At 41.9% G+C, this 68503-nt stretch overlaps 2 protein-coding genes across 2 annotated transcripts; one reads left to right on the forward strand and one right to left on the reverse strand.

The window, feature by feature from the left end:
• The first annotated feature begins 34140 nt into the window (after positions 1-34140).
• On the forward strand, positions 34141-38935 carry LOC122129896. Its single transcript, XM_042704627.1, has 4 exons — positions 34141-34454; positions 37856-38009; positions 38339-38448; positions 38543-38935. Exons 1-4 carry the CDS (start codon positions 34290-34292, stop codon positions 38846-38848), a joined length of 735 nt encoding a protein of 244 aa, XP_042560561.1. The 5' UTR covers positions 34141-34289; the 3' UTR covers positions 38849-38935.
• A 5473-nt stretch (positions 38936-44408) lies between these two features.
• LOC122129897 lies at positions 44409-48363 on the reverse strand. The gene is made up of 2 exons (XM_042704628.1): positions 44709-48363; positions 44409-44569 (listed from the first exon to the last, which is right to left on the reverse strand). Exon 1 carries the CDS (start codon positions 48361-48363, stop codon positions 44887-44889), a length of 3477 nt encoding a protein of 1158 aa, XP_042560562.1. The 3' UTR covers positions 44409-44569; positions 44709-44886.
• Positions 48364-68503: the final 20140 nt, after the last annotated feature.

Here is a 68503-nt window from a genome sequence, read left to right on the forward strand (position 1 = left end):
ATTGAATAAAAAAAAAATAAGCACTAAACTCAAGCGCGTGGATATATGGTGGAATAGAATAGAGAAGACGTTCATTTAGATGCAGCTGAATGCCTCCTTGAAGAGACTTCATTTGCGTTTGAACTTTTGACATTATTTGTCTGTGAGTAGATATTTTGTTTAATGCCGTTTACAGAATAAAAAAATTCTGTTTGTAAATGTTATAAGATAATTCGGTATTTAGCAGCTAAGTTATGCTAGCTCTCCTGGTATCGTGCTACCTTTATGCCATATTATTTGACATGAAATGTATGTATCTCTTTATTTCTGTCTGTTCCAGACAGTTTTACAAAATCAAACGTCATGTATGGATAATTGCATGCTGATAACTTCAGTAAACTCAAGAAAAAACTTTCACTTGAAATTCATCATCTTTATTCTGCAAAGACAAGTGTTAGCTATCTGTCTAGTCCTGCAAGGTAGCAAACACAATACGAGGACAGCATAGAGAGAGAGAGAGAGCGATAGGACCAGACAGCAATTTTTGTGTGTGTCCCCCAAGGAATTACACTCTGAAATGTTACCATGTATTGTCTCCCCCTACAATGAAATGAGATCTCCGCTCCCCTGAATTTAGGCACACCACTGGCTAGGCCATCAGGTACCTTCACTTCTCAAAGTGAGCGTAGAAGGTGACGGGAATTCTCAGGCCGACACTCTTTTAGACAAAAGACCACGAGGCGAATAAAAGATTTCTGGAGGTGTATTTCAAGGTGCTCCTGCAGGGAGTCAATTCCAACATCAGGTAGAGGCAGGCAAAGACTAAAGAGGCATCACAGGGTTACAGGTTAAATACCAGTCAATCATGGGAGGTTACATTGGGGGTGATAGGTCAACATTGGGGATGTTTCCACAGGTCAAGGTTGGGAAGGGGAGGTGACCTTCCTACGGAAGGTTCCGGAACACGCACACAAAGGAAAGATGGTGGACAGATGATGTGTATCCCTCCACCTAGGGCAGGCAGGCAGGATGTCTGCTGGGGTGTCAAGAGCATACATTCATGAGGCCTACTTAGCATAGGCCATGGTTGTGGCTTCCCAGGGGTGTGCCCAGACTGTCAATACACATGGCACACACACACACACAGGAGAACATGCTTGCAATGCAATGTAAGTCTATAAATTAATGGTAATATCAAATTCCATCAGTGGCGTCAGGTAGTAGGACAGAGGACTGGGTCTCACTGCAACCCCTCCCTTTGCAGTCTGTGATGGCTCTTAGTCCACTCCACATGTGCCTGGGCTCAGAGCCATGGTCCATGGTCCTCCACCCTGGTCCTGTAAGTCCATTTAGCTGTTGTAGGGGGAGGGGGTGGGAACAGAGGACAAAGGTTGATAGCAGGAAGTAGCAAAGACCTACAGTATATAGGTCTATTTTACTGGGCCTGGTGGGGTCTTGCCTGTGACCCTGAGTGAGCTGGGTAGCCTGGCAGGCAGTCAGGGCCTAAGGGAGGTCACTGCTGATGACCAGAGTGTGCAAGCCTGTGACCCTGAGTGTGCTGTGTTGTCAGGCAAGCAGTCAGTGTCATGTCACGCCCTGCCGTAGACGGCAAATTATTCATGAAGGGGTCTCTGAAGAGGAGAATTGTAAAAAGAACTAGGTGCACTGATTTTTGGCAGAAAGATTGCATTTCTGCAAGATTGTAATGCACCAGCTCATCGCACTCAGTCGTCTGCCTATCATTGAAATAGCAGCTTTAATGTCATTGTGATTCCTGGTACCCTTTCATAATTTCTGCTACCTTCTTACTAAATGAAAAATATTTTTACAAAAAATTAAAGAATGAAATATCAGCTTTAAGACTCAACAGTGGATAATTAACATTTAATAAAACATAATACCTGCACTACAACTTCATACTTAAGTACGTCAGAGCTGTTTCCATTGACCTTATTTCCCATTGAGTTTCCATTGACTTCATTTCCCATGATGTATAGTGTCTATTCGAACGGTGTTCAAAGAAATGGCGCTGGAATTTGTGGTTTGCTGAAAATTTAAATTTGTATTTGCGTTAGGGTTACAAACTGAATGCAGATGATAATTTGCCAGACAAATGTTGTATCACATTGTCATGGAACAAGAATACGCATAATTAGTTGAAATAAGTAATTTTAATAAGGCTGGGGTTCAATAGCCTTTTGAATTTCCTCCTGGCTGTTGATGTTTTCATTTTCATCTTTTGATCATAATTTGAAATTATCGTATATTATGAGGAGGGCAATACGCGGGTGGCATCACTACGCATTAGCGAATCAGAACGCTCGTACTGTCATTGCCATATAAAAAAGGAAAGCTATTCTAAGGTTATTAGCTTATCCTATTCTGTAGTCTGTAATCAGTGTTGGGGAGTAACGGAATACATGTACCGGCATTACGTATTTAGAATACAAATTATGAGCACTGTATTCCGTTACAGTTACAATTTAAATAGATGGTATACAGTTACATTGTTGAAATCAATGGATTACATGACGATACTTCTCTGTTTCACAAGTTTATTCACTCTCTAAATAAATTAAGGCAACTTGATGCATTTCCCAGAAGCCCCTTTATGAAAATGAATGAAAATTAGCTATTTGCGTGATCAGTAGCTGCTAATGGAGTCAGAAAAGGAGCAGATGCCAGAGCCGGCACAACAGAGCCAGGGCAGGAATGCTTTTCTATTCTGGAAATTCTAACAGCATTTCACGTTAAAGAAAGAGAAGGGAGAACGTAATAAAACTGTGCAGTGCAACCTCTGCTTGCCAGCAACCAACCTCCTTTCAGCGTCCAAAAACTCCACCTCAAACCTGAAGAAGCATCTTAAAGTAAGCTTATTTTTTTAATGAGCTAAGGGTAGTCATCTGCTGTAGTTTTACTGGTCACCTTGCTATTTTATAGTTGTATCAGCCAGATGTACGATTTTACATTCTCCTATGTGCTGATTAAATAGCCCCGGAGCCGTGGAAAGACTCTGATTAGCCCTGTTTGACATGCTAGCTAACGTTAGCTAAAATGAGCTTGTGTTCGCTTAACCTGCGGTTAGATTTTTGTAGTATGCAGTTCGGGACTACAAACACAAAAATGTATCACATCCAGCCAGTTGGAACAGAAGAACACACCAGAATAGGCCTGTTTAGTAAGCAGGATTTGATGGCCGCATTCCTACACTTTTGAAATGCAATTCAATGTGGAAGTAATCCAAGTATTCAGAATACGTTACTCAGATTAGTTAATGTAATGGAATACGTTACAGATTACATTTTTGTGCATGTATTCTGTATTCTGTAACAGAATACGTTTTGAAAGTATCCTTCCCAACACTGTCTGTAATCATTACAGATTTACATGTTTCAACGTGCTATCTGGGGTGCTGTTGGATGGAGTAACAAAACTAGTTCAAACAATTAGGATATATAATTCTTTCCAACTTCTTCATAGGATATGGCACGTCTTCGTGCGCAGATGCGCCACCCTCTGACTCTTTTATGTAAATTCAAAGATTACAATATTCTCAACATTAGATGTGTGCGTTTGTTAAATGAAAAAGCCACAGTTAACAGAAACAGGGGAGGCCAACTTAACGTGGAGATAAAGTTATCAGTTGAAATAGTAAGTAATTTAGATATGGCAGGAGTTCAATGATGACAAGCATTTACTACAGTTGCGATATGGATTCGCATTAATCAGCCGATTGCGGTATTTATGCCAGGAAAGCTATAGCAATATATTCTAAGGTTATTAGCCTATCCTATTTTGTAGTCTGTAATCACTACAGATACAGTATACACGTTTCAACGTGCTATCTAGGGTGCTATTGGATATAGGCTAATCGTGAATAGTTTCCTAGGCTAGGTCTACTTTGTAGTTCAAACAATTAGGATATCTGATTCTTTCCAACTTCTTATATAAAATATCCAAACCAGTCTGGATTCAAAAGCGGTCACTCCACCGAAACAGCCCTGTTAGCTGTGACAGAGGCCTTGAAAACAGCTAGAGCAGCAGCTCAATCCTTAGCTCTCGTCCTGCTTGACTTATCAGCTGCGTTTGATACAGTCAACCACCGCATCCTTCTGTCCATGCTGTCAAGTATGGGCATTTCTGGCAAGGAGCACTCCTGGTTTGAATCATACCTCACTGGGCGCTCGTTCAATGTGTCATAGTAAGGTCAGCTGTCTGTACCTCACCGCCTCACCACAGGGGTGCCCCAAGGCTCGGTGATGGGACCACTTCTCTTTGCCATTTACACCACCTCGCTGGGCCCTATCATCCGCTCGCATGGTTTTTCCTATCATTGCTATGCCGATGATACTCAATTGTTTCTGTCTTTCCCTCCTGAGGACACCAATGTCTTGGCACAGATCTCGGACTGTCTTGCTGATATATCCACATGGATGAAAAATCACCACCTTCAGCTGAACCTGGCCAAAACGGAACTGATGGTCTTTCCAGACAAACAGGCCATCCACCACAACATCAGCATCAATATTGACTCCTTATCTCTTGTTCCATCCAAAACAGCAAGAAACTGACTTTCACAGACCATATTGCCTCTGTCTCCAGGTCCTGCCGCTTTGCGCTATTCAACATCCGCAAAATCAGGCCGTACCTAACCCAGTATGCCACCCAGCTGCTGGTGCAAACCTTGGTGAGTTCCCTGCCTTGATTACTGCAACGCCCTCCTAACGGGCCTGCCGGCTTGCGTGGTGAAACCACTACAAATTATCCAGAACGCGGCGACCAACCGAAAAGGGCACACGTCACCCCGCTACTCATTGACCTCCACTGGCTGCCTGTAGCTGCTTGCATTAAGTTCAAGTCACTTATGCTTGCCTACAGAGTGCTTGATGGTTCTGCTCACACCTACCTAAATGCTCTTGTAAGGGCAAATGTTACACCCAGGATGCTGCGCTCTTGTAGTGAGCGTCGTTTGGCACTGCCATCTGTGCAAGTACGGCAGTCCAGACTATTCTCATTTGTAGTTCCACGTTGGTGGAATGAACTACCTAGCACTACCAGAACAGAGGCGTCCCTCTCTACCTTTAAGAAGCTTTTGAAGACCCATCTCTTCAGAGAGCACTTCCCGTCCAAACTGGCACTTCGACTAGTGCGTAACTTGCAATTACAGCAGTTACATTTCTGCACTTCTTTTTCTTTTTTATTTCATTTTGTTATATTTCTTATGTAAAGTAGTATTTATTGTTACACCAGGTTCTATTGCTCGTAGCTTGACTATTCTCTCCCTTGTACGTCGCTTTGGACAAAAGCGTCTGCTAAATGACTAAATGTAAATGTAAAATCGATCCTATAAAGGTATCCTGCATGGAACCGCCAGTCCGTATTTGTTTCGTATGTACTACGAATTTGTATGTAAAAAATGTCACCTTATTTCGTAAGTATTGTTATGAATTTGTGTGTTCAAAATGTTCGTGTACATATGCACGACGGCTGATTGAGACCTGGGGTACGTTCGTCGTAGGATTGAAGCTAAGTTAATCAATTGGCCTTTTAGCCCGTTAAGATTAGCGAGCTGATTGAGAACAGCAAATATCGGTTCGTCAACGGCTGATCCGCATCCTAATCATGTGGTTAATTTCAACCAGGCTAAAGTTATCATGGCATTTGCGCGTGCACGTCCTACTTCAAAAGGCAGGAAAGGTCGATCACCAAAACCATGATTTTCTAACGGTATAATGGTTCTAAACTCAAAGAAAAGGGCTCTTTTATTCTCCGCTGGCGAGTAGGAGATGAACATGAACGCTTATGAAGAATACAAGACCATAATCATGGCAAAATTCAACACCGCCACCGCTGTGAGAGCAAGGTGTGTTGGGATGTTTATAGGGTGATATCTATGTATGAATACCTGACGGCAAATGTCTACTGGCACAGAGGTTTCCTCTACCGGTTTGATTCTGCATGGTTGCTAGTTCAAATCCCCTCACCTCCTTCCTCGATGTAGTTTTACATTTCCTTGGAAGTCGCTTTGAATAAAAGCGTCTGTTAAATGACTAAATGTATTAATAACAAATGCAATAAATTGAAGCAGTGAAAATAAATTGTCTGTATTTCTCTCTATTCTTATCACGAGTCCACCTTAATCATTTTCTACAATAATGATATGCTATGGTGTACTAATAACACTCATAATTATGAGTGATTTGTTCTCCGCATCACCGACACTACAAAAATGTACCACTCGCAAAAAAGCACAAGACAGTCAATGTTCAACTGTGGTGTTTGCAATAAATGACTCGAGAAGGTCTTGTAAATTAATGATTCCTTGTCGGCTGAATCGGTAGCGCTCATACAAGAATAATGGATGTTGGCGATCGCAAAGAACTCTCTCCCTAACTAACTAACTATCTAATATCAGACCTTGGTCAATGGGATCCCTCCTTTTTCCGGGGGTGTGGCAAGCTTATTCAGCTACACTTAAGTTAGCCTGCGCTGGAGCAGGTTAGTGCTAATTGATATGTTACTATGGTGATTTATCGAAAGTTGCTTCCACGAACCAAAAAGAGGGGCGTTTTTTTTTATCTTAGCCTGGAAATTAGCTCGCTAAACCGCTTAGCGAGCTACGACGAATACCCTCCAGGCTGGCCATGGAGAGAGAAAACGGCACCATAAAGGCAAGACTATTTTGACCAGCTTACTTTATGGGGATTCAAATTACAAATCATTATTTTTTCATTTAGTGGACAGAATCTCTGAAGATGGTACAGCTGCATGGCTCAGAATTCAGAAATCAGTTGCATATGAAACATTATCTGATAATTGTGGTGGAAAATGATCAATATTTATTTGCTGAGAGGAATCAGAAGAGAATCACAGAGTGAAGAATCTTGGTCGAGGCCAGAGCTCATACACCAATAAATGGTTCAGAGGTCTGACAAAAGCAGAACAAAAGATTGCTATATTCATGACCTACCCCTGTGTGCATACAGGCACGTACACATTCTAGGCTTGCAAAAACTGTCGGCAAAAGATTTTGCTTTCATAAATTGGGACACTTGGTGGTTAGCTACTTATCTGTACAACAGCTTGTTTCTACAGTTAAGAGAGAGGAAGTTGATGGAAACTGATATTACCATTAATTTATAGACTTACATTGCATTGCAAGCATGTTCTCCTGTGTGTATGTGTGTGTGCCATGTGTATTGATAGTCTTGGTACACCTTTGTTTAAAGCCCCTAGCAGACATCCCCCCTGCCCCAGGTGGAGGAATACACATCAATTGTCCACCATTTTGGCTTTGTGTGCGTGTTCCGGAACCTTCCGTAGGAAGGTCACCTCCCCTTCCCAACCTTGACCTGTAGAAACATTCCCAATGTTGACCTATTACCCCCGATGTAACCTCCCATGATTGACTGGTATCTAACCTGTAACACTGTGGTGCCTCTTTAGTCTTTTGCCTGCCTCTACCTGATGTTGGAATTGACTCCCTGCAGGAGCACCTTGAAATACACCTCCAGAAATCTTTTATTCGCCTCGTGGTCTTTTGTCTAAAAGAGTGTCGGCCTGGTAATTCCCCTCAAACTGAAGTTGTCTTTGCATTGTAATCAGGGTGTGTAGGTGGGTGACAGTGTTACTGGGTGGGGCTTACTTCTATGTGCCGTGAAACTTTTGTTGAGTGTGAAACATCATTACATCTTGAAGGTTTTCTTTGATATTCAAACAATGAAGTTGTTGTTAATGAGAGAGAGAGAGAGAGAGAGAGAAATGCCTCATCATCGCTGCACAATATGTGACTTCCTGCCATAAACGTTTTTTTTTTTTAATGATATGTTCTATTTTGTGTGAATGTTCTATTATGTGTCACTCTGCTCTCCGTGATGCTTTCATTGTATATTTGCATCGGTCTGCAAGTGAACTGAACTAATGCCCTTTTATGGCTGTTTTGACACCATTTTGTACCATTTACTCTCTTTCTTTATTGTAATGAGAGTTTAATTTTAAGTTTCCATCTGTCTTGAAGTGACCTCTGACTGATCTATTGACCTTATGACTGTTTTGACAATGTACCATTTCCTCTCTTAACTGCAACGACAACCTGTTGTACCGCGAAGTAGCTAGCCAGCAAGTATCTGCATCCGTTTTGAAAGCGAAATCTTTTGCAGTTTTTGCAAGCCTAGAATGTGTACGTGCCTGTGTGCATGCAGGGGTAGGTCATAAATAACTTTAGTTCTGTGTTTCCCAGACCTCTGAACCATATGTTGGTGTATGAGTTCTTTATTTTTGGCCATAATGGCCATTATGTAAGCTGTTCAAAATTATAGTTTGCTCAAACGAGCAGCAACTCTTTCTCCTACCGCAGAGGATAGTGAGACTCACCATGACTGCCGGGAGATTCCATTAAGTCTACCTCTCACTCTGCAGACATGAGCCAAGTGGGTTTGCGGCTGTAACACAGCATAATCTTTTATTAAGTGATAAATTGCCTTCACACTTTTCATTTCAGGATGCAGAACTTGTGGCCCTAACTGAAGCCTGCAAGCTGGCTTCTGGTAAAACGGTGAACATTTATACTGATTTGAGGTATGCATTTAGTGTTAATTTTGGTGCACTTTGAAAACACAGAGGGTTTCTCACCTCATCTGCCAAACCCATTTCGCATTTCAACCTTGTGACTGCACTGCTAGATGCTTTTCTCTTCCCTTCGTCTATTTCTGTAAGACAATGTGAGGCTCACACTAAGAGCTCTGACCATGTTAACACAGGATATGCTGCAGCAGATGTTGCTGCAAAGGCAGCTGCTGTGTCTGGTTTCACTTTCTCTGCACGCTGTTTAATGTTGTCTGTTTCCCCTGAACTCTACTTGCTGAATTATCAGTCCTACAGACTGTTATCACCCCTCAAGAGCGTGTGGTTTGGGCAAAATCAGGCGCTACATTCACAAACTCTGTGTGGATGGGTCCTGATGGTAAAGCATGATGGCCACGCGCTCTCTTCCACTCTAATGCTAAAATAGCTCATGGAAGAGATCACGTGGGCAAAGGGGGAATGTGGACAGCTATTAACTCATCATGGTATACGCATGGATTTTCAACATTTGCACAAGATTCTTGGAAGAGATGTGTAGTTTGTGCAGCAGATCATTCACATGCTGTCTGTTGGTTATCCCCCACTAGAACTATTGCAATAACTCATTTATTCATGACATTTTTAATTACAACAAAATCATTCATATGAACATCACATAAACGGTTGATTTAAGCCTTGCACAGGTCTCAGGATATGCATTATAATTGAAAACTACTGTTTAGTAGTATTGTACAGTATATGTAGCTGGCTGACTTGGCTGCCCTAAGTGTTTTCTTAGATGGGGTGTACTTTGAAGGAGGCTCAGTATAGTTTATTTAGAGACAAGAGAGAGCACAAAGTGCTGTTGTTCAAACTTGTTCTATTCTCTGTTACAATCTTTTAACCATACTGAAAGTCATCTCTGAGGAGGCATTGCTATAAGCTGTTCAGAGAAGCAGCTAACCACCTGTCTGCTTCTGTTATGAAATTATAATATTTTGTGGACAGTTTTTGCAAGCCTAGAATGTGTACGTGCCTGTGAGCACACAGGGGTAGGTCATGAATATAGCAATCTTTAGTTCCTCTTTCATCAGACCTCTGAACCATTTGTTGGTGTATGAGCTCTGGACTCGGCCAAAATTCTTCACTCTGTGATTCTCTTCTGAATAAATAACATAAAGACTAGACTTTCATCAGATCTTTATTTTTCCTCTCATCGACCAAATTATTGATTAATTTCCACCACAATTATCAGATATTGTTTCACATGAAACTGATGGAGAGAATTCTGAGCCTGCAGCTGTACCATCTTCAAAAAGTCTGTGCACTAAATGAAAAAGAAAAGATGAATAAATGGCCTTTCAAGAAATGTAGGCCTATGTTGTCTAAGCATAGGCTAATCATGTTTTTTTGCGAGGTCTGCAATTAACTCAAAAGGTGAAATATGACCCAGACTCGTTCCTATATGGGACTCTATGAGTTGTCTGTCGATGCATCTTCACCAACAGTAATACAGCTTTGCAGTTATAAATACACACGCAGCACAGAAACCACTGATCACATAACGTCAGACACCTTACACTGCACCGCACACATGTCAGAAGTGTCAGACAAAATTTGGAAGAAAAATGGAATAAGAACAAAGCGGAAGCTGAAGAGTTTGCATGTGCTTTGGACCGAAGAGGTTGCTGTTGTCTCTGTGTCTCTGTCTCCCTCCCAAGCTGAATTGTTTGGCTGAACAACGGCCCATGTGTCACTGGCAAAACCAGCCCACTGGAGATGGGAGGATCTGGTGCCGTGGTTGAGCGAACTACAATCTCTCTCAGACTTCAGTCCCGTAGGAAAGGACCCTGAAACAATGTACATCAAAAAAGGTGATGTGTAAATAAAACCACAATTGCATACAAAGAGCTATCAAGCCTGCCAAATCTACCCACCACCAGTTCAGTGATGGCCTTGATAGACATGTCGATTTATCTCAAGTACCACCTCATTTGTGGGCAAGCCACACATCTGATGTGGGCCTAGTGAAGATGGCTACTCCTCTCGTAGTACACCCAAAATCAGATTACAGACCATGCATGAAACAAAATCAATTAAAACAAGAAGCGATAGATGGCATCAGACCTGTCTTCAAATCACTTCTGAAGGCTGGAGTAATCGTTCCATGCGAGGACTACCCACTCAGAACTCTTTGTCCATCACATACAAAAAAATCCTCCATAAATATTAGTTGAAACCAATGACTGTATATAGTTTAATGGAGTATTATTGTATGACAAATGTATTTCTTTATTGTTTTGATATTTTCATTGTTAGTTTGTATCTGTCTTAAGTGAACTGTGACTGAACTAATGCCCTTTTATGGCTGTTTTGACAATGTACCACTTCCTCTCTTAACTGTAACGACAAGCTGTTGCACCGAGAAGCAGCTAACCACCAAGTTTCTGTTATGAAAGTGAAATATTTTGTAGACAGTTTTTGCAAGCCTAGAATGTGTACGTGCCTGTGAGCACACAGGGGTAGGTCATGAATATAGCAATCTTTAGATCCTCTTTCATCAGACCTCTGAACAATTTGTTGGTGTATGAGCTCTGGCCTCAACCTAAATTATACACTCTGTGATTCTCTTCTGAATAAATAACACAAAGACTAGACTTTTATCAGATCTTTATTTTTCCTCTCACCGACGAAATTATTGATTAATTTCCACCAAAATAATCAGATATTGTTTCATATGAAACTGATGGAGAGAATTCTGAGCCTGCAGCTGTACCATCTTCAAAAAGTCTGTGCACTAAATGAGAAAATCAAGATAAATAAATGGCCTTTCAAGAAATGTAGGCCTATGTAGTCTAAGCATGTTTTATTGCGAGGTCTGCAATTTACTCAAATGGTGAAATATGACCCAGACTCGTTCCTATATGGGACTCTATGAGTGGTCTATCGATGCATCTTCACCAACAGTAATACAGCTTTCCAGTTATAAATACACACACGGCACAGAAGCCATTGATCACATAACGTCAGACACGAACACTGCACACATGTGTCTCACTTTAATCTTTTAAAAACATTTTCAATATTACACTCCCTTTACAATTTTGTAAAATTGACAGCAGTTTTTATGGTTTTACCCAATTTAGTTCAAGCCAATGTGTGTACAAATCAATCACTTGAACAATCCTAGTAATGAAAAAAAATCTGCGTCCTTCAGGTATTTTAGTCTCATTCCATCGTATCAGAAAGACCCCAAAACACAGAAAAAATAAATATACACACATCTATCTCTCTCTCTCCCTTTCTCTCTCTCTCTCTCTATCCATATATATCCAGTCAATCAATAATAATCCCAAACTCAAAACACAGTAAGTAATTCACTGACTTCCAGATATCAAGTCAGAGAGGTATCTTCTTTAGGAACTGGCCACAGGCCTCAAACAGGAATCCTCCAGTTTAGTTGCAGACCACCCAGATGGCTTTTCCACCTGCCTCCTTTGTCTCAGTTTTTAGGGCACAATTCTCCTCCTCCATCCAACTTCAACAAAATAAAAAGACAATGGCTGACATCTAATCATAAATTACTCTCCCTGCATGATGTAAAATATATATATGGAAGTGGGACCTATGAAGTGTGTGTGTGTGTGTGTGTGTGTGTGAGAGAGAGAGAGAAAGAGAGTCAGCTTGGTGGTAGCCAAGTAAGAAGTGTAGTGCCTAATGGATACATTTCAGTTCAGCTGCTTCAAAATACTTAGGGGACAGCATGATACAGAACACTTTTTAAAACAATTGTCATTCGCGAAGTTGATTGACAAATGCTTTCTTATGGGTGCTACCACATAATAACTGAGCTTTTTTATATTTTTGATATGATATGGTATAACATATTGATAACACAAATGAAATTTCATATTTGGTGACAACCTGTTGAAACAACGATGTCACCTTTACCGTGACGTGTTGAGCTGGGAGGAGTGAAGTATAAAGCGTTCTGAAATGTCAGTGAGGATGTGGGTTTCTAGTTGCTGAGGGTAAACTGGTTCATTTTGAGAGCCTGCTTCGGTGGAAGATCGACGTCTCTCTCTAGGAGCGAGCATAAACGCCAGAAATGGGCCTAGATTTAATTGTTCTATTTTGGTCTTTATTCTGCCTTTCCGTTGTTATTTTTGTATGCATTAACATACAAAGTACATTAGATCGAGATTACAAGCTATATTATACATTCTTACTCGTTTTGTTTTTCTCTCCAAAGCTTTTTGAACGTTGGGTAAGAAACTTTTTATTCTCTAAGTTACTAATTTACCATTTCGGTAATATGATTCCACGACAAACCGTCAGCTTTCCTCTGGAATGACTTCTAAAGCAACCTTTTCCTTTAAATAAACTTTGGGGCTGAACGTATCTGTGTGTAAACTATTCGAAAGAGCCTATTTGCAACTTTTGACTCCAGCCTGTGATTGATTTGTTTTAGAGACATTTAAGGGATATGTTCTAAGGATTGTAAATTAATATTGTTTGGGAATGGAGTCATTGCAAGGTTGCCTGCTAGAAATTAGGTTCCGCGTTCAGCTTCAATCTGTTGAGGGGTGTTACACAATCTGAAACGGTGGACCTTTGAGTTAGTGAATTGGGTTGAGGTGTTATGATAGTGGATGGTTATCTAATGACTCTTTAATCACAATCCCTCCTGTGGAAAGGAAAACATGGTGGACATGTGTTTAATACATTTGTGTTGTTGAGACTTAATGAAGTTAGACTATTACATTTCTCTAAAAATTGTATAGTTAGGTTAAATAGAGTAGTTGCAACATTAAGCCGCTATGAAACATAGATTTTGGGAGGCATAAACCATGCAGGATCCAGACTAGGGACGGTTCACTCTCTCGTATAAAAAGTGTATTCTTGGGGGAGAATATAAGGGGAATCTGTGTTTCACTCTCCGAGTATCAGTTGACAGAAAGTCAGACTGATATCGGAACTGCAGGCCACATGAGATTGCAGGTTCTAATGAAAGATTAGAAGGGTGAAGGTGAACTGACTCAGTAAAAGATCAAATATATTCAATGTCAGAGTCAGAGACTTAGTTGTGATTAATTAGCTGACTCCGAGAGAGTTAACAGGCCAATACTGGCGAAGGTTAAGGAATCCAAACGTATTCAGTCAATTGCAGAAAAACACTGACCTCAACCAGCAAAACTCACCTCAAAACACTGACCTCAACAACACTTGGGGTGGAAGGTATTTTTGAAACACTGTGCATGTTTCTGCCTGTGGTTGGCAAAATAGCAGCAGCTGGAGTATCTGCTTTTACAACATTGTTAGGGCTCTTAGAGGGACTGAATAAGCTGTATAAAGTGGCAAAAAAGTGATTAAAATGGCAGGACTAGAGTAATCATCTCATGTTATTCAAACCTCACACATTCTGGCTTGGTTCTTTTTTTGCTTCTTATTTTAGGTTTCTTTGAAGACGTGAACAAAATACTCACATATAAAACGGTTATTTATTAAACGTATTATATGGCTACACTAGCCAAATTGCTTGCTATAAGTATCTAGCTGGCTAATTTCTATCTAAAATATTTCTGCTAAGTACTAATTTATATATTTATTTAGCAGGGAGTGCATATGAGGCAAAAGTGGCATTCATGATTATATTCTAGAAGACCTCAGCAATAATAACATGAGAGTAAAAGGAATGTAGTCCATTTTTTTATATTTAAATCAAATCTAAAAATACCCTTACAAAAACTCCTTATCCCTCGATGCTGTAAATATGCCAGTTAGTGAAAAATAATCATTTTCATCTGTAGTCCCTGGCCAGATGTTACAATAGGCTCCTTAAGAGTAAAAGCAAAACAAAAAATGGGAACAGAAAGAGAATGTTAGCGATGATAACAGTTCACGATGCAAGCAACAGGACTACATTAAGTAGCGTTAGGTAAATATGAGTTAGATTAGTCCTGTTAGATTTAGGTGGATTTCTTACATAAGATTATAACCCCACTTACCAGACTGTATCTCAGTTTGACCCCCACTTTTAGTTTTGCAAGCTTGGCCCCTGACCTTTTGTCTATGTTGAGAGCCATCAGACATGGTTCCAGGCTTGTGTGTGTCTTGGAGCCAGAGCTTTTGGCATCTATATGGCCCTACCTGGCCTTAGGCACGTTCAAGCTATACCTCCCATTTGACCTGCAGACACACCCACTCTCTCCCCTAACATTATGTCTTGTTAATTCTACACTATAAATGTATGTTCATTTCTGTAATGTACAAAGAAGACCTCCTTGTATCCAGAGATCTTTCCTGGCAGACGAATACGTGCCTCCTGGCATGCTCGTGCTTTGTCAAGTGACCATGGCTAGTGTCTGAATGAACGCATTATTTCGCTTGGCCGTGTTTAACAAGTCTTTTACTCTGAACAAAGCTAACTTGAATAAGTACGGGCCTCGATGATTTTGCAGAAGAAACAGCAGATTTTTGCAGAGTATATGTATATATATACCCTTCTGCTTTAAGGTTCTAAATTAACCATTAACTATTCCACTGGATACGTTAGTAGGATAGCGACCTCACTCCATGCTGGTGCCAATTCTTTTGCATAGCTTTTATTTTGTTATTCAACCCATTTGTCCAACCGTGGACATAAAATCATTACTGTTACTTAAGCAAGTATAAAGTAACCAATATTTTTCATCATTTTTAAAATAAGATGTATAATGTTAGGAATTTTAAATCTTTATTGTGAAAATACATATTTCTGTACTGGAGTTTCTGTACTGGACCATATTGTCCAGTAGGAGGTGACCGAGTAGTGAATCAGATCAAAAAGCTCCTAAATATTTTTTGTCTTTGTGCAAGAGGTTATCCCTCAGTGCTTAACCTGTCTTCATATCTAGATCAAAATTCCTTTCCATTTATTTTTTTTGTCACAATGCATGAAAAAACAACTATTGTATGAAGTACGCACAAATACTTTAATTTCTTACAATTTCCTTGTATTTGTAATACGTTAATGTCCTGATGTATTAGCAGCCCATACATTTAGAAGAAAATATACAGTATCCAGAATACAGCAATTATGCAAAACACAAGCATCTCTTTTCTTGAACTCATTATTTATTTATCCAAGTCAGTTAGCACAAGACATTCAAAAGAGTTATAGTTACAGAGACAGCAAAAGTTACATTAGCATCCGAGAGCAAATGGAAATCTCCTCAGCACACATACACACACATATAACAAAAAAGAAAAACAGAGACAACAAAATAATGAATTAAAATTAAGGTTTAAAAAACATAGGTTGCTTAAGAAAAAACTTGATAGAAAGTCAAAACTAGCACTAGCAAAAGTGTGTTATTTAATTTGCCACTTCCACTGTCTCACTCAGTTGATATTTTATTGCTGGCACATATTGATAGTCTACTTCAAGACCCACAGTGAATTTTAGAGACATGGTGTTGTACAGAGCCTAGATCTATCTACAATAAAAAAAATTACTTACTAAAAATCATTTTAAATTAGGGCAGGAGACTTCAGTTTCATGATAACCGTGGTCATATATTCATTTCATGCATCTCAGATTTTGTCGAAATTACTGATTTCACTGTTAAAAAACAGCAATAATGTGAAATACCTTCTTTGCAAAAACAGAACATGATGTAATATAAGACATTACCCTTTCCTTCTAGATCATTGCTGATCAACAGGATGCTTTACTAAAGGATTCTGGTGAACAGACCTGGGAGCAGGCCATTGCCAAAGACAGAGAAGTTGTTGATAGGTTAGATCATGTCACTCTCAACATTGCTGTGACAGGGGAGACTTGGGCAGGAAAGACCTCCTTCGTTTACGCCATCAGAGGTCTTCAAGAACCTGATGAAGGAGCAGCAGAAACTGGAGTTGAAAAACCCACCATGTACCCCCACCCAACCATGCCCAATGTGAAGATCTGGGACCTGCCAGGCATAGGGAGCAGAGAATTCAAAGGGAAAACCTACATGAACGATGTCAAATACCAAAACTATGACTTCTTTATCATAGTAAGTGCATCAAGATTCACGGAAAATGACATGAAGCTGGCAAATGAAATCAAGGAAAATAAGAAGAATTTCTACTTTGTTCGCACAAAGACTGATAATGATGTAGCAAACGAAAACAGAAAGAACATAGGAGAGGAGACAACACTTGAGCAAATAAGGAAGGCCTGTCTGGAAAATCTCAGCACATTGGGATCTCCTCCTGTCTTCCTCATTTCATCCCATTACCTGGAAAGGTTTGACTTCCAGAAACTGGTAAATAAACTGGTAGAGGATCTTCCAGATCACAAGAGAAATGCTCTGGTTATGAGTCTGCCTGTTTATTCCAAGCAGTCTCTTGACGAGAAATACAGTGAATTCAAGAAATATGCATCGACTGTGGCCATCACATCAGGTACCATAACAGCAATCCCAGTACCAGGGCTAGCAACTGCATGTGACGTTGCCATAGTAGTCTCTTTCTTAACCAAATGCTACCATGCATTTGGTCTAGATGATGGATCACTTCAAAAGTTGTCAGACAGGGTAAACAAGCCAATACTGGAAGAGGTTAAAATATCAGGACTTGTCAGGGAGATTGCTATCAGTACATCATTTGCAATGAGCATGATAGCAAAAATCTTGGCAGCAGTTGTTACTGAGTCACTGTCATTCTTTTTACCTGGTGCTGGCAACATAGCAGCAGCTGCAGCATCTGGTGCTACCACACGATCTCTGCTCCTAGAAGGGGTGGATGAAATGTATAGAGCAGCCAAAATTGTGCTTGATATGGCAGAAATACCGTAGAGCAAAGCAACACCCAGGCTTAATGGTTTGGGAATGGTGACCATGTTTAAGACTTCTTCCATGATATGTGAGTGAATAGCTTTGTAAAAAACAGGAATGGGAATTCATCTAAATTTCTTTTGTAAACAATATATAAAAGTGTATCAGGCTGAGTGGGTGGATAATAAAATCAAATCAAATATTATTTTTTCTGTTATCATTTTTCATCTATTATTTTTTTAAATGCTCCAAATGTAAAGCACTTTGAGCTGCTTTATGTGTATGAAAGGTACTCTATACCTGAAGTTTATTATTATTTTTGTTATTGTTATTATTATAATCATTATTATTATTATTATTATTATTATTATTATATACAAATGATGTGCACATTGTAAATCAAGGACTAATTAATTTGCTTTGTCTTGAATTGTCTCTTTAGATCTGATTACTTTCGTATCAAATTCTAATAATGTTCTAACCATGATCTATACAAGAGAGTTTAATCAACTTCAGCACAATCTGAGCAACTATTCAAAAAGATTGTCCTTCTCTTTGGTCATGAGCCTGTGTGTGTTCACTGGATATCCTTCTGATGTTGTTTTGATAACTGTCAAACAATCAGGACAACTTTGGGATCATGAGCGTTCAGGAATCAGAAAATATGTGTGGTGTTAGTGTTGTAGTGTCACACCATCACTGTTCAGTCCACCATAAGTACAGACTTTTAAGTTGGGACAACCTGATCACATTTAAGAACTGCTGTTTAATGTTCAAAATCCGGTTTAACCTGGCCCCCCCACCACTATGTAGTTTAGTCAAGTTTATAACAGCAGCAACCAGTGCTACTCGAGGGGCAGCAAGAGGAGACTGTGAAATTCCTTTAAAAAAAAGGGTATTTGGACAGTCGGTTTTCTCAGTTAGGTCAGCCCGGGAATGGAACCATCTCCCACAGAACATTAGAGAATCAACCTCATTCAACTGCTTTAAAAGAAATCTCAAAACGTGGTTGATAAATAACAAAAAATGTGATCATTAGTGGGTAAGCAATAGAATTATTTTTGTTTACCACTTTGTTCTTTCCCTTCTACCCATGGTTAAGGACTGAGTGGAGCTTGTATATTGGGATTTTATTTTATTTTTGATTTATTGTCAATGTTATGTTTGATTTATACGTTAATGCCTTTTTTTAAGGTTGTATAGCCTTTTTCACTCTGGCAGGGGGACTGCCAATGGAAACTAGCCTTTTGGCTATAATTGGGTGCATTTACATTTGAATGTTAATTGACAAATTGATTGATTGATTGATTGTTAAAGTATACTGTGTGATGAACTGTATGTGTGAGTGTAGCCAAAGGCCTAGTTTGTGTTAAAGAGTGGGGATGTCTGCTACAGACATGGCCAGAGTGAGTTTGAAGCCCAAGGCCTTGCATTTATGTTGTTGTCTGTAATGACCTTTTCCTGCAAACAATTTTTTATATTGTACATGGTAACACTGGACATGTGAAAAATGCTTTGTCTATGTGCAAGACTTGTGTAAAAAGGAAACTGAATAAAAATGTATTTGAAAATGTACTGGATTGCTGTAACGGGTTTTGTGCACAATGCTGGTATTATAGCATCATCTACTATGTACCATCTAATTCATATTTAGACATGTATGTTAGATATCCTCCATTGTGTGTGAATGCTCTGATGTGTCCACAACTCCAAAACTGGAAATAAACAGAAACCTTCTGTGTGTTGTAAACATGATACAGTGTGTGCTGTCTTTAACTATTCTATTGTTTTATCTTTTTACACAACCTGTAACATATGGCATTTTATCCATCAGAACTGTGTACTGGGCGGTGGTCCTCTGTTCTTTTCTGGCTTCAAATTTGGCGTATCAAATTGAGGCCACTTCACAGCAAATTCCCAGACTGCTTTTTGTTGCAAGTCCTCTCCTGTTCTCAGCTACAACAAATATCATAATGTGGTGGGCCGACTGCACAGTGGTTAGGCCTCTTACCAGCCTGCTCTACAGACCTGTGCAGCCCTACTTCAAGCCAAGCTATGGCGTAACTAGTCGTAATACAGGCCAGTCAACAGACTTTGAATGAATGAGTTTCCACAAAAGCATAGGGTTTTGTTTAAGCAAAGTTTAAAAGGAAAAGGACAACAGTTACACATGCACTGGTACTGATAGGAGGGCTTTGATGTGCAGACCATCCAGGAGCTAAGCATCCATGGCCTACTGAATTTAACCTAACAAAAAGAGAAAACAGAAACAAAAACACACAAGCACAGCAAATTATATGATCCAACCCAAAATCAAATGATAAATAAATCAGTGTTGCCAAATCAAATCACCAAACACAATCCTTGGGTGTAAAACCAAACATCAAAACTATAATACTAATGGCAGGAAAACTCAGCAAGGCCCTAGCAACCTTATCACTCTGGGATAACAACACAACAAAAATAAATAAACTAAAATTACTCCGACAGTGTGGTTAGTCAAACTGTACAGTGAATCATATAATTATAAGAACAAGACAAGTTTAATTATGGTCAAAATCGCACACACACTTACACACCACAAGCATACAATACACAGAACGCACCGCAGACACGCAACAACTACACCTTACAGCCTACCTGGAGAGAAATTCCTGCATTAAAATATTGTATCATGACAGTCTGGATGATTTGAAGTGGTCATTATCACACTAGCATTCAATTATCACGGCAAACTATTACGCTGAACCCTAAGTAAAGTACAAAAAAGTTAAAATAACGAAACCTGTAATTACTACTAGTGAAGGAATATCATTCACGTCTTACTAAACCTAGCCACGCGAAAGTGAACAAGGTAAACAAATCCTTTCCGTTTCCTCTTCTGAGCCTATGCAGGTCACGTGAAAAGTTATCCTAAGATCCGTATCCGAAGACCCAGTCAAAATGAACGAATCATTTCTGTTTTCTCTAGCTAAAAGTGCTGAGCCTATGCAGGTCACGTGGAAAATGAACAATGAACGAGATCTGATCTGTATCCGGCAGATGAACGAGTCGTTCACCTCCCGACCGTGTCTTCCAGTCAATGAACGATCCGGCAGATGAACGAGTTGTTCACCTCCCGACCGTGTCTTCGGGTCAATGAACGATCCGGAGGTGAACGATTCGTTCATCTGCCGGATACAGATCTTCGGATCAATGATTCGTTCATCTGCCGGATACGGATCTTTGGATCATTTTTCACGTGACCTGCATAGGCTCAGTACTGGTAGCTAGAGGAAACAGAAATGATTCATTTTCCGACTCGGTCTTCGGATACGGATCTTTGGATCATTTCCCACGTGACCTGCATTCAACGAATCATTTCTGTTTCCTTGGCTGAGCCTATGCAAGTCCCGATGCGTGGCCACGAGAAAATGAACGAATCTTTTTTGGAGAGGACTCGTTACTCTCGAGTCCTTGTAAGGATTCGTTCAAAATGAACGAATCGTTCACGAACGACACATCACTAGAACGTTGACGTTTCCTGACGATTGAAGGAGAAAGAGAGCTAGTGCACTGTCAAAGTCAAGCGGTAGTATCAACAAATTCACAATAATGGATCGGTTTTTGATACCCAAAATTCCACGAGTAGAAGAATGATGTGACGTTGAAGAAGAAGAAATGCAAGGGGTATCTGAATCTGATTTAGAAGAAGATGAACGTCGTGGTCAAAGAGATCAACCCTACACCTCTACTGAGGGTGCTAGTGTCGTGTCTAAAATATACACACACGCGGTCCCATTTAAGCAGGAGTCGAACAGCAGATGGCGAATTCTTCAGCAGGGTTTATTGCAGATCTTAAACCACAATAAGAGAAAGTCCTAGGAATATTTCTGTCTGCCTAGCGTCGCGCGCTGCCATTTAAATCTCTTCTGACTCTCCCACTTCAGCCATGACTGGCTGCCCCTGTAACCAACCAAATCATTAACCTCTAACCCAGGGGTTCTCAAACTTTTGCAAGCTGGGCCCCCCCAAAGCTGGTTAGGGGTAGTTGGGGCCCCCCCGCCGCCGGCCGCCCGCCGCCACCGCCCTCAACTACACCACCATATATAGATAGATAGATAGATAGCATATTGTTATTGATAGGCCTGACATGTCAAGGTTAGGCTTTTGTTATTGTTAGGCCCATACAGACAATTATTATTACTATTTATAATTATTATTGTTATTATTATTATCAGTAGTAGCAGGCCTATTAGTAGGCTATTAATATTAGCAGCTATATGAGCCTGCATGCTTTCTTATTATAATAATCATCATTATTATCACCATCTTTGTATTATTATTATCATAATTATAATATGTGTTTTTATTGCTATCATTAGGATACTGTTGTTATTATTATGGGCCAATTGTGATCTTTACAAAAAAAAATCTTACAGGTCTGTCAATGTGAGACATGAGCCTGCTTTGCCTTGCAAAGGTCCTCAAATCTTGGGGCAATGTTTGACAAACATATCCTCAGGTCATCCTTGATCTGTGCGCGGTTGCGGTATTTAGTTTTAAGCGCAGTCAGTTTTGAAAAGCCTGCCTCACACAAATATGTTGACGCGAAAAGGAGGAGCATTTTTGAGGCTATGTCGGAAAGCTGAGGGTATTCCGGCATCATTGCTACCCAGAATGACGAAAGAGAAGAGGTGGTAAACAGATGTTTAAGTCTACTGTCACTCTTCAGCTCAATTAGCTGCTCTTGCATGTCTATTGACAGCTCGTCTGCTGAGCAGATAAATGGATCCCGAACCCAGGCGAATGAACGGTAGTCCTCTTTGAAATAGGACCCAAACTGATTCTTCAGCGCTGAAAGGTGATCAGCAGCTGATTGGAGGAGAGAGGAGAAATCAGTGCCACGTGCATCGGCAATGAAGTCTGCAAGGCTGGGAAACATGTCGCAGTTTCCAGAACTGATGCGGCCATGCCAGAGAGCAATTTTTTGTGTGAAGGCATTCACTCTATCAACGAGGAGCAGAACGTTAGATTGGCGGCCTTGCAAAGACAGGTTTAGGCCATTCAGCCGGTCAAAAATATCCACCAAATAGGAGAGAGAGGCAAGCCACATGGTATCATCCAGGTGCTTCGCCAGATCTGTTTGACTTTCGGTCAAAAACAACTTTACCTCCTCTCGCAACTCATACAGCCGTTGTAACACCCGCCCCCTGGAGAGCCAGCGAACTTCAGTGTGCAGCAACAACTGTTCGTGCCCTGACCCCATCTCCTGGCAGAGCACCCCAAACAAACGGGAGTTAAGTGGACGAGCCTTAATATGATTAATAATTTTCACGGCCTGATGAAGCACTGACTCGAACAGCGGTGGCATTTTCTTGGCAGCAAGTGCCTCGCGATGGACCATGCAGTGTGTCCATTGCACAAGTGGAGCAACTTGCTGGACGCGAGCTACGAGGCCACGCTCATGCCCTGTCATCGACCGCGCTCCATCTGTGCAGAGGCCAATACACTTTCCCCAGCCCAAACCACTTTCTTGGATAAACGAGTCAAGGACATTAAATATTGCCTCCCCGGTTGTACGGGTCTGAAGAGGCCGGCAAAACAGGATGTCCTCCTCAATTTCCTTTTCCCGCACATACCTGACGTAAGTGAGAAGCTGGGCCTGTCCAGCAATGTCAGTGGATTCGTCCAGCTGCAGTGCATAGTAAGGACTGATTTTAATGTATTCAATTAGCTGCTCTTTTATATCACTGGACATTTCTGATATTCGGCGTGATACAGTGTCATTTGACATGGGTATTGCGCTGAGTTTAGCAGCCGCACTGTCACCCATCATTATTCTACACATGTCTTGCGCGGCCGGCAAAATCAGTGTTTCAGCAATTGTATGGGGTTTGCCAAGCTTAGCAATCCTATGAGCAACTACATACGATGCCTCCAGACACTGCTTGGAGACAGTGCTATGCTTGGATATGGTGGTTTTTTGTTGCTGGAGGCCATCACGCTTACGTTTAAAGAAGTCTACAGGCTTCTCTTTAAACTCAGGGTGTTTGGTGTCGAGGTGCCTTTTTAATTTGCATGGCTTCATGCTGTCATTTGCTAGCACCTCGGCACACAAAACACACTGAGGACATTGCTCAGTCGTGCCAGTGGCAGTAAAACCAAACTGCAAATAGCTCTCATCATATTTGCGAAGCTTTGGCTTCTTCGCAACTGGCGCATCGGTTGCCTGACTTTTACGAATCAGAAACTTATCCATAGCTGTTTGCTGATACAGTGTCTGTGAAGTTAATAAAGTTCTGATTTCAACGTCGTGGTCTTGTGAGTGTGTTTGTATGTGTGACTGTGCTAGCTAGGCAACGGTTCCTAATAAAACGAACTGTACACAATACAGACAGGGACAGCACAGGGTAATATTCAAGTGCTATTGTTTTATGTGTTGCAACACGGTGGATGATCAAAAAAATGTAAAGGTAGGTGTTAAGGATAAAAGGGCTAGCTGCAGTTGTAAGAAGTTAGCTAGCTAGATTGCTAGCTATCAGGCTACGAGCTTTTTAAAAAGACTGGAGCAAATTGCTCCTTAGAATAAGCTAGGAATAAACCTACGGCACAAGTGCAGTAAGGTATAACTAGAATAAGCTACGAATAAACCTACGGCACAAGTGCAGTAAGGTATAACTAAAGTATAAAGGAAGGAGTGAGTCTTTAAAAAGACTGTTTATAAAGCAATGAATTTGAATTATTAAGCAAACAAGCGAAATCGCACAAAGTCTGGAGAGTAGTCTCAACGAGGGTGACCGCTTACCATGCCTATGGTTACTTTTATACTCGGAAGCATAGTTGCAACTCGCGTTCAAATGATAACACTCCGTTTTGATTGGTGGATCAGGAACGAAACAGTATTTGATTTGTTTGTGTCAGTCCAGCCCCTTGCGCCCCCCACTTTGAGAACCACTGCTCTAACCTGACTCCATCCAATCAGAAAGCTTAAAATGTGTATCATGACCCATCCTCTACCCGGTGGGCCAAACCCCTTTTCTAACATCGTGTTTAGAGTGTATCTGATCCTCAAACTAATTAAAGTAATTATCTGACCTTCCTCCTGAATCATATTAAAATATCCCACATATTCCCCCCTTTGTGTCCATATGGACACACTAAACCATATTTTCATGACTTTATCAAATACACACTATCAATCTACCATATGATGAAACAAGTACATTTGAACTCCTATACATCAAAACCCAGTTTTAGCATTATTTTAAACAGTCCATCCACTTCATCTAACTCAATATTAATACCCCTATACAATACAACAGTCTCACTAGGGTTGTCCTAGATGAGCATACAGTAATGTTTACAGAACATACTAAATGTAATACAACCAGAATTCTGTTGTGTATGCAGTGTCGTGCGTTTCGTTCAGTCTCCATTTACATGGATAAACTTACACTGCAAATTCTTCTATTCTTGCCAAGATTAAAAATCTTAGATCTGGAAATGTATCTTGTTTTTAGATTAATTTGCTAGTTATCAGTTCTAGGTTGGTTACGTATTCTTAAATGTTCACACCAATATGTCTTTTATGCCTTAATAAGTCAGGAAATCTTAAATCTAGGTAATTTACTTTTAAAATAAGATAAAATATCTCAAACATCAATTCACCTTACATTTTCTCCATAAAACTCAATTCATTTCAAGATTAAATGACACACACTTGCTTGATTTAAGAGTGACTGCATAATTTGGTCAGGAAAGACACTTTTATTCAACAAAAAACATGCTCAACCTCAAAGGGAGAATCGCCATAAACAAAATGTGCCTACTCAGTGACAACTGGTTATTTATACATAATGATGAGTGCAATGACTTCAGTTAGAACTCATGATGGGCCAGGACCATTTCTATTTGCAATGATGTCACTAAGATTATATTTTATTGGCACAAACACACTTTCTTTGAACGTAACAGAAAAATATGAAGTGTAATCAATAAGCTTGTGCGCTAGTTCTGTTGCCTGAGCAAGAACAGGAAGTGTCACTTTATATGCCATCAAATCCTTGTCAAAATGTAATGTTTCATAGCGCATCGTTTCAAAAGCAACAAAAGATTAATCTACAATTAAGATGTCCTTCACCAATCCAAACACGGGTAAAGTATCTTCCACATCTGAGACAATCATAGACTTCCCACTGATGTATTTATTTCCATTGAGGATGATCCATTTCACCGAAACAATTGATCCTGTGATGTCCATGCCCAAAAAATCTCTAAATTTAGCCTTAATATAATGTGTGTCTGTCACCTCCGAGACAGGCCCCAATTCTTTCTCATTTGCAAAAATGGGATGTTCAACGCCAATGTCATTCTGACAACACTCAAGAAATTGATTATGTTTTGCAAGTGACATGCAAACATTTTTAAAATTTAACGTTGAAGCCCACTGCTTAAAATAACTGTGCTTTGCTTCAAATCGCATGCACATACTTCTTGTCAAAGGACCAAGGGCTTTGATTTGACTCGGTAGATGCAACATGTAATGTTGCTTAGGTATTACATTACTCTCAGGGAAAAGATGTTTGAATTGATACAAGTGTTCCTCTATCATAATTTTGAGCTGTGATATCATTTGTAACGAGATAACTGGAGCAAGTACTATCTGTACTATCTCAATCAACTTATTAATAAACCTGACATACTCACTGTCCACATCATGCAGAAGAAAAGGTAGTATTTTCAAAAGTATAAACATTTGCCCACAAGACTGTTTCAATTTGTTATCATTAGCTGCCAAAGTGCTGACACTAATAGGGCAAGGCTTATCACGTATATCAAGGGGTGAGTAAGGAAAACTCTGAAGGGCTGAATTGAAGGCATCTAATTCTAATTCTCCTGACAGAATACGTTTTTTTAACACAAGCTTAATTTCCATTGGAGCTACACCCTCGAAAATGACATGCATTATGTCCTGAGGAGTTTGATTGATTAGGTCAAATGCAGGAAAATCCACTAGTCTGCTTCTTCTGTTAATTCCATAAGTGGTTCTGAGGGAGGCCTTCAAATTATCTGTGCTAGCTTTGTCTATTTCAAGGCACTGCCTACAATGATTCTCCAAAGTTCTTCGGACAAACTCATTTTCGTCAAAACATGTTTGCATATCCTCAAAAGTGCATTCACAGTGTCTGCACTTGCTATAGGCAAAGCCAACACCTTCTTTGAACCCCGCAAGCTCATGTTGGGCAAGGGTGTCTCCACACACAGCTATCACAGCACCATGCAAGTCCATGTCACCATTTGATGTTTCAATTTTAACACCATTATAGAGCAAATCCACATCTTTCAGAATTCTTTGTAAAACAACATCGACACCCCACTGTGAAACATCCTCAGCTTTTGCAATAGCTAGGAGTCATATTGCTGCTAACTTAGACCTAAATTTTGGATCAATGTTACCTAAGGTGTAATAAACCATTAACAATTTATTTGGATGGGCATAAGAACCTAAGGGGTTGCATATTTGGATGTCATCTGTATACAGAATGATTTGTAATGCATTAGGCCTTACAGAATACAATGGATGAGTTGTGAAAATTTGCCCATCAGTAAAGTCATATGAGAATCCCTCTGTGCTTTTCTGTGGTACACTATTCAACATAGTGAAGATTCTCGAATTTGAGAGAAGCTGTTTTAAGCTTTCAATTAGCGGCACATAGTAAAAGCATTTGTTTCTTATGGCCATAACTTTTGAACTGCCTTGCTTGACCCAACAAATTTTACGAGAGACTGTGACTTCCTCTGGACTGACTGGACTGAAAAGTTCTGAAATAGTTCTATTCTGTCTGTACGCAGTAGTGGAGAAGGGGTCTACGAAAGTATCAAAGGTAGCCAGTGCATCCTCTTGAAGTTGAGTAGATGTCCCTGGGTGTTCTTCAAACACTTTTCTCACTCTGTTCCTCAATGTATCCAGGAGAGTGGCTTGGTATTGCTGCACCCCCGCAACAATGTTGTTGACGGTCCTCTGTGAAAAGTTTTAAGTTAAAGTCATTACAAGGGATGACCATGACCATTTTATCCAATTAACTATTGTTCTGACATCTGGAAATGCTTACCTGTGATAAGTGGCATTGCTCCCGAACACTTAGTGCAAAAGCTGCTGCAGATCTGGCAATGTCAGGCCTGGTTACAGAACTGGTTGGAACTGCAGCTTCTTCCTGATCAATCACAAATACCAAGACTTAGGTTAGGCTAGTGACCATTTGTAGTTCCATACAAATTGAATTCTAAATTTAAATCCCACTTAACAAGTCATTTTTTATATAAAACTACTCAAAGTGAAAATTGAAATAGGCTATATTGTATGGCCTATATTATGCTGCCTAATTGAAATAAATTTAGATCCAATACAATTTATCAATGAATATCAAATTAATATAACCTAACAGCCTCTTAGGCTACATATCACATTTCTTCCGCACATAGATAAGATAACCAAACAGGCTACAAACCGCACTCCAAAGTAGCTCACCCCTATCATGATCTTCGCAAATTAAAAAAATGCCTAAAGTGCAAACTCACTGCATTGCATGATTGGTCCTCAGGCAGCTCTGGTGGTTCCTGTGTTCCAAGTTCGAGAGGACGGTCAGGTAATGATGATTCCACAGAGTTGTCAAAGGAAGGAGTCGCAGAATCGGCAAATATCGATACACCGAAGTTTTCTAATAGAGCTGGTGATGTGGGTGTCGCTCTCCATCCAATTGGTGGACATCCAGATGTAACATACAGAGGATGCGTTCGCTTCAGGTGGCGAAAAAATGAGTTGAAAACTCTAAACTCTTGCTCACAGCCATCAATTCCACAGAAAACCCAAAAATCTGCACTACGACCATGTGTGACATTAATGTGGCTGAGAAGAAGCTTTAATCTAAAAGCAACAAAAACGATACAGATCATACAACGCCACATGTCTTCAAATGAATGCTACCTTCTTCTTCTTCTTCTTCTTCTTTTGGCTACCCTGTTGCCTGTTTTGGACTTGTTTGGACTCCTGATTGGTTAACCTAATGGCTATTGGACGAAACAATTTATATTACATATAAAACAAGTATTACGCATACGTCGTAATTATAAACAATTGTCAAGATTCTGTGGCAAAAAAAAAATATTTAATAATATAATATAATTAAATTAAATTAAATTAAATAATAATTTCCGATCTCTTCTGAGCCTGCTGCTCCCCTAACCGTCCGTTACATCTAAATGACGTCAGTGATAAGAGTTTTTGGCGCCTTTCAGACTACCAGACACTACGCAGGAGCATTTGAACAGAACAAGACAACTCCAACTGGGTGCAATTTAAACGTAAGTGTAACGCTGCTTTATCGTGCAAAATTGCATGTTTTAGGATAATGTTGTTTCCATCTACCCTAATTAGTCAAGGATTTGCTGTAATAGAAGCCTCGTTACTGGCTAGCTACCCTAACATGCTAGCCAACCAGATGTGCTTACCATGCTAATGGTAGCTAATTTGCTTACCATGTAGCTAGCTATCATATCTAACTTGAGGTAAACCCTACATGTGGGCAACCCTAAACTTTTTGACTGTCCATTTGTTGGAACAGGAATATTCAACGCTGGATAACTACCATTGAGCAGCTGATGCAGCATGGATGACTTGGATGACACCACACGTTTTGTGTTACAAGGTAAAAAAAATATATATTTTTAGACGAGGTATTAGTGGTTTGTGCTAATCCAACTGAGTGAAGACGAGTCTTGAATGTGGGCTAGGCTAGCAAGGTGAAGGAGAGTGCAGTATGAAACCTACGGAAACTATTTCTCAGAAGCTGATATAGGAGCAAAGTATGTGGTTACTTGTGTTGTTTTGCTAGAACTCTCAAAGTTTGTAGGTAATTTATGTTGGCCGTTTCCTGTCGCTGTGCCTAACCGAATTGAATTTGAATTTATTCAAAGCCGTCTTATTTGCTAGCTGACACTTAGCTGGGTGGACTCTAGGGCATGGGTCGGCAACAGGCGGCCCGCGGGCAAATTGTGGCCCGCCAGTTCATTTTTTGAGCCCGTCAAATTATTCCGATCGTAGCAGTTTTTTTTAAAGAGACAGTTTTTATACTACAACATTAATTCATGAAATAATACCCCGCTAATGGTTAGATTAACATTTTACTTTTATTTTGAAACCGGAAACTGGGTTTCCTGTCATTGACTTTTCTGAAGTTTTTTATCGCTACATCTCACTACTGACAGATCGCCTGAGGAGAAACAGTGTGTTTTACAGTTATGGCTAGTAATCCTAAACGCCCGCGTCTATTCTCACTGGATGAGACAGTATTTATGTGCACCAACGATGACGAGCCACCACGTTTGGATGACAGACCATGTTGATGTCAAATTTCAAAAACGTATTAGAAATAGTAATATTATCTAGCATCCTCCTGTTTGTTCTGGCAAGGCAACCCTCTCGTAACGTCTTCGTATGGCTGTCACAGAGAAGTGTCGGTTGGTTTATAACTAGCATCTCTGAATTGACATCGGTAGATCAATGAAATTTAAATGGATCGTAAACCCATGACACTTTTATTGGGGGACTTTTGAAGGACGTTCAATAAAGCGAATTTTAACGTTACCTCACTCATAGAAATGACAAGTCACTTTGTTACTACAAAGCAAGCACCGGTGTACGTCAGTGAGAGCTGTTTTTGCGCACCAATAATGACAACGTGGGTAATCGGCTGTGTTTTCTGTTTGTGGAAGTCAGAAAAAACGTCTTTTAAAATTTGTATCGTCATCTCGTTTTGTAAGACTATTTTGCCAGCTAACCTGCTAGCTAGCTACCTTGTCTGAGGTAATGTTAGTCGATAGCGTGCTATTGAGTGCACCAGCCTCATCACTCCTTAAATTGAAGAGACATAGCCTGATCATTGACATTGTACCCTTTGCAAACCACAACAAATTTGTTGCAGATGAGACACATGGGCTTTCCATTAGTGAAGCCGGGTAAGATGAAGGCAAAGTTTAATAGGCTCTGTTGTCGTTGTCAACTTTCCTCTTCAGACCTTTTGACAAAGACATTGTATGCTAATTTCTCTCTGCACGCTATTTTCCCAAACAATAAACATTGTAAGGAGGTGCGTCAACCAACTATTTCGAAATAAAAGTAGTCTAAGATGGACTCTAAGCAGTAACCTAGGTCTAATTAGGAGGCTCAATGTTGAAAAAACTTCGTCATTGCTATTATTCACAATAGGCAAGGCTATATTGACAGGGGGTTAAGACAGAGTTCGTTAAAATAATTAAATTATTCAAACAGACAACCAATGGGCTCATTCACATGGTTTATTATCATTAGTTATTTGTAGTAGACCTATCCATTCTCCATGTAGGCCTAGTTGTTGCGAGTGCACCTATCGCAGCGTCTTAAAATGCAGTAACCCAGACTTTGGCCCGCCACCTAGTGGCGAGGAAAAATACTGGCCCGCGGCCCAAGTTACTTGCCGACCCCTGCTCTAGGGTCTTTCGCGGCACCAAGTCATGGACAATGTATGAATCTAATCATCCCCAATACTATGTGCACTTGTCACACAAAGTACTTATCTCTTCATATAAGTTGTAGCATTAAATATAAGCTATAAATTAGTTACATCTGGGGGTGAACCAATTAAAGGAGAAGCATGACATGATCTATCAATTAAATATTCATTATTATACGGCTCTTCACAATGTTCCAAAAAGTTCCGTTGATTTGAATGGGCCACCCGAACGTCCGCAGGTCCGATATGTAAGCGGTACTGTATTGTCCTGAGGTCATTATCGTTGTTTCGTCCTGAAGGGATTTATTTTAGGATAATGACCAACGGACGCTTATTATGGGCTTACTTGCCAAAAACGATAGAAGACATTCCTCCAAAATACCTCTCTTTAATGATTTAGTTGCCGTTTCGTGATTTCTGCTAAAAAAAAATAGTTCTTCAAGCAAATATAACTTTTAAGTTTCAGGTGTTGCGTAGCAACCCATTACTTGCTGACTTCAAATTACAATGAGTCTGTTACGTTAAATAACTGGACTACTTGCGAATGATATGAAAGATGTGAATTAAAAGCACAAAACCCGTTGCCAATGACAGCGGTCAATATCTTTTCGCAGCGGTCAATATCAAGAAATACTCACCTGCGAACGTTAGGATGGCCCATTCAAATCAACGGTACTTTTTGGAACATTTGCTACACACCAACTGAAACTTAAAAGTTCTATTTGCGTGTAACATACAGTATAAATCCATGGACAATATATTTAAGTAAGGGATAATGTATTGTCCGCAGGTCATTATCCAAAAATAAATCCCTTCAGGACGAAACAACATCGCTCCGCTGCGCGTCAGGGTGCTGTTCGCCCCGTCTGGATTTATTTTTGGATAATGACCTGCGGACAATACATTATCCCTTACTTAAATATATTGTGTTATGTTACAATCAATAGCTTTTGCAGGAATGGGGTTCAAAACTCAGATTTCATCTTCAGAGTAGGGCTAGTCAAATTCGGCATACTGGACCATTTTATCAGCCTGTTCCTTAAAAATGCATCATGAATGCATGTTTCGCAGACCTCTGAGGTTACATTCAGGGCTTTTTTTTTTTTTTTTACTTTGGCTACTGGGTGGTGCCAATTTCATGCACATTCAATGAGTACTATAGGCCTATTTGGCAGTTGGCAGAGTAATGATGTGATTTGTATGTGAAGTTGCTGTGAAATGAAAGTGCATTGGAAAAAAAATGAAATCATGGTTTGATGTGAAGCTGTGTAAGGTCTGTGTTCTGTCCGTGTTTAATTTCTGCGTTTGTCTCCCTTGTGTTGTCACATGTTTGTTCCCTTGTCTTGTCCTCGTGCTTCCTTGTTCCCGCCATGTGCTTTCCTATGTTTGTTTGTCTATGCCATGTGCCCTCTTGTTGTTGTCCGTGTCTCCACCCCTCACCTGTTCCCAATCTCCCGGTTTGTTTGTATTATTGGTTTCACCTGTGTCCTGTTAATTCCCCTTGTTTAGTCCACCTGTGTCTTTGTCTGCCCCGCCTTGATTGTTCTCACCTGTCCCTCGTTATCTGTTGCCTGTGTGTATATATAGTCCTTGTTTTCTTGTTTCTCGTGGCGTCTTCGTAAATTGTTGTTACCTGGTATGTTCCTTGTTTTTTCCGCTGTTCCTTGTGTTCCTAGCGATTAGCGCTTCCTCCTGGTTAATGTGATTACTCGTGCTTCTGACCTCTGCCTGTACTACGACTATTCTCCTGCCTTTTCCTTGTTTGGATTGTTTGCCACTCTTGGACTGCCTACCTGTGTACCGAACCCGGCTAGTAAAATGTTTAACCCTTTCAACCTACCCCTGTGCTGAGTCGTGCATTTGAGTCCTTCACATCACCCACCATTCGTAACAAGCTGATTATGTTTCTTGTAATTTTAAAGCTGCCGAGGTTGATGAAGGGATTTTGAAAACCCTCAGTCGGGATGATCTGCTGGATCTTTTTCCTGGACCACAGCACTTTATGAGAAGAAAGAAGTTGTGGGATGGCATTCATCCAAAGGTAAATGTCCACATGCATAGCTAGAGAAAGCCTGATTGTTCAAAATCACACAGCTGTTCGTAGGAAGATTGACAAAAGTTTGGTACAGCATAGACCTAATGGTGGATCGGCTGCTAGGTCTAATCCTAACCTATAACTTGTACTTCAAGTTTAACACATATGGGTTGATACAATTCCTTATTAGGGTGTTCCTGTAATATAGTTTTGACCCATTGGGGCAGAATGATGTCACTGAGAATCCCAATTAAGAAAAAAAAAATGGCATAGAAATGCCCTACTTAGAAGGTGGTTACAGCCCAAAATGTGACATTTTTATTCGTTAAATAAAATTTTGTTGATGGAAACACTGGTATTTCTTAGTTTCGTCACCTGCCATGTATATAATGATGTTACTAACTGTTTTTCTGACTTGACACCACACAGAAACCTCAAATTTGATTTAATTCCCAATTGCAGGTACAGAGTGAGAATGCAATGGATGAAGCTGTCAACCAGCCATCCACAAGTGTCATGTTGCCAAGCCAGCCCCAAACCTCCACCCCCAAAAGAATTCAACCGAAAACCATGAAAATGCCGGATCCTCCCGAGTATGTGGTATACTCAGACTCCGAACTAGACATGGTCAGAAGCCAGTATTTTGAACTGCTCCGCAGTGGGAAAGAAAGACAGTGTAAGATGTCTAGAGAACTGCTTTGCCGACTGATAAGGAACACCGTAACGAGCATGGTGGCTATCCTCCGTGCCAGTTGTTCAGGTCAAGAACAGATGTACCCTTCAAAAAATGAAATCCAGGCAATGGCACAGAAGATTATAGATTATTACCCTATGCTGCGCGACTCGTCAGATATGCCTTATGTAAGTGCTTTTTCTCTTTCAACTAATGTACTGGGGTTTGGCTGGGAAAGGCGGAGTAATGACTCAAACATTTCTTTCCCACAGCTGACTGTATACTCTAAAATGTACAAGCGTGTGCAAAACATCAAGTCCCCAAGAAAAAGGCAAGGCCGAATGCCATAACGGGGGGTACAGAAGAGGTCACTCTTTGAACCGAGTCCAGAAGATGAGAGTGAACTTTCAACTCCTTCAACCGATGTGTCATTAGCTTCAACTATATTACTGCCTGAGAGCGATGATGAGCTCAGTCCAGGTATGCCAATGCAGAAGTAAATGAGTGCTAAAATATTCCACCACAGTAAGATTTTGTTTATGAAGAGCTGTTATCATGAACTCATCTTATGTTTAGGAAAGCCATTCTAGGGGTGTGCATGTATGACATGATTGGCGTCCTTATATTTGATCTTTTCTCTGGTGTTTTCTCTATGTTTAGACCAGGACAGCCGCAAAACCCAAGCAAGGCACTATAAGACCTTAAGTACCATGTACAGCAGACCTAACTCCAAGCCGAACCAATGTGATGTTGCTCAGATTTTGAATTTGGAGTTTGAGGCCAGACGGGCCTTCATCGATTCCGACGCAATAAGGAAAGAAGACAGGGCCGCCAAGGTCATGGATGCGTATCCATGTTTTAAAGATCCTAGACATGTGAGTCATTTGCACCCTTTATCTTTTAGCAAACACTTTTTTCCAAAGCAACATCCTTAGGGCCAGCGTCAGAGCATCTCTGTCCAATTGCCTTGCTCGAGGTCACAAAGGTGGCAGCTGAAATTAAAGGTGCAGTCTTGATGGTTATTTCCTTGTTAGCCCTTCTCCGTTCGAACCACAGTAGGCCGCAACATGAACACTGTTTTCGTTTCAACCCGCTCCACAGGCGCGCATCTACACAATCTTTAGCTCATAAAAAAGAACGAGTCGTGCTTAGCTACCAAAAAAAAGTTCGTCGCTGACTTTCCAGTCAATTTTTGGTGCGTCTATGTTTTATGCCGAACTAGTTTCTTCAGAGCGCACAAGGATCTTGGTCGCGAGTGCTGGCACTTTTCGACACGTGATCGTTCTACACCAATGAGGTAGCTGCTTTTTGTCAACAGAATGGCAAGATGGCGGCTCCCGTGGTTAGATTCAACGTTACCGATAAAGAGGAAAACACCCGAACATCCTCAAAAGTGGGCTAAATGGGTTCTAAATAGTGCTGTATACATAGCCGCGTCCCATAAGAACAATGAGGCAAATATACGATAATGTTATGCTTATGTTAAGTCATTTAGATCAAGTTTGACATACCTGGGAATACACCTTACTGACGATCTAACATGGACTGTGAACACCCAGCACACACTGAAGAAATCAAGGCAAAGACTGTACTTCCTACGTCAGCTGAGGAAGTTCATAGCATCAGCACCCATCAGCTGTGTGTCCTGACAGCATCATCACTTGGTATGGGAACTGTACAGCCTGTGACTGCAGTGCCGCATCATCAGAGCACCTCTCCCTATTCTGCAGGAGACCTACAAGAGAAGACTACATACCAGGGCCCAAAGTATTGTAAAGGACTCCTAACATCCTGACCATGGACTTTTCAAAACACTGAGGTCAGGCAAACGTCTCTGCTGCTACAAGACCAGAACAGAGAGACTGAGGAGGAGCTTCTTTCCTCAAGCATTCCGTATCCTGAACACACACAATGACTACATGCTTTACGTTAGTATTTCTATGTATGTGACAAATAAACCTCCTTCCTTGTATCAATAAAAGGCAGTAATTGTACTTATACCAATGACCATTTGTTCGTTCGTTCGTTCATTCATTCATTCATTCTTCCACAAATGAAAACAACACTGATGAACCATAAAAACAATCTTTATGAAAAATATGAAATATGATATATAAAACTGTACAAAACTAAATAAGAAATAACAGATTAAGGACACTCAGTCCTCACTGTCAGTGTCAGGAGAGTTATCTTCCAGTTCCTCAGTTTCTTTTGTGTTGGCACAATTACAGCAACGACATAAGTCTGTAACACAGTCCTGCAGAAAAACAGGAACATCTTCCTGTCTCACAGGCACCTTTGCAGCCGCAGTGTATCACATGCAAACCACTGTCAGGGGCCGGATTTCTGGTCATCCAGGTGCAAGGTCCCATCCTCTATTTGCCAACCACATTCAGCAGGTGATGGAGCACTTATATTTTGTTTGCTGATGACACCTTGGTAATGTCAATGATACGTGTCCTGTTGCCAGTCCCTGTGAAAACATATAAACTGCATGGGAAATCTGTCTACACACTTACAGCAATGACTGCCACATCAGTGTCAGAGCTCTTGATAATGACAGCTTTATGCTCCCGTGCAGCATGTTGTGCATGTAAAAACAACAACAGGTCTTCAACAACACGAACAGACTGTACACTCTCCTTAACAGTCACACAGTGACATTGATTTGTATGTGCGATGTACAAGCAGAGGTTTTTGCCCACTATTGTAAGGTCTGCATTTTTCCATGCAACATACAGGAATTCGGCAAGTGCTTCCTTATTTGTTCCTTCTGAGAGAAACTTTTTCCATTGGGTTGGGGTCCTCTGATCCGGGTCTAAGATTTGTATGCGTTGTGACCCTGCATCAGCTCTACGTGACCGTTCTAGGTTTTTGATACTGATGGGGGAAATCACGAGTCAGCCTCTTCTTCAACATATCCTGTCTGCAACACAACAAAACAGTGACAATTAAGAGTCACAGGAGTATCATGAAAAGCAGAGAGTGGTGGAGGTGGTACAAGACATAACAGGCTAGAACCTATCTGCCATACAGCACATTTAACACCAAAGATGCCCAAGAAAGGCACACAACATCACTAACCACACCACACGCACACACGCACGCACGCACACACACACACACACACACACACACACACACACACACACACACACACACACACACACACACACACACACACCAGCTATTCTCCTTGTTGCCAACTGGTACATGTCTGTGCAAACAGCAAGACTTAAAAACAGTTTCTCAGGCCTGTCACACACATGTTGTGTAAAGCTGGACTTGCACATGACAAATAATAAGACTTGAGAGAACCTATCTGCCATACAGCACATTTAACACCAAAGATGCCCAAGAAAGGCACACAACATCACTAACCACACCACACGCACGCACACACACACGCACGCACGCACACGCGCACACGCACACACGCACACACACACACACACACACCAGCTATTCTCCTTGTTGCCAACTGGTACATGTCTGTGCAAACAGCAAGACTTAAAAACAGTTTCTCAGGCCTGTCACACACATGTTGTGTAAAGCTGGACTTGCACATGACAAATAATAAGACTTGAGAGAAAAATGCATTGCAGTTACCTGTAGTTTGAAGCATCAAGGCCTTCATTGGCTTTCACCAGTTCAATTAAGGCCTTCCTCAGCTGGCCCATGCATCCTCGGGAATATTTTCAAACTCCACATCAACACAGTGTTTGAAGTTCTCAGCCATGTCTCGAGACTCACCCTCCAACCCGAGCCACGTTTGTAGGCTTGTCCTGTATGTATTCCATCGTGTAGTGGTGAAATAATGTACCTCCTCGTGCTTGACTGAAGTAATATGCATAAAACAATGTTTGTTTTTTGATTTATTAAGACATTCCGGTGTATTTTCTTCGTCTTCCGTACTGCACGACGAAGGCATGGTGGACGCCATCTTGCAACTCTGTTGACAAAAAGCAGCTACCTTATTGGTGTAGCATGATCACGTGTCGTAAAGTGCCAGCACTCGCGACCAAGATCCTTGTGCGCTCTGAAGAAACTAGTTCGGCATAAAACATAGACGCACCAAAAATTGACTGGAAAGTCAGCGACGAACTTTTTTTTGGTAGCTAAGCACGACTCGTTCTTTTTTATGAGCTAAAGATTGTGTAGATGCGCGCCTGTGGAGCGGGATTCGTTTTCTAAAGGACTTTTCGTGGTTCATGTTGCGGCCTACAGTGCAATCACCAACTTAGTAAATCTACTGAAGCCCAATTTTGTCTTGTAGGCAATCGATGAGCTTGGGCGTATCTTGGGTGGCACCAACAAAAGATACATCGATGAGACCAAGAACAGATGGGAAAACTTCTGTGCCAATGTGCAGTTATATGGTCTGTGGAAGAAGGTCCTAAAAAAACCCTTTCCTATTGATACGTATGGAGGTATGTTCTGTATTGTAATTTGTCAGGTCCTAATCCTACTTCTGTCTGCATGTGTACGATGCATCTGGCATACTGCAAATCCCAATGTCTCTTCCATTCTATTCTCTTCAAATGGGAACAGTTGAACCCAAGGCTCATGCCAGGTCTTTACAGATTTATCCCATATAATGGAAACATTTTGCTGTTCATCTGTGTCGTTAACTGAAGTAACTTCCATTTTGATTATTTGCTGTGTATTTATGAAGTAATAATGAAGTATTTCTAGGAAGTAGAGTATTATTGTAAGGTTCAATGCATATTGAGTTTTCTCCACTTCTGCTTCCACCCAGCGGAGTTTACCATTGCCCTTCTGCAATCACTACCCTCTCTCTTCCCATCACCAAAACTGCCACCAAAACGTCTTGGAAATGCCAGTGAGGCTCTCATCCATGTTCTCCAGGTGAGGATTATGTTGTGGTGTTCCACATTTTTCCCCTTGTTTTTACTCATATGAACTCCACATCCTGACATGTGTCACATTTGGTCAATTGTAGGGAAACGAGGATCCCAACAAATACCTGGAGACGCGTCCACTGTCGTCCCCAGTCCTTTTGTACGATGGCACTGTGTGCATTCTCGCCATTGGTGAGGTTCCTGTTAGCCCCCTGGAAAACGTATTCGATGGCATGATCACACTGATGGCGTACTACTATGCCTTTAATTTAACGTACCCAAAATGCATTGCAACACTTTTGTCTGTAATTCAGACAGAGGTTCTTTCTGATGAAATACATGAGAGTGATGCCACAAGGGTATATAAAAAGACTATGACTGAGTGGAAGGAATTTACTACGAAATAGCTCAGTTTCTCCCAGGGGGCTCCCAGGCCAAAAGAATGTCCTGTTTCTATCTTAATTGGTTGACTGTTTATTTTTTATTTTATTCAATTGCAATATACACTGGCCCTTAATTAAAGGTAGGTGTTCTACCTTTTAATTAAGGGCCAGTGTATATTGCAATTGAATAAAATAGTCAACCAATAAGGATAGAAACAGGACATTCTTTTGGCTGATAATCCTTTGTTCCTTATCTTACATGTTACACACTGACAGATGTCCTGTTTCTATCTTATTTGGTTGAATGTATATGCATCTCTGAACGTACTTCTTTTATTCAATGCAATGTACCTGAATTAAAGCAAGAACACGTTGGCTGATAATCCTTGTTTGTGGTTCCTTATTATACAGCACAATCTTGCATGTTTCAGTACGACCCTGTGACGTTACTTGTGTGGAAATGAATGCTTTGGTCTGCTGTCTGGAACACATGCTCGTGCCCTCTCTTCCTTGATTACCGCCTACTTATTTAAATATGAGGCAACTGGTTTATGTTCTTCTCTCAGTTTTAATGAGTTTGAATTAATGATATTCTTATATTAAGTATCTAACTGTTTGTTGCTCTGACACAGGAAGACTAATAATAAGTACTTTTATCTAGAATTTAGCATGTATGAACTTATTTCCAGCCCATGAACACTAATCAGAGACTGGTTATAGGCACTTTTATCTAGAATTTAGCATTTATGAACTTACTTCCAGCACATGAACACTAATCAGAGACTGGTTATAAGCACTTTTATCTAGAATTTAGCATTTATGAACTTACTTCCAGCACATGAACACTAATCAGAGACTGGTTATAAGCACTTTTATTTAGAATTTAGCATTTATGAACTTACTTCCAGCACATGAACACTAATCCGAGACTGGTTATAAGCACTTTTATCTAGAATTTAGCATTTATGAACTTACTTCCAGCACATGAACACTAATCAGAGACTGGTTATAAGCACTTTTATCTAGAATTTAGCATTTATGAACTTATTTCCAGCCCATAAACACTAATCAGAGACTTATTTCAAGTACTCTTATCTAGAATTTAGCATCTATGAACTTACTTCCAGGACATGAACACTAATCAGAGACTGCTTGATTCTAGACTAGAGCTAGCTTATTTTAAGATAACTTGTCAAGTAAAATTATCTTGCTGCATGGACAGATAATTTCACTACTTTTGAATCATTTTTTGCTAGATATAAGTGTTTATATCTAAAATTGGGGCCAACCTTTTTTGCAGTGTAGGTGTAACAATATCAGTATCCATATTCTGGTGTTCCTTTACTCCCGATATGCCATGTCCCTATCCCCACAGGTGGGAGCAAAAACCTTCTTATTTTAAGGTGAAAACTGAACCCACTGCCCTGTCCTGTACAGCGACACCTGCATTCCGCAGACTGCGAAAGGCGACCATGCACATCTTCTTTTTCATCAGTTTCTGAATGCAGTGTTGTGTAAAATATAAAGAAACATACAACAATACAATACATACAAACATACAGAAACCCAAACATTAAGACAAACAAAACAAGCAATATAAATATAAACAATACAGAACCAACAAATATAAACAATCAACCAACAAATATAAACAATACAGATCCAGTTATGTATGCAATGTTATGCAAGTGGTACAGTCCTAATATGTATGAATGTTCTGCGTGCTGTTGTAGAATTGTTATGGATGTCCCACAACAAACATCTTCTTATAAGTTCCACTGATGAGGTCCTCCATCTGAGTCTGCCGGAAAGCCTCCTCTGACCATGTTCCATCAGTTTCCTTCCCCCAAGGGTAGACACATCCATCCACTGCAGCATGTCCATGACCTTGGCAGCCCTTCACCCAGGTCGAGCTGCTACATCTGAATGGTCCCCACTCCAACTCAGCTCGCTTGAATTGTGGTAGTCCCACCACCTAGTGGTCCTGCAAAACAGTTAATACGATACAACACACTTAACCCCTTCACCTCTCAGCCCTATTGGCTAGAGATTCTTTTGTTTTAAGAACCTTAACCCATCACCAGTCTCCCGACTGGACCAGTCCATAAGCTTCCACCTGTGTATATATAATTCCAAAGATTAAAAACAATCTATACACATAATTTTCACATATTTCCTAGGCATACTTCCAAAGTGTGTAGTACGATATCCAGAGATTGCATTCCATAATTTCCCACATATGTCTTAATGTTATACTAAAATAATTCCCCAAATGCTTGATTAAAACAAATATTCCCACATACAACATATACTTACCTTTAAGTTTGTGCTGAAGTCTGCTTCAGCAACTCCCCTTCGGCACACTCACACACCTTTTCCTTCCATGACATCCACACTTCCAGCTGCATTTCGTCTCCAATCACACCCATGATTGTATGCAGCTGACCCACCTTCAGTTCATCCATTCGTTCACTTTCCTCCAGTTGACTCCTGTGTCCCAGCGCATGACTGCTCTGTGCAGCGCTCCTGCCTCATGTAGACTTAAAGATTCAGTAGTTTACCTAGTTACCTTACATATAATTATAGACCATTTTCGTTTTCTCAATTAAGATTCTCTATTTCCCCTTACTTTAGCTCCTTAAATAAACTACCATCCATTCAGCTACATTCTCTTCCCCACAGCTCATGACACTTACCATCTCTTAGCTTCAGTCCTGTCCTCAGACATACCTTAACCCATCATATAAAACCCATCCATTACTATAATATCTATATTTCCCTTATCATATTTATACACTTATACCTTTCAGTATAACACATTCCAAATGGAACAATAAGATTCAGCGGCCAAATCCCTGGCATTCACTTATCTATTTCCCGCTGAGCTCAGGTACCAAGTTACCCTTCATTCCTGAGCCATAAAAAGATTAAAGAAGCATATCAGTGGGTATTACCTGTACCCACACCCCATAACATACCCCGAGGTTTGATCTCTACTCCTTTATTCCTCATTATAGATGCTACAAACATAGCGTTATGCAACATTTTATCCCAATTCTTCCCATAAATAGGGTGACCAAAACCCCATACATTTAATTTTCCTAATACCTCCCCCCTTACGCACTTAAAACTAAAAAGTGCGTGCAAATGGACAAGGCAGATAACATGTATAGAGTTGTCATGTGGCCACAATAACAGCTCAATAGTTTACCAAGCCTGCAGTTTACCCCTCTTTTAAATCAATTTGGTCTTATCCCATGAACTAATATCATCACATATGTACATAATATCATCTAAGTTTGGCTATAAATGAATTGCTGAAACACTATCTGACAGGAAACCCTGCACACGTGGCTTATCAAAGCATAAAGACTCACCCCCCTTAGTCATATGGTAGGCTCGAATCCTAAATCACCCCACTTACACCAGGATACATCACTAGTATATACCTCAAGTCATACCATTCCTTCCAAATACACAAATAAACCATCTTGTTCCTGCTGCTCCTCAGCCTGAACCACTTTTACTAATGTTTCCACCAAACCTGTAAGAGACACTTAAAAACCATGTTATTTTCACATATACTTTCAAGGAGTTAACACAAAACCCACACAGTTCCTTACATCAACCTTAAATATCACCCATCTAATTCCATTCTCAACCTGGCTTGCTTTCAGGTTCCACTGAAGCCTGCTCACGGCTCCCCTTCTCTCTGTCTCTCCTCTCATCTGTATGTGAAAACTAATAAGTGAAACATTACATATCCTACCCCTCTTTCTCCATCTCCAACTTCCCAATTTACCTCCTCATTCTTACTTTCCATGTACCTTCTTCAAACCACTTTCCTTCTGTCTATCCATTTTCCTATTCCCTCAATCTATAAATGCATATGTAATTACCCTATTTTTAATTTTATTTCAATAAATTATCTAATGTTTTAAACCCTAATTTATTCATTTAAATCCTTATCTATAGCCCATTCTAACTTTAACTTTTCTCACAATACCATACCTCCATATACCCCTTTTGCCTCCTGCTCTTTCTTATCAGTTAACCCCTTTGTCATATTAGTTACTTCCAAAACTCTCTTCTAAACCCCCGCTAGGCTCTATCAATCTCTTGTTTTCTCACTCTCTCCAATAAAATTTCTCTTAACCCTTTCCTGACGTCCTGTTGCTAAATAACCATACTTCTCACCTACCCCGCCTTTCCTTCCAACCCCAATACAGAGGGGGTTTCCTATGGGCTCAGTGCCCCACCTGGGCCAACAGTCTTATCACTTCTAACCCAAGGGCCTTTTGTGTATGAACCAGAAGGGGACGCAGGGGTCCTTTCTTCAACAACAGCTGTCCCAACCAGTGGTGGAATGTAACGAAGTATTTTTACTTCGTTACTGTACTTAAGTAAATTTTTACGTATCCGTACTTTACTTAAGTAAAAATAATAGTGCATACTTTTTACTTTTACTCCATTACATTTTTTAGCTATTATCTATACTTTTACTCCGCTACATTTCTACAATATGTGTTGTTACTCGTTACATTTTATGAACACAGTTTCGCCAAAATGTTGCCTACACAAAACTATGGATTGTGTTGCTGTTTTGGGAGTTTAAACCAATCAGGTGGCTCTATCCAATGATATCAGAGTGCGCGGCAGCAGCACTAGCGGTAGCCTTGCATGTTATACCTGAACATTCAACAGACAGCCTGACTACTGCCTATTCAACATGGATCCAGAGTCGGCCTGAACTGAGCCCTCTGATATGAGCCACCCTTGGCTCTACTTAAAAGATATGTTCGAGTTCAAAGGCCCCAAGAATGACTCCTGAATGACTCCTTTCAATGCGTTTCCTGTCTCCCTCAAAAAAAGAAGTTGCTAGCCTTCAAAAATTCGCCCTCAAATTTAAAGTAGTATATCGAGGTAAGCAGAGTGATTGCTGTGCTAAGTTAATGTCCCTGACTTTTGAATATTGATATATGTAATTAATTAGTTTACTGACATGATATTATAATGTTATCTAGCGAAATGCATGTTGGCATACAGCAATAGCATCAAAAAACATGATTGTATCTTCATTATATATTTAACATAGTGGTAAGATAAAGCTGGTAGGTTAGCTATGTCAAGCTAGCTTGCCTTGTTCTGTCCAGTTTTACAATTACATTTGTTTTTCATGTTCCATGTTTCCCTTTTTTACACGTTTACAATGTAACCTATACCAGACTGAAGCTTGGCTAAGAATCAGAATTAGCTAGGACAAGGGTGTCGTGGACCCGGTATTCCCCACTATGGGTTATTCAATTAAATGAATGAGGAAAGGAGGCGGCGTATGAAAATAATGCACTTTATTTTCTGATGTCTTATTTGCAGGCAGAGATATAAATAGATGCTTATCAATAAATACTTAAGATCAGTGTGGCAATAAATAGCTTGTATATAAATAGTGATACAATATTGCACAATTCCCATAAAGTGCTTACACAAGCCACTAATACCAAGCAGCACCAGAGCTGCGGTTAGGCTACTATGCCTGCTACAAACTTAAGATAACGAAAGGACACGAATATGTCAATAGTGACTGTCAAGTTATCAGGGGTTTTTTAACTTCTGCCCAAACTTGAAAAAGGCCTTGGCCATCAACAGGGTTAAAATGGTAACGACTCTGACGGTTTCTTCATTCTTCTTTGTTTTATTTGAGTTCAAATACTTCTTTAATGCAACACGTCTTATCAGGTTGAAAACCTTTACAAGAAACAAAACATAAAATACAGCACTCCATCAAATACACAAACAACAACAGTGCATGTAAACTACCACAAAACTCAAACACTAAAGCACACTTTTGCAATAGATTACCAGATAACATCAAACATTGTCTTACCAGTAGCATCCCTGGTAGTGGCCAGCAGGTTAAGTCCCCCTTTAGCAGTCACCATATGCTTCCCAAACACTCACACTACCTGTGCTTAAGTGACTTGACTTCCTGTATTTCCTGTCATGAGGACCACTTCCTGCTTCACAATAAAAGTTGTATTTTCAAAACAAAAGTCCCTTCCCGGTTACAATCTGACAGCACACCTCCCACTTGAGCTCCTGGTGCCAGAACCCAAGGAGGTCACGTCACTCTTCTCTGGAGCGTGCCACTTGCTCCTTACAAAGAGATTCGGGCCTGCCAATTGACACCACTTCTTCCAGAACTTATTCACCTCCGACTGGATCACTCTCAGCCTTTTGTAGGGGTAACCCTCAAACTGGAAGTCTCCTGGGTCTCCTCTCAAGCTCGCCCCAGCAGGAGAGAGTTTGGAGTGAAATCCTTCTGCGGACATGTCACTGACAATGTCAGTATGAATGGCTCTGGATGCCATGCAACTGAACACGATACCCCACACCTTCAGCCTCACTCTCTTCTTCACCTCATCTTTCACTTCATATGACCCCTCTTCTTTTGAGGGTGATGCCTCCCACTTTGATTTCTTTGGAGTCTGGTTTTTAAGGCCTAGCCAGCTATCAGCAGCCCGTCTTACCCAAGCAACGACATTCACCAGCCTGGACAAGCAGCTAAATCTATTGACCTCCAAAAGATTTTTGAAGGCTGAGTTTGAAAGTGCTACTCTCAGCACAACTTCACCCTGTCTCATTTCTGGATCAGTTCCCGATGCATCAGGGCAGACAATCAGGTGGGTTGGGTCAGTATCATTTTTTTCAACAGAGTCTTCAGCTTTGGTGTGGTCCTGGGTGGTGACCCCTCGGCATCTCTTCACTTGACCTCTTGTCATTACTGCTGAAAAGGCCTTCCTCTGCAGCTTACTGATGCTGTCCCTGGCGTCAGTTACCACTTCCTCAGCTGACTGACTTGGCAGGACAAATGTTTTGTGCGTCTCAGAGGGTGTCCTCGTTGTGGTGTCTGCTACTCCCCTTTCCTGCCTCCCACTTTGCGTAGACTGGACCCATGGCTTCAGAGAAAATCCACCTGCTTGCAGAATTTCCTCAATCTCCTTGGTCACTTCGCTCAGTCTGTTTGCATTATTGTGGGATGTTAGGACATCATCCGTGTAGCTGTCTTCCTCCAGTACCCTTCGCGCCTCCTTGCACTCAAGGACGTCACGGTGAGTTGCAGCTGTATGCCTAGCTTCACCGATGGTGTCTTGCATGTGAACTGTCTTGGTCATGAAGGGGACCTCAGCAGGGATCTCCTCATATTTGATGGCAGCTGTTCTCATAGAACGAGCAAAGTGTGTCTTTGACTCATGTGCCGTCATGTTTACTTGCTCAAACAGATCAGGGTGCGCTCCGCCCACTGTCTTTCCAAGAGGGCTCTCCCACAAGACGAGATCTCCAACAACTTTCACCCTTTGTGGGGCAAGTCTCCCTTCTCTGTGACTTATGAGCAACTCAATCTGCTCAGGTCTCCTCAGCTCCTCAGGTTCAACTTCTGGGAAGAATCTCGTCAGCTCTTCAGGCTTGACAGCTCGGTGAACTTTGGCGATCTCCTTCAGCCCATAACAGATTAGTTCATGGGCCCTCTCAGTTCCCTTGGAGGTTTTGACTCGAACTCTGAGGAGGTATCTTCTTGTGGCTACTTTGGTAGCCATTCCACCCACTCCATGCACAATTAGTGTGATCTTCTCACTCCTAAGATTCAATCTTTTGGCTGCTTTATGAGTAATGTAGTTGGTGTCTGAAGCCAGATCCACCAGGGCTCCGATTTTTTGACCTGCATTAGCGGTCACTTCCATTAACATCATAATGACGGGAAGTTCTCTCAATCCACTTTCTTTGAGGAGGCTCACCTGGTTCTTAGCTGGACAGCTGACGTTCGACGAATTATTGGTGAAGGCCTTCCTGCACCTCTCAGCTAACTCAGGGGTAAGTTCACCCAAGAATCTCTTCTGTTCCTCAGTTAAGTTCTTTTTGTCTCTGTCATCTGTTTGAGGTTTCTCAAGTTCACGCCTCTTGCTGTTCCCTCTTGGACAGAGAAAGAAGTGGTGATCTGAGGAGCCTCTCTTTTTGCAGTCTACATTCCTGCACAGGTAAGTGTCTCTACAGCCGTCATCATACTCATGACACCCTAAGCACTCCCTGCATGCACCAATCCTTTCCACAGCAGCTTCCTTTTCTGATAACTTCAGAGCCCTGAACTTTTTGCAGAAGAAAATCCTGTCCTTATGTTTCTCATCCCCACAGAGAATGCATCCATCCTCAGCATCTTCACCCTTTGTGGCTTGAGTTGAGGCATATTTCTTGTTAAATGTCCTTTCTGCTTTATCTGAACTCTCTGGCTTGTCTGTGATTTGTAGGTGCTCTAGCCTCTCGAAGATCTCCTCTTGCTTCTTCAGAAAAGCTAATAGCATGTCAAAGTGCTTATCTTCAGTGACATCATTGCTAGGATCCACCATGAACATCAGCCAGTCCTTCTTCAAACCCTCAGGAAGCTTGCTCTCTAAAGACCTCACCACCAGTGGGTTTTTGATGGCGCCGGTACTTCCTAGGTCTGTGAGGTCAGCGACAGCTTTTCCAATGGTCTGAATAAGGTCTACTACTTTTCTCGGCTGATTTCCTCTGACTGGCTGAATCTTCTCAAGCTCATCAACAATTTCTAGAGCAATGGCACATTTGTTACCATACCTATTTGCCAGCACTCTGAAGACATCATCAGCTGTGCTGTAAGTCGACAAGCGGAGATCTTTCACAATCTTTTCTTCCACACTATCAAGAAGCTGAATCTTTTTTACCTCTGGCGAACCGGTTGGCTCTCCCTGCTTCTGAAGGCTTTCCCAGTCTGTCCTCCAGCGGTGGAAGTCTCTTTTGCAGCCGCTAAACGTGGGCAGTTTGGTTGGTTTAATTCTCACTACTGGTATTGTCGGTCCAGTGTGTTCTTGTTTCACGCCAGTGCCTTGCTTCTCCACAGATATTCTCCGGGCTCTGGCAAATTCACCTTTTCTCATGTCTAGCTCATTGTAAGCTACTCTCAGCTCCCTGCTTCGCTTTCGAAAGTCTCTTTCCTCTGCTGCAGGAATCCATGACTCCCAGGCTGCGAATGCGTCAGATGTTTCTTTAATCAACTTTCCCACTACATTATGTTGGATTTCAAATCCTTCACAGTTACTGCTTTCCACAGGTAGTCCATATGTATGCCTACAGGCTTTTTCTGCTTCTTCAAAAGCAGCCTCTAGCATCTCTGATCCATATCTGCTCCACAGGTTGGTTTGAACAATCTGCTTTACGTCATTGAACTTTTGCTCACATTCACTGCCGTATTTACTTAGGTCTGCATCTTGCTCCAGACTTAGCACATCATCTTTACCATCTTCTTTGGCTGCTAGCTCTGCTTCTAACCCAGTCCTGTAGTCATCGTTGGCCTCAATAACTTTCCTTGAATCGGCAGAGAGCTTTGCAAATTCTTGTCTGAGTTCTAACTCAGTTAAATAGCCTGCTTTCCGACTGAGATAGTTAGCTTGCTTGGTTAAGGAGGTCTTTGCAACCATCCTGTATTTCTTAAGCTGATCCAGTGTTTTGCCGAGAGCTTCGGCTGCCATCTTGAATGTGATTTCTCTTTAACTTCCAACTTATTTATTTAGGTTAACTGATTGGGTTCCCAATGCCTCTTGAATAGCCTTGCTGTCTAGCAACTCTCCTCTGCATCCACACTCTGGACTCACTGAAGCCAATAATCTTCTAGTCTTGATGCAGCTCTTTGGTTATCAATCAGCTTTGGTTTTCAACTGTCAAGTTATCAGGGGTTTTTTAACTTCTGCCCAAACTTGAAAAAGGCCTTGGCCATCAACAGGGTTAAAATGGGTAACGACTCTGACGGTTTCTTCATTCTTCTTTGTTTTATTTGAGTTCAAATACTTCTTTAATGCAACACGTCTTATCAGGTTGAAAACCTTTACAAGAAACAAAACATAAAATACAGCACTCCATCAAATACACAAACAACAACAGTGCATGTAAACTACCACAAAACTCAAACACTAAAGCACACTTTTGCAATAGATTACCAGATAACATCAAACATTGTCTTACCAGTAGCATCCCTGGTAGTGGCCAGCAGGTTAAGTCCCCCTTTAGCAGTCACCATATGCTTCCCAAACACTCACACTACCTGTGCTTAAGTGACTTGACTTCCTGTATTTCCTGTCATGAGGACCACTTCCTGCTTCACAATAAAAGTTGTATTTTCAAAACAAAAGTCCCTTCCCGGTTACAATCTGACAGCACAGTGACAGAGCTATCAAATCATAATTAATCACACCAAAAGAGAGCACTCTCACTGCAAAGGAATGAAAAGAAAAGAGTAGGCTCAGCCAAACACAATAAATAAATAAATAACCAAACACAACTTGGAGGTGGTTTCACACACACACGGTCAAAAGGCACACATTGTAGCAGAACATAACCGCCAAGGCAAGCCTTGAGCTGCTGGCTTAATACTAGTTGCACTGGAACAGCGAATGTGGTTTAAATGTTCCACCCCACTAATTTCGTATTTAATATAAATCTAAGGTAGGGAAAAACAGTGGCTACAAATGACTCCTGTACGTCTGTGCTGTTGCATAGAATGTAGACCGGAACAAAGTATTTTAAGCACGGTGCACCGCTTCACGTAAAATCACCACCGGCAGAATCCCCATTCCAACAGTGCTCTCACCACTGCATTTGCCGCGCTGCTAATTCAAACAAAAGACTGACCTCGCGGTGTGCTATTTTACCTGCATGTGACCGGAAGAAATTAAGGGAGTGTCAGGTGACTCGCTAGGAAACAGGTGACTCACTTATCCCACTCCCACCCGTCACATATTCCCCCCACTTTGAAAGGTCACCGTCCCGGTGCCGGTGATCAAATTCTTTCTAATGCCATGGTCTAAAATAACATCTGGGGGTAAGGTTAACTGACTGAATGGCGTTTTGTTGGCCCTCCAGGTGTTGGGTAGCTGACTGTGGCAACCGGAAGGGGTTGGCGTGTTGGCCTGCCGTGCCCGTCTTGGGCGTCTCACTGGGTCTTTCTCCCAATGGCATAATTTCTTGGGGTGAGTCTGACCCCACCCTCTGGAGAGGAGCTTACCTGTGCCACCTACTGTTGTCATTGGGGTTTCCGAGTCACCTTGTGACGGGCAGTAGCTGGGCATTTGTTTGTCCAGCCAGTGTCCCATCTTGTCCAGCTTCACAGCAAGGCCTTGTATCTGGCTGATTAGGTAGAACTTGGAACCACACCTCATCCTCATCCTCAATCCTTTTCATTTGGCCTTTGGTCGGTCATCATTTTCTGCTGTGCCACATGGAACGTCCACAAGAGCACCCACCGGTGGTTATCCTGGCCCTGGCAGAGCTTTTAACTCCGAGCGGTGGACATTCATGTCTGGACCCAATCCATCTTCAGGTGTAATATGATACACCAGCCCCTTGTCGTCCCGGCATTTCACCACTCGGTATGCTCTTGGGTCCCACAGATCTTGGATTTTATGCCGGCCGAGTGGATGGCTTCTACGATACACCCTGGCATTCACTAGGAGGGGGGGTGGGAGGCTGACCGTAACGTTCTCTGGTGGTCGCTGCTGCCTCCAGACGGCTCTTGGCGTCAGCGTTAGATTTTGGCCAGATGTTCTTTGTGGGTAGTTACCCAATCGGTTGGAGGTGTGTTTTCTGGATCTTCTGCTCCCAGCCCCAGCAGGAAATCCACCGGAAGTTGGGGCTTCTGCCCAAACATGAGCTCATATGGGGAGTGACCTGTGGACTGATGGACAGATGTGTTGTATGCAAACAGCAAGTGTGGAAGAGCTTGGGGCCACCTTTTCTTCTTCTCAGGGGGCAGGGTCCGTAAAAGGTCGTGGAGTGTACGATTAAAACGTTCACATTGCCCGTTACCTTGCGGGTGATAGGGGGTGGTTCTGCTTTTGTTAATCCCATACAACTTGCACAGGCGCTTCAGCAATTCTCCCTCAAAGGACCGGCCTTGGTCTGAGTGGATTCTTTTTGGCACCCCAAAGGAGTAGAACCACTTTTCCGTAAGAACTTTGGCCCACAGTCTCTGCCTGCTGATTAGCAGTTGGGTAGGCCTGGGTGAATTTGGAAAACACATCGGTAACAATGAGGACATTTTCATAGCCATTACTGGCTTTTTCCAGGGTTGAAAAGTCAATGGCGACAACTTCCAGGGGTTTGGTGGCCAATAGGTGGCCTGCATAAGTGCGGGCAGTAGGAACCACTCCCTTGGCTAGAGTGCACCGCTCGCATTCTTTGCACCACTGCTCAATGTCCCGACGCATCTTAGGCCAGTAACACCTCTGACGGACTAGTTCAGTGGTCCTTTCCACCCCTTGGTGGCCATGATTGTCATGCAAGCTTGTTAAAACCTCCTTGTGCAGCACTTTGGGTAGTAGTAGCTGTAGTTTGAGGTCCCGCGCTGGGGGTTGTTGAATCTCACGATACAAGATGCCATCTTGTTCTCGGATTCTGCGCCACTGACGAGCTAGCTCCAGTACCATCTCGGCTTCCTGTGTTCTCTCCTGCCTATTTGGCGGCCGGGCCCTCCTCCAGTACACCAAAAAGGCACCAATCACTGAGTCTTTTGCCTGGAGTGCTCGTAGGTCTGCTGGGCAAGCGGATGGGAGCTGCATCGATGGTGGCGATCACTGCTTGTTGTGCCAGGTGTTCTGGTAGTACCCCCGGGCACCCTTAACTCCAATGGAACCGTAATGCCAGAGACCAAGGCTGTAACAAGCTGTGTGGACAGATCACGATTCTGACGTGACAAGGCGTCGGCATTCCGGTTTGCTGTACCAGGGCGATATTTCAACTGAAAGTCGAAAACTGCCAACTGGGAGGCCCACCTCTGTTCAACGGCAGCTAACTTGGCAGTCTGCAGGTGGCTTAAGGGATTGTTGTCTGTATAGACAACAAATTTGGCCCCGAGCAGATATTCTCTGAACCGCTCCGTCACCGCCCATTTCAATGCCAGAAACTCTAGCTTCATCGAACTGTAGTTCGACATATTTCTTTCAGATGGCCGCAATGTTCTACTGGCGAAGGCAATGGGTCGTCTCTTCCCGTCCACCTCCTGAGACAGGACAGCCCCCAGGCCCTGGTGACTGGCATCTATTTCAAGGACAAATGGCTTTGAAAAGTCTGCATACTTGAGGACTGGGGCACTTACAAGTTCCTGTTTTAGTGTCTCAAACGCTTGTTCACAGTGGTCATTCCAGAGATTTCCCAGCATGGCATTAGCTCCACCCCTCTTCTTTCCCTTCCCTTGGACTTCTGCTACAAGCTTGTGTAAAGGCCCTGCATGCTTGGCAAAGCCTGCCACGAACCTGCGGTAATAAGAGGGCGAACCCCAAGAATGAACGCAGGTCGGTCAGGTGGTAGGGCGCTTCCACTGCAGGACAGTCTGGATCTTATCTGGGTCAGTCGCCACACCACGAGCCGATATAACATGCCCTAAATATTGCACTTCCTCTTGAAAAAATGGCATTTGCTCAATTTAAGTTTTAAGTTGTGTTCTTTGAGCCTACCTAAGACCACTTCTAGCCGTTGTAAATGCTGTTGAAACGAGGATGAGAAGATCACGATATCATCCAAGTACAACAGCAAGGAGTGGAAACTTTGGTCGCTAAAGATTCGTTCCATCAGGCGCTGGAACGTACTAGGGGCGTTACATAGGCCAAAGGGCATGCGATTAAATTCAAATAACCCGAAGGGTGTACAGAAGGCAGTTTTATCTTTATCCCTCTCAGCCATGGGGACTTGATGGTATCCAGAGGCCAGGTCTAGAGTGGAGAACAGTGTGGCACCTGTCAGTGCGTCCAAGGATTCCTCTATTCTTGGAAGAGGGTATGCATCCTTCCTTGTTTTGGCATTGAGTTGTCTATAGTCCACACAAAGGCGGATTGTACCATCTTTCTTTTGGACCACTACGATAGGTGAAGCGTATGGACTACAACTAGGTTGGACGATCCCCTTCCCTACCAGTTCTTGTACATGAGCCTTGACTTGTGCAAACTGAGATGGAGGCAGACGCCGGTAACGTTGCCGTACTGGAGCTTGTATCCTCTAAGTGTATCTCATGTTGGACTAGTGCTGTACAACCCAAGTCCCCGTCATGTTCACTGAATACCCCTCTGTACTGCTCTAGGAGGGCCCTAGCTTCCTGCTGCTGTGAAACTGAAAGGTTTGGCCAATGTACTCCCCTGAAATCTACAGAGGCTATGGTGCTAGCCCCTGCTGCTTGAACAAGAGCTACCTGCTCATCACCTGTACCATCACCGGAGGTGGGGTCCACTATGTGAAGGGTTCCCAGTGTAGTGCGGGGTTGGAGCCACTGATCTTCTGTCCCCACATTAACCACTGGTACATTCACTTTGCCCTGAGTAATGGGCAATAAGGCAGACGAGATAAGGAGATTCACAGGCAATCGACCTTCTCCATAGGCAGGGGCTCGAGAAAGCATGACATAATAGGACCTGGGACAAGAGAGCAGGTGGCCTGCACAACTTAAGGCACCCAGCGGGTATACGAAGGGTGGGACCTGGCTGTACTACTGCCTTCCCAATGCACCCAGAGCCAGAGATGTGCTCCAAGCTTTGGCATTCAGATAAAGCTAGTTTCCATCCATTCTCCGCGGTCTGTACTGGCGGACAATGGAAAAGATCCTGCCCATGTTCCTTGAAACAGTTCCTGGTAGCAGGGGCTAATAGCGTTCATCCCCAGCAGGCCTGGCACAGATATCTTCTGTTGCCGCAGTGGTGGCGTCCAGTGCATCTCTAACCACTAACACTCCTATCTTTGGGAGAGTTTTGCCCCAGCACCTCTAAGTCAAGCTCAAGGTAACCCAAGTAGGGAATGGCTAGCCCATTAGCCGCTTTAAGCTGTAGCCAATCACATGGCTGCATTGTTTCAGTGGTCTGAGGTTGTACATGCTGCCGGAAAAAGCTCTCAGTCACCGTTGTTACCATGAGCCGCGGTGTCGAGGAGGCAGCGTGTAAGTACACCCCCAAGACGAATGTCAATGACTGGACAACTTCCAATAAGACGGGTATTAGTAGATGAGGTCTTCTGTTTTTGAGCCAACAAACCCCCTCCTGGTGCCACCGGAGGGCGCTAGTTTTCCTGCCTCATCACACTGTTGGCGGATGCCCCCGTCTGCTCTCCCCCATGGTAGTCACTCCGTGTTGCCACCCCCCTGACCCCCTGGAATGAAAGCCCTGCACATTCTAGCTATATGGCCAGCTTGATTACAACGTAGGCCATATGGCTTCCCATCTGCCTGGAATTTGTAGGGCCTAGGCTGAGCTGCTGCCGGTCTGTAAGTGGAACTGGTAATACTGCGTGACTGTCCTAGTTGAGTTAAAATTGCATCTAGCTGGACTGCTGTTGCGAAGGCACTCCTTCAGCTCTGTCAACTCAGAGGAGGGACTGGCTGTAACTGCATTAGTGTCTGCCTCATAGGAATTGCAGGAATATGCACGGGCTCGGGGGTGGTCTGTGTGCGCCTATTAAGCCAATCAAGAGCTTCATTGGCGTATATCCCTAAAATGTAAACGCTGTTGGCTGAGATTCTATCCAGCAAGTCACCCTGAAGTTTATCATTACGGAGACCTTCGACAAACTGGTCACGGAGGATGCGATCCGACTGCTCTAAATCCTCGTCCCTCTCCTTTATCTGTTCCATTAACTCCATTAAACATGGGAATATTCCCTCACAGATTCACTTTCAAACTGCCGGCGGTGATAAAACTGGCGGTACAAAGCATTAAGAGATTTGGAGCAACGGAAGTTATTTTTCAAGATGGAAAAAAATTCTCTGTGGGTCATTGCGATCAGCTGTGGACTAAACTTTATCTCCCGCTTAGCTTCCCCATCCAAGACATCGTAACAAAACAAAGCCTGCTTCAAGTTTAGACATAGAACGGACTGCCAATGACCGCTTTGCTTCCTCAATCCAGTCCTCTACAGACATATTATCAACAGACATTTTACCCGAAAAACCTTGAACATTTTCTTTCTCGTGGTACACACACCAGATGCTCAACCAGGGGTTGGCCTAGTAGGATTGTTGGGAAGATCCTGGTCAGAGTCTGATATATTTTGAAGGACCTGCTTGCCCTCTAAGTTGCTGGTTATCAGCTTGAAGCTGTTTAACCAGCTCCGTCAAAGCCCTAACCTTTCCTCCAGGGTATCAGACATGTTGTACGTGAGAAAGCCAACCTTGAGAGCGAAGTGTGATGAATCTTCCTCGTGGTAAACCACTGTTTTTCCCACCTATCTAATGCCTTTTTGAATAACCACCTCCAAAAAGAAAAAGGAAAAAAAAAACAATATAACAAAAAGCAAAAATATATACAAGTAGCAGGCAGAATTGCACACCACCTCCTACCCTGCTCGCAGCGCCAAATGTAACCTATACCAGACTGAAGCTTGGCTAAGAATCAGAATTAGCTAGGACAAGGGTGTCGTGGACCCGGTATTCCCCACTATGGGTTATTCAATTAAATGAATGAGGAAAGGAGGCGGCGTATGAAAATAATGCACTTTATTTTCTGATGTCTTATTTGCAGGCAGAGATATAAATAGATGCTTATCAATAAATACTTAAGATCAGTGTGGCAATAAATAGCTTGTAATATAAATAGTGATACAATATTGCACAATTCCCATAAAGTGCTTACACAAGCCACTAATACAAGCAGCACCAGAGCTGCGGTTAGGCTACTATGCCTGCTACAAACTTAAGATAACGAAAGGACACGAATATGTCAATAGTGACAGAGCTATCAAATCATAATTAATCACACCAAAAGAGAGCACTCTCACTGCAAAGGAATGAAAAGAAAGAGTAGGCTCAGCCAAACACAATAAATAAATAAATAACCAAACACAACTTGGAGGTGGTTTCACACACACACGGTCAAAAGGCACACATTGTAGCAGAACATAACCGCCAAGGCAAGCCTTGAGCTGCTGGCTTAATACTAGTTGCACTGGAACAGCGAATGTGGTTTAAATGTTCCACCCCACTAATTTCGTATTTAATATAAATCTAAGGTAGGGAAAAACAGTGGCTACAAATGACTCCTGTACGTCTGTGCTGTTGCATAGAATGTAGACCGGAACAAAGTATTTTAAGCACGGTGCACCGCTTCACGTAAAATCACCACCGGCAGAATCCCCATTTCCAACAGTGCTCTCACCACTGCATTTGCCGCGCTGCTAATTCAAACAAAAGACTGACCTCGCGGTGTGCTATTTTACCTGCATGTGACCGGAAGAAATTAAGGAGTGTCAGGTGACTCGCTAGGAAACAGGTGACTCACTTATCCCACTCCCACCCGTCACAACAATTAAATAAAAGATTTAAAGATATCACATGGGGTTCCTTATCGCAGTTCACTGCGATATAACAGTATGGTACATGACGTCAGTCATGGGGTACAAATCGAAGCATTTATCTATTCACGCCTGAAAGGTCGCGAGATCTGTCAGCGCGCGCTCCTGGCCCCGCCTGCCAGGAGTACTATAATATCATTACGCGCCCTCAGATCTGCCCTCTTTTGAAACTTCGCAAGACGGAGTGAACATCTCCAAGCATATCTCAAACGCTCTACCACAGTCAAAAGAGTTTTGTGTGCTTTCGCTCTCTACGGGTTGGTGAGTTATCTGGGTTCCTTAACCCTCACTAGCTCAGGGCGCTACAAAATTCATTGGCTCAACTTCATTTTGAAAGTAAGTGGCTGCTATCCTGGCTGCCTGGCTGGCTAAGTTTCTGACTAGCCTGCTAGCTTGCTAACAACGTGTTCGTTGCAGATAGTGTGCTTGTGTTTTAACATTTCTTCTCTACTTTCAGATTGACAAAAAAGATGGCCAGAACACTACCCCGACTGCGGTCACGTCCGTCCCAAGGGCGACCGCCATCGTCGGTGCGTGGACCTGCCTAGGCAGGGACCACGCAGAGGGCGCGCTTTCGGGCAAAGCCCCTGTCTGTTCCATCTGTGCTAGCCTCCCGCTAGCTAAGGCTACCAGGCGCCTTGCGTTCTGGAGCGCAAGGACGCCGAGGAGACTGCACTGGTTCCATCCGGGGCTAACGCCCCCGTAGGAATGAGTGCGTCTTCAGCCTTGGACTTGGTGAGCGTGAGCAGTGGCCTTGCAGCGGCAGCTCCGCCCCCGGGTCTCTCCCCGTCTCCGCCGCCTGTCAGCCCTGGGGCTGCGGGCAGCGAGGCTGAGGAGCTTCAACCAAGCGGTGTCCAGCCTGAACTCGAGCTGGACATCAGCCTGGATGATGATAGTCTGCTAGACTTCTCCGATGAGCACAGCTCAATCGCTGAAGCAATGCAGACGAGCCATGACGTTAGAATGCGGGTGGAGACACCTCCTACCTCGTCTCGGCTCCTGGGCCAGCAACTACACGAGGTTGCGCTGAGAGCAGCCAGCTGCCTCGGGCTCCCTCTGCCTCCCCCTCCCAGCGTGCGGTCCTCGCTGCTGGACGGGGAGTTTTATGCTGGCTCCGCCGCGTCAGTTCCCAGCTGCATCCCCTTTTTCGAGGAGGTGCACGAGGAACTGCAGGCGACATGGGCGATACCCTACTCGGGCCGAGCCCCGGTGCCGGGGTTCGCGCCCTACATGCAGCTCCACATGGCTAAGGAGAGGGGCTACCTCTCTTTTCCTCAGGTGGAGGATGCAGTAGCGGGCTACCTCTCGCCCGCCTCCCCCACGATGCGTTTCGGCCAGAAGCCTCTCCTGCCCACCCGGGTGGGCAGACACCAGGCTCAGCTGGCAGAGAAGTCCTACTTGGCTGCAGGGCAGGCTGCCTGCACGACCAATACGGCTGCATTGCTACAGCGCTACCAGGCAAAGCTCCTGACTGAGCTTGCCTTGTCGCTGGGGAAGATCACCCGCCTGTGACGGATCTGTCGCTCAGACTAACTCGGTGCACGTCACAGGCACTGGGGAGGGTGATGGGTGCCGCGGTGGCTACCCAGAGGTCTCTGTGGCTATCACTGGCTAAGCGGTCAGACAGAGAAAAAGCACCACTCCTCGACGCCCCGGTCTCTGTCCAGGGCGCCTTCGGGGAGGCAGTGGTCACAATGGCTGCCAAGTTCGAAGAACAGCAGAAGAGCAGAGAGGTATTCCAGGCTTGGATGCCTCGCTCTAGTGGCACGGGTGAGACGTCCTCCTCAGGACACACCACACCCGCACCGGGCCAGAAGAGAAGCGGGTTCCGCTCGCCGAAGTTAGTGTGGTCTGCCTTCCAGTGCTAATTTTGGGTTGTCAGTAGTAGGTTTGGGCTAGGTGTTGTATTAAGTTTTGAGAGAGGAGTGTAGCACCCTCCCAGGAGGGTGGATGCCATCCTTCTGCAGTAGCCCAGGCTTCCTCCAAAAAGTTGGCCAGTTATTTATGAAATCTACGTTATTGTATGAGCACCATTCTGCTAACCAGTTATTAAGTGAGGATAGCCTGCTGTACATCTCGTCACCGCGGTTTATGGGCATAGGGCCCGAACACACTACAGAGTCTGCCATTTGTGTAGCGGTATTGAGTAGCGATGCGAAGTTTAGTTTGGTGGTTTCCGATTGTCGTAGGCGGACATCGTTTACGCCTGTGTGAATAATAATTTTAGAGAATCTCCGTTTGGCGATTAGTTTTAAGTGGGATTCAATGTCATTTGCTCTAGCTCCGGATATACAGCTCACTGTTTGTGACGGGGTTGCGAGTTTAATATGTCTCAGGGTGGAATCACCAATTACGAGAACTTTATCATCAGCATCGGTGATATTAATTGGGGAGAAACGGTTTGAAGTTGAGATGAGATGAGAGTGTGATACGGACATTGATTTATTTTTTCTACTACTTCCTCGCTTTACAGTTACCCATTTGTCTTGGGATTTAAGCTGCGGTGTTACAATGGGTGTGCTAGAAGGCGGAGTGGCGTTGGTTAATGTAGTTAATTTAGTTTCATCTACATGCTGGGTTTCGCTAGTTTGGGCTAACGAGGTAATATGGTCTAAGCTGAGGAGACGCGACTCAATTACAGATATCCTCGCTTCCAGGCTTGCCAGTAGCCTACACTTATTGCTAGTTTTGTGCCCATTGAAGGGTGTTGGGGAGTCGCTAAAACATGTTACATTCCAGGCAGCAGACAGAGGTAGAGAAAAAAGCCATGGCCGTGGGAGCCAATTAAGGACAGTTAGCCAAGAGTGACAGAGAATAGGGGGGGAATGAATTCCCAGATTCGATGTAATGTGAAAGTTAGTAGTAGTGAGCGCAGTCACTGGGATACTTAAGTACAAAAGCAGATAAGCAGCCTTCCGGGGCTAGCGAGCACAGTAGGTAGCAACTCTAGCAGCAGGAAGTGGCGTCCGGAGCTTCTGAGAATAGGGTCCGTGAGGAAACGTGAGGAAACGCGACCAATATTCCGTACTATTGGTTTCAAAATGCGCTTTCATAATTGGACAGTCCTCGACTCGTCCATCAATATACCGTACTATTGATTTCAAATGCGCTTTCACAATCGGATAGTCCTCGACTTATCCACCAATATATCGTACTATTGTTTTTTTTCCACATGTATAAAACATTTAAAATAAAAAATGCGCTCTCACAATTGGACAGTCCTTGACTTCGTCCATCAATATACCGTACTATTGGATTTCAAATGCGCTTTCACAATTGGATAGTCCTCGACTTATCCACCAATATATCGTACTGTAACGTGCCGGCATAGTCGCCCCATAATGCCGTGCGGCGGGCGAACACTGTTGTACTGTATGTGTTATACCCTATGTGATGCACTAGCGCATGTTCCCTAACGATGGTCCTTATGGTTCTAAGTACCTGTTGTTGTTATGTGTTGGGACAGAGGTTGTGCAGGTGTGTGACTGTAGCACAGTCTGATCGTGGTTACTTGCACCAGGGCATAAAGCCCGTGCCATTTTGTCAGTGTGTTGTGTTTAGTGTTTAATAAATAAGCCATAACAAAGATTCCACGTTTCCGTGATTTGTTACAGTACTATTGTTTTTTTTCCACATATATAAAAAATAAAAAATAAAAAACCCCTCTCTGCACTTTTTGCCTAATAACCTCCAGATTTACACAGGCAGTCTCTTGTCAGGTTCTTGTCTGAAGGACTTTGATCCAGTTTTGTCCAAGGCAGAGTAATTGACTTATTCAACCGGACTAATTAGCAAAAACATGCTTACCGTTTAAATTGAGGCCTTGTGGTTGAATCGATCAATTGGTCCGGCAGGGCTTAGATCTTTTGTGCTGTTATGAGTCGCTTCGCTGGTCGTCAAATATGTTGTGGCGAGATTGAATCTCCCTACATCTTTCTTTCAATCAGAAGACCGGAGACTGCTTGCTGGAATCTGGAAGTTTATTATTGTAATCAATAAGCTACAATCCATGGATTGTCTCAAAGTGTGAATGCTCTGCAGGCTCTTTTATACCCTTATTCTAGGTGTGTCTTGTGGTTATTCCTGTACGGCTGTTTTCCTGAACTACCTATCTAATATTAGCCTATATGTTTCCTTATATGAGCTCTTTTGTGAGTGTTATCCCCTCACGAGGTTCTGTCTCCAAGGGCGCCTGGTGGGGCCCCTGCAAAGTCAATTATCTAGTTTGTATATCTTTCTCAGCTGTTCAGCCTATGTAATTGTTAAACATAGCCTTTCATACTGCTGAATCAATCCATGTATCTCTTAGTTTAAGAAAATATCCTACAAAACCAATGACTGTATATAGTTTAATGGAGTATTATTGTATGACAATGTATTTCTTTATTGTTTTGAGATTTTCATTGTTAGTTTGTATCTGTCTTAAGTGAGCTCTGACTGAACTAATGCCCTTTTATGGCTGTTTTGACAATGTTCCTCTTCCTCTCATAACTGCAACGACAAGCTGTTGTTCCGAGATGCAGCTAACCACCAAGTTTCTGTTATGAAAGTGAAATATTTTGTAGACAGTTTTTGCAAGCCTAGAATGTGTACGTGCCTGTGTGCACACAGGGGTAGGTCATGAATATAGCAATCTTTAGTTTTGCTTTTGTCAGACCTCTGAACCATTTGTTGGTGTATGAGCTCTGGACTCGACCAAGATTCTTCACTTTGTGATTCTCTTCTGAATAAATAACACAAAGACTAGACTTTTATCAGATCTTTATTTTTCCTCTCACCGACCAAATTATTGATTAATTTCCACCACAATTATCAGATATTGTTTCATATGAAACTGATGGAGAGAATTCTGAGCCTGCAGCTGTACCATCTTCAAAAAGTCTGTGCACTAAATGAGAAAATCAAGATGAATAAATGGCCTTTCAAGAAATGTAGGCCTATGTAGTCTAAGCATAGGCTAATCATGTTTTATTGCGAGGTCTGCGATTAACTCAAATAGTGAAATATGACCCAGACTCGTTCCTATATGGGACTCTATGAAGTGGTCTATCGGTGCATCTTCACCAACAGTAATACAGCTTTGCAGTTATAAATACACACACAGTACAGAAAACCATGATCACTAATGTCAGACACGCTACACTCGCACCGCACACATGTCTCTCACTTTAATCTTTTAAAAATGTTTTCAATATTACATCAATTAAGCATATTAAGTTCCCAATATTTTTCAATTTGTAAAATTAGACGGATAATGTCCACTCCCTCTACAATTTTGTAAAATTGGACAGCAGTTTTTATGGGTTTTACCCAATTTAGTTCAAGCAAATATATATACAGTATGTTTGTGTACAAATCAATCACTTGAACAATCCTAGTAATGAAAAAAAATCTGCGTCCTTCAGGTATTTTAGTCTCATTCCATCATATCAGAAGGACCCCAAAACACAGAAAAAAATATATATACACATCTATCTCTCTCTCTCTCTCTCTCACTCTCTCTCTCTCTCTTTCTCTTATCCATATATATTCAGTCAATCAATAAACCCTCCTCTTCTTTGCAGATAGTCTCAAACTAAGTAATTCACTGACTTCCAGATATCAAGTCAGAGAGGTATCTGCCTAATGCCTAATGAATACATTTCAGTTCAGCTGCTTCAAAGTACTTAGGGGACAGCATGATACAGAACACTTTTTAAAAGAATTGTCATTCGGAAGTTGATTGACAAATACTTTCTTATGGGTGGTACCATATAATAACTGAGCTTTTTTATATTTTTGATATGATATGGTATAACATATTGATAACACTAATGAAATGTCATATTTAGTGACAACCTGTGGAAACAACGATGTCACCTTACCGTGACGTGTTGAGCTGGGAGGAGTGAAGTATAAAGCGTTCTGAAATGTCAGTGAGGATGTGGGTTTCTAGTTGCTGATGGTAAAGTGTGGTTCGTTTTGAGATCCTGCTTCGGTGAAAGATCGACGTCTCTCTCTAGGAGCGAGCCTAAACTCCAGAAATAGGCCTAGATTTAATTGTTCTATTTTGTTCTTTATTTTGCCTTTCTGTTGTTATTTTTGTATGCATTAACATGCATCTAAATTACAAGCTATATTATACATTCTTACTCGTTTTGCTTTTTCTCTCCAAAGCTTTTTGAATGTCAGGTAAGAAACTTTTTATTCTCTAAGTAACTAATTTACCATTTTGGTAATATGATTCCACAGCAAACCGTCAGCTTTCCTCTGAATGACTTCTAAAGCAAACTTTTCCTTCAAATAAACTTTGGGGCCGAACGTATCTGACTCTTTTGACTCCAGCCTGTGATTGATTTGTTTTAGAGACATTTAAGGGATATGTTCTAAGGATTGTAAATGAATACTGTTTGGGAATGGAGTCATTGCAAGGTTCCTGCTAGAAATTAGGTTCCGTGTGTTTGTGTGTTTGTGTGTTTGTTGTTTGTGTGTCTATATATCCATCCATATATACACTGCGCAAAAGTTTTAAGCACTTGTGAAAAAATGCTGTAGTGTTAGGGTGCTTTAATAATGTCTAACTGGAATACTCATAAAGGCCGTTTGAAAATATAAAATATGATATTTCCTTATGTCACAATAATGTTAGTAAGGATAGAAAATAACAGTTTTGTGTAAATAGATGTTTTATGACAACTTTTGCACAGTATATATACCCTTCTGCTTTAAGGTTCTAAATTAACCATTAACTATTCCACTGGATACGTTAGTAGGATAGCGACCTCACTCCATGCTGGTGCCAATTCTTTTGCATAGCTGTTATTTTGTTATTCAACCCATTTGTCCAACCGTGGACATAAAATCATTACTGTTACTAAGTAAGTATAAAGTAACCAATAGTTTTCATCAATTTTTAAATAAGATGGATAATGTTAGGAATTTAAAATCTTTATTGTGAAAATACATATTTCTGTACTGGAGTTTCTGTACTAGACCATATTGTCCAGTAGGAGGTGACCGAGTAGTGAATCAGATCAAAAAGGTCCTAAATATTTGTTTTCTTTGTGCAAGAGGTTATCCCTTAGTGCTTAGCCTGTCTTCATATCTAGATCAAAATTCCTTTCCATTTATTTTTTTTGTCACAGTGCATGAAAAAAACAACTATTGTATAAAGTACGCACAAATAATTTAATTTCGTACAATGTCCTTGTATTTGTAATACGTTAATGTTCTGATGTATTAGCAGCCCATACATTTAGCAGAAAATATACAGTATCCAGAATACAGCAATTATGCAAAACACAAGCATCTCTTTTTTTTACTTATTATTTATTTATCTAAGTCAGTTAGCACAAGACATTCGAAAGAGTTATAGTTACAGAGACAGCAAAAGTTACATTAACATCCAAGAGCAAATGGAAAACATATGTTGCTTAAGAGAAAACTTGATAGAAAGTCAAAACTAGCACTAGCAAACGTGTGTTATTTAACTCACTCAGCTGATATTTTATTGCTGGCACATATTGATAGTCTACTTCAAGACCCACAGTGAATTTTAGAGACATGGTGTTGTACAGAGCCTAGATCTATTGACAATAAAAATCACTTACTAAAAATTATTTTAAATTACTTAAGGCAGGAGACTTCAGTTTCATGATAACCGTGGTCATATATTCATTTCATGCATATCTCAGATTTAGTCAAAATTACTGATTTCACTGTTAAAAAACAGCAATAATGTGAAATACCTTTTTTGCAAAAACAGAACATGATGTAATATAAGACATTACCCTTTCCTTCTAGATCAAGGCCGATCAACAGGATGCTTTACTAAAGGATTCTGGTGAACAGACCTGGGAGCAGACCATTGCCAAAGCCAGAGAAGTTATTGATAGGTTAGATCATGTCACTCTCAACATTGCTGTGACAGGGGTGAGTGGGGCAGGAAAGTCCTCCTTGGTTAACGCCATCAGAGGTCTTCAAGAACATGAGGGAGGAGCTGCACCCGTTGGAACCACACAATGCACCATGGAGCCCACCATGTACCCCCACCCACTTATGCCCAATGTGAACATCTGGGACCTGCCAGGCATAGGGACCATAAAATTCAAAGCAGAAACCTACATGAACAAAGTCAATTTCCAAAACTATGACTTCTTTATCATAGTAAGTGCAGGTAGATTCACGGAAAATGGCAGGAAGCTGGCAAGTGCATTCAAGAAAAATAAGATACATTTCTACTTTGTTCGCACAAAGACTGATAATGATGTAGCAAACGGGAAGAAAAGAACGTAGGAGAGGAGACAACACTTAAGGAAATAAGGAAGACGTGTCTGGAAAATCTCCGCACATTTGGATCTCCTCCTGTCTTCCTCATTCATCCCATTACCTGGAAAAGTTTGACTTCAGGAAACTGGTAAATAAACTGCTAGAAGATCTTCCAGATCACAAGAGAAATGCTCTGGTTATGAGTCTGCCTGTTTATTCCAAGCAGTCTCTTGACGAGAAATACAGTGAATTCAAGAATTATGCATGGGCTGTGGCCATCACATCAGGTGCCGTAGCGGCAATCCCAGTACCAGGGCTAGCAACTGCATGTGATGTTGCCATGATAGTGTCTTTCTTAAGAAAATGCTACTATTCATTTGGTCTAGATGATGGATCACTTCAAAAGTTGTCAGAAAGGGTAAACAAGCCAATACTGGAAGAGGTTAAAATGTCAGGACTTGTCAGCGAGATTGCTATCAGTACATCATTTGCAATGAGCATGATAGCAAGACTTGGGGCAGCAGTTGTTACTGAGTCACTGTCATTATTTATACCTGGTGGTCTTGGCAACATAGCAGCAGCTACAGTATCAGTGTCTGCCACACGATCTCTGCTCCTAGAAGGGGTGGATGAAATGTATAGAGTAGCCAAAATTGTGCTTGATATGGCAGAAATACCGTAGAGCAAAGCAACACCCAGGCTCAATAGTTGGGGAATGGTGACCATGTTTAAGACTTCTTCCATAATATGTGAGTGAATAGCTTTGTAAAAAAATGTTTTACAGGAATGGGAATTCATCTAAATTTCTTTTGTACACAATATATAAAAGTGTATCAGGCTGAGGGGGTGGATAATGAAATCAAATCAAATAAATTTTTTTTAATGCTCCAAATGTAAAGCACTTTGAGCTGCTTTCTGTGTATGATAGGTACTCTATACCTGAAGTGTATTATTATTTTTGTTATTGTTATTATTATAATCATTATTATTATTATTATTATATACAAATGATGTGCACATTGTAAATCAAGGACTAATTAATTTGCTTTTTCTTGAATTGTCTTTTTAGATCTGATTACTTTTTGTATCAAATTCTAGTAATGTTCTAACCATGATCTATACAAGAGAGTTTAATCAAGTTCAGCACAATCTGAGCAACTAATCAAAAAGATTGTCCTTCTTCTTTGTCATGAGCCTTTGTGTGTTCACTGGATATCCTTCTGATGTTGTTTTGATTACTGTAAAACAATCAGGACAACTTTGAGATCATGAGCGTTCAGGAATCAGTAAATATGTGTGGTGTTAGTGTTGTAGTGTTAAAGTATACTGTATGATGAACTGTAGAATGTAGCCAAAGGCCTGGTTTGTGTTGAAGAGTGGGGATGTCTGCTACAGACATGGCCAGAGTGAGTTTGAAGCCCAAGGCCTTGCATTTATGTTGTTGTCTGTAATGACCTTTTCCAGCATACAATTTTTTATATTGTACATGGTAACACTGGACATGTGAATATGCTTTGTCTATGTGCAAGACTTGTGTAAAAAGGAAACTGAATAAAAATGTATTTGAAAATGTACTGGATTGCTGTAACAGGTTTTGTGCACATTGTTGGTATTATAGCATCAATTTACTATGTACCATTGTGACGGACCGAGCCTCGGTTGCCGTCAAAAATGTGGGTTTGGCCCAAAAAGCTCAGAGACAGAGTGAGGGTTCAAAATATAAAGTTTTAATATTTTTTAAATATCCTGGAGAACTGCTAAGCATCTCAATTATAAGAGGACAAACAGCAACAGTCTCCAGGCATATCACCTGCTCAGCCTCTAAATGGGGTAGAGGACAATATTCAGCAGTACAAAGCTCAATTAAAAATACCTGCTTAGCCTCTAAATGGGATAGAGGTCAAAACTCAGCAGTCAAAATAGGTCCACAGCAAAACACATACCTGACATGACAAGACTCACCGAACTAGACAGAACACTGAACATATATACATGGCGGCCAGCACCATTTCCACGCACCGGGGTAGACAAAAACCAAACAATACAACAATGACAAACCAGACCCTGAGACACAAACATAGTATTTCCCCACTATCATCAATCAACGAAATAACTATGAAATACATAAATAATGTCTCAAAGGTTTGTTAAAAGCCACCTTATCCAAGTGGTCTGGCCCAGACAATTTAAGAAGTCCCCCTGCCAGTCTGGGCAATTAGCAGTTTCACTGAGGGAGGATCCAATTGTAATCAGTGGAATGAGTGTTTTGTGTGTGCGTGCGTGTGTGTGCAAACCATGTCTGTTGGGTGCGCTAGTGGTCGCAAACATGTTTTTATCTTTTTACACAACCTGCTACATATGGCATTTTATCCATCGGAACTGTGTACTGGGCGGTGGTCCTCTGTTCTTTACTGGCTTCAAATTTGGCATATCAAATTGAGGCCACTTCACAGCAAATTCCCAGACTGCTTTTTGTTGCCAGTCCTCTCCTATTCTCAACTACAACAAATATCATAACAGATTAGTGTCATATGTGAGTATTATGTGGGTGTTGAGTGACTGTATGTTTGTTATGATGTTGCTTATTGTGTTCTGCAGTTGCCGTTTCTTTTAATTAGGACCGTTCACTTTCAGAACTCTGCTGGGCAACGCCCCTTGACTGGTGCGCCTCGCAAACATCTGATTGCATGGTACAGGTGCGGATAATTATGTCTGATTGAGCCCCTTTTTTAACATGAACACTGGATAGTCTGTGAAGGCTGGACGAAAAGCAGGATTACTAGAGAGGACGGGAACCAAGTCTGGGACAGAGCTTTTTGTAGTTGTTGGCGTTGCTGGATTACCGGAAGTCTGTTAAACAAGATCCGAAGTTGATTGTTTCCCTACTGCTTTGGAGTGGAGGCCGGTGAGATCCCCGTCGTCTGCGTTCGTGGGTTGCCAGGAAAGAGCTGACCGGAGTCGTCCGTTTGACTGAGAGAAGCCTGATTAAATATTGAGTGAGGGCGAGATTCGTCTGCTCTCGGTTCAATGGTGAGTGTGCCTTGTCCGCTAATAAACTGAAGAATTGCGTATTAGCACCATACAGAGTAGAGTTTCACGGACTATCACAAGTAGCTATTTTCTTTGGGTGGATTTACTTTTGGTTGATATTATTACCTTTTCGTGTTGGCTATTTATTTTCTGTTTGCTGTGAGTGTGTATTGCTACTTGTGGAGATACTGGCGATTTCTCTCTCTCTGTGTGCGTGCGAGTGTGCGTGATTGACAGACCAACGTGAGCAGCTGTGGTGCGGTGGTGGATGCTGACGGACTTTGCTTGCGGACTTTGGATACGGTGGACTCTTGGACATTGTAGACTGTGGTTCCTTCGGCAGTGGCCTACGGCCTGATTCATATGGACTTGTGTTGTATTTATATTTTAGTGCTTGTAATAAATTGTATATTTTTGTATCAGAAACGAAGTCTGGATGAATCTAGTGCTGCTCTCACCAAACGAAGAACCTAAACACTAGAACTTTAAACTAGAGGCCCATCTCTATAAACTGGGTGGCGTAGTCGGTCTACACTCAGGGATGGATTAACGAACGGGCCTACCGGGCCAGGCCAGGGGCCCATGAGCCTCAGGGGGCCCCTAGGCCAGAGCCTCTGCGTGAAGTCGCTGTTATGTATCTTCTTTTTTGGTTGAAAAAGGTGTATTTTATTCATTCGCTAATGGCTTTAATTGAGTGTACCTGTGCTGTGTTAGAAAAGCTAGATTAATGCGACAGTGATCAAGCATAACTTTTTGGGACTGCTCAGGATACCTTTATGTTATATATCCCCTCAAAATGGCAAACCTGTCTCGGTCATGGTTTTTCATCATTTTTAGGGGGAATCGTCAGTAGCAATCTATAACAATTATACTGTATGCTGTATCTTACATACACTATAGAAACTATTAAAAAACTATTCAATTAAATTAATAATTTCTTATTTTCTTTGTTATTTTTGTCATATACAGATATGCAATGATGATTGTGCGGGTAATATGTATCTTGTTGTCCAATGT

Source organism: Clupea harengus, unplaced genomic scaffold, assembly GCF_900700415.2.
Source record: "Clupea harengus unplaced genomic scaffold, Ch_v2.0.2, whole genome shotgun sequence".
Classification (NCBI taxonomy): Eukaryota; Metazoa; Chordata; class Actinopteri; order Clupeiformes; family Clupeidae; genus Clupea; species Clupea harengus.

What these genes read in the sequence shown, in the direction of transcription:
- LOC122129896 (XM_042704627.1), top strand. Translation starts at nt 34,290, where the DNA reads ATGTACAGCAGACCTAACTCCAAGCCGAACCAATGTGATGTTGCTCAG. An exon ending in GTTTTAAAGATCCTAGACAT is followed by an intron (nt 34,455 to 37,855) that starts GTGAGTCATTTG and finishes TTTGTCTTGTAG; the next exon opens with GCAATCGATGAGCTTGGGCG. An exon ending in CTCTCATCCATGTTCTCCAG is followed by an intron (nt 38,449 to 38,542) that starts GTGAGGATTATG and finishes GGTCAATTGTAG; the next exon opens with GGAAACGAGGATCCCAACAA.
- LOC122129897 (XM_042704628.1), bottom strand. Translation starts at nt 48,363, where the DNA reads ATGGCAGCCGAAGCTCTCGGCAAAACACTGGATCAGCTTAAGAAATAC.